This window comes from Malaclemys terrapin, chromosome 22, assembly GCF_027887155.1.
Source record: "Malaclemys terrapin pileata isolate rMalTer1 chromosome 22, rMalTer1.hap1, whole genome shotgun sequence".
NCBI classification, from domain to species: domain Eukaryota; kingdom Metazoa; phylum Chordata; order Testudines; family Emydidae; genus Malaclemys; species Malaclemys terrapin.
This window is the reverse complement of record NC_071526.1, coordinates 6,112,025-6,184,113: the sequence shown is the minus strand read 5'-3', so window position 1 is coordinate 6,184,113 and position 72,089 is coordinate 6,112,025. Positions and strand designations below refer to the sequence as shown.

Below are 72,089 nucleotides of genomic sequence, written 5' to 3'. Positions count from 1 at the left end.
TACTCGAAGTAAGAGCTGCAGAGGCAGTCTCTAAACAATTTGCAAGTACAAATCTGCGGCAGGTTGAGTGCAGTGCTAGCACTTACCACTGAAATGAGCACACGCCCAGCAGAATAACTTGAACATATTTTTTACTTTCCTCTGGTTTTTTATGATTATTTACATGTTTTTCCTTAAGCTTTGGGGCCTCGGCTTTGTACAACACCTCACAGAGCTCCTCTGTCTCCCAGCGCCCGGAGAACCCCCTCCACCGAGGTGGGGAGCAGCAGAGCACGCTAGGAGAAATGGGGGAGGGGAGAGACGATGGACCCATCAAGTGACCGCCATCCCTGCTGACTGCAAGCCTCCCTATCATGTGAGAGACAGGGCAGGAAGGATTGTGCTCTGCGGGGGCCAGGGGGAGAAAGGGGAGGTGGGGTCCGGGTGTGTAACAGACTAAGTGGAATGATCCAGACTGGAGCAGCGGCCGCGCGTCCCTAGTTGGCGCTGGGCGGCTTGTAGAGCTCCAGGAGGAGGTTAGAGAAGGTGTTGACTTTGTCGGCTCCTCGCACCTCATGGGGCAGCAGCAGCAGCTCGACAATGTGGAAGTCTCCGTACACGTCCTCCATCTGGTCGAGATATTTGGACTGGATCCTGTGCCGGGCCTCGCACATCTTGCAGGGCTTCTCAGGGTCCGGGAACACCAGCTGGTTGACGATGATGTTGTAAGTGTCGATCTTGCACTTGGCCAGCTCCTGGATGAGGCGTGCTGTCTCGGTGAGCAACATGTTAGCAGGCACAGAATTGTTTCTGTAACTAAGAGCTGGTCTACACTAATGCTGTAAGTCGACCTAAGTTACGCTACTTCTGTTATGTACAGACATTGACGGGAGAGCACTCTCCCTTGGACTTGGCGTGTCTTCACCAGACCTGTTAACGGACACCGCTGCATTGATTGCAATGTAGACACGGCTTAATACTTTGTTTTTGGTTTTATTGATAAACAGAACTACGGTAATTATCAGTGTTTCCCCTCCCTTCCCTTTTCCTCTTGTCCAAAACAACAAAAGGGCTCTCATGTCTCCAGAGTGAATTAGTCACTATTATGGGTTTTGTCATGATAATTAGACTTCGTTCATGAATCTCCATTGGTGGAAAGATGGGAACCTCCTAGGCAAGCCTTGTTTTGCATTTCCCCTCGTTTAATGACATGTTTGTCTTGGAAATAAATGTGCTGTGCCCTATGGAAAACCTCCCCCAGATGCTCCAGCTGTGAAGCCAATTTATGGAGCGAGTGATGTGGATTATAAAATGACGCTGCTTTGGCAGAGTTTGGTCTCATAAAACACCAGGCGTTGCAAGGCTTCCGAGATGGCCTTGGAATTTTCAGACTGGCCTACGGAACTAATTTTCTCCACCGTCCCCATCACCAGCTCCTCCACAATGATGCCAGCAAGTTCTCATCCCCCATATCCACCCGTCACAGATTATCTCTGTCCAAGGTGATGCAGAGGTTCTAGTGGGCAGGTCCATGACATGATTTTTTCGGGATACATCCCAAACATAATGGTCTTGTTCTGGGCCAGGTTCTCAGCTGGCATAAATGAAAATCAGGGGAGTAATGCTGAGGAGCTGACTCATGATACGTGGGAAGTGTTTGCGTGTGTGAGTAGTAGTGTGGGGGAGGGGTTACTTAGGTTCCTCCTACTGGAGAATTACAGTCCAGCCACTTGTGCCGATTGCCCAGTTCTTTAAAGAGTTTTGCAATGGACAATTATCCAAATAAAGTGAGAGTCCGAAGGCCACTGGACTCTCCAGCCATTGATGGGGTTTGGGTGCATGTTGGTTCAATATAGAACCCTGTGCAAACATTATCTACTTAATGATCAGAAAACCCTACCCCACCAAACACCCCCACCTGACTCCACCGCCATTATAAAGATGGAACTAAGGTAGAATGCTAACATGCCCAAGTCTACACACAGAATCAGTGTCAGAGCTGGTATTAGGAGTCCCATACTACCAGAACTATGCTTATTCTACTAGAGAGTGTCACTTGTCACTCGGTTGAACTGCTCCTCTTTGTAGCCAGTGGTGCTAATGCCATCAGCCCATGGCCACAAAGAACATCTGTAGAGCCCTGAAAATCTGCGGATATCCGCTTCATATCCGGGGACCATTATTGTGGATCGGAGGCAGATACAAATTTTGTATCTGCGCAGGGCTCTACACTTCTGTAGAGACTCTCCCTGCTGGGGCATTGATGCAAACCCTGTCAAGTTTAGGGTGACCAGATGTCCCGATTTTATAGAGACAGTCCCGATTTTGGGGGGCTTTTTCTTATATAGGCACCTATTGCCCCCCACCCCCATCCCTATTTTTTACACTTGCTATCTGGTGACCCTAGTCAAGTTGGCCATTGATCAAAATTTATTACTAGCTGCTCTCAGTTATGCCAGCTGCAAACAAACCAAAGGGTTTCTAGTGTTGTCAACTCCTGTGATTTTATAGTGAGTCTCACAGATTTTTTTAATCTTCCTTCAAGTCCCAGCTTCTTGAATCATGATCTGGCACATAAGAATCTCGGTGCTCATTTAAAAAAGAAGCAAGTTTGTAGCCCTCATGATTTCTCAGACCGTGGGTCTCTAATGCAGGTCCACAGGGCTCTGAAGTGCTAGAAAGTCCCAACCTGCCACCTAGTGACCTGCTAAGAGCTGGTAGAATAGCAGTTGGACTCTAACAGAGGACTCCAGTCTTGGGATCTGATTGGTGGAACCCCAGGAGACTTCATTGGTCCCCAGCCTCTATTTAACCCACGCGCAGGAACAGGATGTTGTCCATGCAACTGGATTCTCCTGGCTTTTGACTGCTGCCACTGTGATACCTGCTCTCACTGCCTGCTGCTGATCTGGGACCCTGACTCTGCCTGCCTCCTACCTGACTCTTGGTTTGCCATCAGGCCCGTCTCAGACTCTGACCTGCTGTTATTGGACCCGGCCTGACTCCCGACTCCTGGGCAGACTTCCCGCATTCTGGCGTGACATCGTTGCAGAGAAAAGCTTGGAAACATAAAGTGAGTGCGTCCTAAAGACTCAAAAGCCAGAGAGCAAAGAAAAAGAACCCACACATGTATTGCTTTAAAAAAAACCATGATATCTAAACCAATCTCATACTTCGGGGGATGTGAAGGCTGGATTCATGATTGTTTCCCCATTTGAGACTGGCACAGAATGGCCTCCTTGCAGCCAAGTACCTGGGTCCAGCCCCTCCAGTCCAGGTGTGAGGTCCACTGGTGGGTGGCAATGTGTGTGAGAAGGTTTGCCCACTCTTGGGATAAATAGGGGAGTTCAACGGCCAGGGCTGTTAATGGAGTATCTTTCACAAGCAGCAAATTTTCCCCTGCCTTTTCCTAAACCACCCTTTAAGCTTAACCAGCCTCTGATGGTTGGGAAAGTTTCATTTGTCTTACATGAGTGGCTAGACCCAGGAATTTACCCTGCGTGATGTTCCGAAGAGTGACACTATAAAGTCGTTCGTACTGTTCCAGCATGATTTTAACCTGCCACCTGTTCAGACGGATGTGTCCCTTCATGAAAGGGGTGTAAAGCAAAGGCTGAGGGTTTCAAAGGCAGCACTGGATTTGGGGGTGTCTCAGCTGTTGGGTGCTCAACTTCTACCATCCTATAGGTGCAATATGAGGCCCGTGCTGGACAACCATCCCCGGTAGTGTCTCAAGTTGGGCCCTGAAAAACAGGCATCTAAAATTACTCGTCACTTCTGAAAAGCTGCCCCAAAGTTCCTACGCCAACCTGCCTGATCTGCTCTACAGTAAATCAAAGGGCCAAGGTCCTTCATGCTTGCAGCTGGGCCTTGAAATAAAACATCAGCTATCCAGGGGGAGGGATAGCTCACTGGTTTGAGCATTAGTCTGCTAAACCCAGGGTTGTGAGCTAAATCCTTGAGGTGGCCACTTAGGGATCTGGGGCAAAAATCAGTACTTGGTCCTGCTAGTGAAGGCCAGGGGTTGGACTTGATGACCTTTCGAGGTCCCTTCTAGTTCTATGAGATAGAGATTGGTGATAAACTCCTGGGAATTGGCAACACTGGAACTACATATTTTGAAGAAAAAATCACTTTGGTCTTAACTGATCCCTTCGCATTTGCACCTGCAATACAGGCTGATAGACACCGACAGAAATATCCACCATCCCCAAAAGGTTACGTGAAAGATCTCACTAGTGTTACCAACACCAATAAGATGCGTCACCTGAAGGTGCTTTTCCCAGGCAAGACTTTTATATGACAACACAAGGCCGACAGCAATCAAATCAAACCCACTTAAAATTAAAAGTAAAGGCTTCTGGCTTGGTAACATCTTTCAATAGCACTTAGTGACACTAACGCTTTCTAATTGCTGCTAACAAATGGTGAGCTATTGGCCGCAATATTATTTTCCTCAAATGAATGGTATGGTCTGAACCTTGTCTCAGAACTGCCATTAACTTACTGTCCCTTTATTTGAAGCAGCATCTTTCACCTATCTATCCTCAGCAGTAATTCACCTTTTAAGATGCTAATAAATTTATGTTGTGCAAATGACCATTTGTCATTTCATATCCGATTGGTTATCTGGAAAGATAATTCAACAGCCTGAAAATGATGATGAGAGTTATTCTGCATTTCCCTCTGTTGCCATATGCAATTATTTTAATGGTGAACTTTCTAAGGGTCAGAGTTCTGACAATACATTTAGAATGGCTTTATCATTTGGATTTTTTTTAAATCAGTGCTAATGCTGGGAACTTGTGTATGTTTTTAGCCATTCTGATACTGTAGTTTTCTGTAGCACTATTACAGTTTATTCTGTATATTAGACCAGAGGCAGAGATAATAGAGCTGGACAGAGAAAGGTAATCACATTTTCACAAAGGATTTAATTATTTTGAAATGGAATGAAACCAAAAATTCTGGAATTCTTTGTGAAAGGGAATGGAGCCCCAACTGCAGGGCAGTCTGCCTGTTGGGCTGCCCCAGAGCCAGGGACCCCAGAGCCCTAGGATGCACTCCTAGTTCCAGAACCTATGCAGGTAATTCCAGCAGCAAAGCGCAGCCTTATGCTAGCTGGTAATAGTGGGTCACCTAGGGAGGTGGTGGAATCTCCATCCTTAGAGGTTTTTAAGGTCAGGCTTGACAAAGCCCTGGCTGGGATGATTTAGTTGGGGATTGGTCCTGCTTTGAGCAGGGGGTTGGACTAGATGACCTCCTGAGGTCCCTTCCAACCCTGATATTCTATGATTCTTTGACCTTGTGCTTAGGTATTTGCACTAGACAGCAAAAGAGGAGGTGGTCTATTCCTAGTTCTGCTACTGTTTTGCTGTGTGACTTTGGGAAAGTCACTTCCCCTCATACCCTTTATTTATTTGGGGCTGAAATTGTCTTTTACTTTGCATTTGTACAGCTCCTAGCACAATGAGGCTGTGGTCCCGACTGGGATCTCTGCATGCTACCATAATATAAATAGCTGGCTCTTACACTCCATACACACAGGCCGCTAGAGGGATGTGTGACACATTCTACAAGCGTGGTACACACCTGCACAATACAGGCCGCAGAAGGGTACATGGGGAATTCGCACATGTCAAGCACGGCCGTCTGGGAATACAAAAAAGTGAATATGCACTAGGGACTCACACATGCTGAAAGAGTCCCAGTGCCCTTTGGAAATTCACAGATTCTGTTGCTAGAGCGTTTAGGCAGGCATAAAATTAATAAACCAGCCGCACAAGGGAAATGACTTTCTGACCTTTCCGGAGGTCAAACTTCAATTTAATCACTTGACACTTCTGTTTTCATCAGCGTGCCTACAAATTAGTTACATCAGCTACCAGGAAGAAAGTAATTACTCGAGTTCCCACATAGTATGGAATGATAGCCAGGGCTACTTTGGGAAATAAAAGATTAATTTCAAATATATATATAGTAGGTCTTGATAGCAGCAGGTATAAGGGAAAAGGTAATTTGTTGCTTAAACCAGAGATAGGTGTGGGGAGAGAGATACCGTGTAATGCGTGGAAGGAAATTTGGAACTAAGGACCAACCTTTGTTAAAATGTAGGGCGGTTAGGGGAAATGCCTTATCGGGGGGTCATCTTATTCCATTAAAATTTCAGCAAAGATTATAAAACCAGCAATAATCCCTCTTGGGGAGAACGAGATGAACAAAGGAGTTTTTTGCACCCTGGATGGACTTGCCCACATATTCAGGAATGTGATGGAAGTGAGATCTGGCCCTATGTCAACAAATCTATGCCTGGTTAAAACAGTGACTTGCACTAAGTGAGCATACCAGCTGAGGCGTTGCATCTCACTCATCCTGGATCATGGAGCAGATTCTGGCCAGGGTCCATGTGGCTGGACATGCAGTCAGTACAGACACTGTATCATAGTCCCTCTGGATTGCAAGGTGTCCGAAAGCGGGTGGAGTGAGGGTGTGGTCCTGGCTTCACCCTTCACACTGTAGAGTCTGTCACAGCTGGCTCCACTCGTTTGAATACAGATACATGTAAATGTATTCGTCTAGGATCACAGCCCTCAGGCCAGACTGACAGGCTGGGGGACTCTATCCTGGGAAGCAGTGACTGTGAAAAAGATTTGGGGGTCGTGGTGGACAAATCAGCTGGACGTGTGTTCCTAGTGTGATGCTGTGGCTAAAAGAACGAATGTGATCCTGGGATGCATAAACAGGGGAATCTCAAGCAGGACCAGAGAGGTTATTTATACCTCTGTATTTGGCACTGGTGCAACCGCTACTGGAATCCTGGGTCCAGGTCTGGTGCCCACAATTCAAGAAGGACATTGATAAATTGGAGAAGGATCAGAGAAGAGCCACAAGAATGGTTAAAGGATTAGAAAACCTGCCTATAGTGCTAGACTCAAAGAGTTCGGTCTATTTAACTTAACAAAGGGAAGACTAAGGGGTGACTCGATCACAGTCTTTAAGTATCTACATGGGGAACAAATAGTCAATAATGGGCTCGTCAGTCTAGGAGAGGAAGGTCTGACACAGTAGTTCTCAATCAGGGCTACACGTACCCCTGGGGGTACTCAGAGGTCTTCCAGTGGTACATCAACTCATTTAGCTATTTGCCTACTTTTACAACAGCCTATATAAAAAGTCCTAGCGAAATCAGTACAAACTCAAATTTCATACAGACAAGGACTTGTTTATACTGTCCTATAAACTATACACTGAAATGTAAGTACAATATTAATATTCAATTGATTTATTTTATAATTAGATGGTCAAAAATAAGAAAGTCAGCATTGTTCAGTAAGAGAGTGCTATGACACTTTTGCAAGCAAGTCGCTTTTAAATGAGGTGAAAGTTAGGGGGACACAAGACAGATCAGACTCCTGAAAGGGGTACAGTAGATTGGGAAGGTTGAGAACCCCTTTCTAACACAATCCAATAGCTGGAAGTTGAAGCTAGACAAATTCAGAGCAGAAATAAGGGTTACATTTTTAACAGTGACCCTTAATTAACCACTGGAACAATTTACCAAGGCTAGTGGTGGATTCTCCATCACTGACCATTTTTAAATCAGGATGGGATGTTTTTCTAGAAGCTCGGCTCTAGGAGTTATTTCGGGGGAGTTTTATGGCTTGTGCTATACAGGAGGTCGGACTAGATGATCACGGTGGCCCTCCTGGCCTTGGAATGTCTGAACTCCGATCTCATCTACATAGGGACGTAGGGCCCAGCAGGCCAGGGGGGTGAATCTACAGAGCACTGGCTTGCCGTGCACTAACTGGCCAGGTGGACCTGTGACACCACACGGAAAGGTCCTTCGTGCACTTTGACCCACTCCCATTTGAAGGACGCTGTGGAACTTTAGGCTATGTCTACGCTGCACACCACTGGTGGCGGCAGCTACACGCCGCAGTGAAAAGCAGCTGTGTCCACACTGCAGTGTGTAGCTAGAGAGGTCAGTGAAAGGCTCTGCCAGTGGGGAGTCAGCAGGGAAAGGCTCCAGTAGCGAGGAGACAGCAGGATACTGCACTACTAAAATTAGCAGTGTAGAGGTGGGAGGCACGGCTTGGCCATGTAGGGTACATACCCCAAGGTTCTGGCATGTCTGTACTCTACTCACCTAAGCAGTAACTCACTGTCTACACCGCTATTTATACTGTGCTAGGCGGGCGGGCAATGTCTGTACTCTACATGGTGACGTAAGGCGTGTGCAGTGCAGACGTCCCCTAAGTGTGCCAGGGCAGGATCCACACAGCCGGTTATTGCGCTGCAAGCTAGTGCACTGGAAATTCACACGTTGGCTTGCCAAGCACTAACTCGCCGCATAGACCAGCCCTCTGTGCAGGGGGTGGGGTGGACCCTCTGCAAGAGTTGTGCCGTGGTACATTGGTGTGTCCTGACGGGGCGTATTCTGTCTGAGTCAGATTCTGCCTGACACTGCTCCACCTGCTCACTCAGTCATCCAGAATTTTTCCCAGGGACTCCATCCTCTATGCAGACCCTTATCTTCTTTAGCAAGCCTGGTTCTACCTAAAACAGAATCCAACCATAGATAGACGACATCTCTGTTAACAAGATTCAGCAGCGTGGAGACCCCCAATGCTAGCTTTGCATGCAGGCCGAGTTCTTAGAAACGGAGAGGAGCGCTACACAGAAACCAGAACATCACAGTTTCAGAGGGTTCCCTGTCCCAAATGTCCTGCTCCCAGCTGGGCTGGGAATACTTGATAAAATCTCATGGTGTTCCAGCCCTTTCGAATACAGCAAGGATGGTCCCACGCTCCGAGGAGACCTGTACAAAGGACTGGAATCTGTCCTCGCCTGAGTAGTTCTCACACACAAGCCCCTTAATTCTGTGGGGCTGCTGACAGGAGTAAGAACTGTTTGCCTGAGGGAGACCAGCAGGACCTTGATCAAAGTAACATGACTCCTCTCCTCCACCCACCTCGGGCTTCCTGTGGTGCCCTCAAGTGCCAAACCCGTTACTTCTGGAAAAGTTCTACGGCCTCTGGAAATTCCCCATCTGGATTTGAGGCAAAGGTGGTGGAGCAGAAACGTACCTTTCCAAGCAGGGAGATGCAGTACGTAGGCAGGGTGTTGAGTTGGTGGACATCAGAGTCAGAAGAGACCATGGACGTGGAATCAGATCTAGCTAGCAGGTTGTGTATATATACACACAGGGCTCTAGAATAGCAGGGCTCTCTATGAATGTGATGGCCGTTAGTGCCTAAGGATACCACTGGGTACCAGTCAGTCCCTGCTTAATCCAGTACAGAGGTGTGAGAAAAATAAAATGAATGGAGAGAAAAAGGTTCATCAAATTTGGTTAAACCTCCTATCAAGACTGTTTGTCCCATCGCCATAATGTGTTTGAGCAGCACTGCCCTCTATTGGATGGAACTGAAACTGCTGCAGTGTGTGTCATAGGCCTTCTGCATCGAATAACTGCATCTTCTCTTTCAGCTCATGTGATACATCGTGTGATTTCAGAACTAGCAAATCTGAGTTCTGAATGGCCAACCTATAAAGTCCCAGGCATACATCCACTGTTTAGACATATATAGGAGATGGTGCAATGGTTGAATATGGTTTGGAGATGTGTGGAAAAGTCCAACAGAATTTGATTAACTCAGAAGTGGTGTGGCTGAACCAGTTGGGAAAAAGCAACGAGCCAGCCCAGTCACTGAGCCTTTATGGAGGTTTAGATTTGATCCCTCCCACTCCTGATCCAAGATTTGTTCTTCCTGGAGTGAGAGATTTCTCATCTGGCATGTAATTCTTCTCAAGGTGAGCATGGGTAGCTTGAGAGATTTCTCATCTGGCATGTAATTCTTCTCAAGGTGAGCATGGGTAGCTTGGCCTTGCTATAGTCACTGCCCTATGTGTGTTGATGAATAATACTGTTACCTGTTTTTGACCTGAGCGGTTGGCTAAAACTCGGAGTACTGCAGATCATTCTAGATAATATTTAGTCCTGCCTTGAGTGCAGGGGACTGGACTAGATGACCTCTCGAGGTCCCTTCCAGTTCTATGATTCTATGATTTCCATTAGGAGGAAAACCTGATGCTGGAGTAAGATGTTTTCCCTGATGCAATCCTGTTGATTTACAAAGAGTGGACAAAGTTCTGTTTCCCTAAACCCGGGAGGAATCAAACAGTAGGCGGTAGTTTCTTTGCCCAGGTGCCACTTTTGAAAATGGGATGTAGGGTCCTAAGTCACTTGGAGCAAGATATTTAAAGGAATGGGTGTTAGGTGCCTAAATAGTTTTAAAAATCTGGCCCTCGGGCATTTTGAAAACATTCCCCACTAGCAGGAGTAAATGACCTCTTACATTGGAGAATAGGGACAACGGTGCCTGCAGCACTCCGCAAGTCATTTCAACCGACTCTACCAGCTGCAGCACTCAAGCCAAATTCCCCTTTTATCTCTCGGTGTTAAAATTAGCCATCCAGTGATTTAAGAAATAAAGGTGCTAACTAGCGAGAGCCGCAATCCTATTGTTTATGCAAAAAATAATTATAGCTCAGGAGCTAATTGCCTTTGATCACACGACGGAGTGAAGGAAAAACAGCAATCCTGTGACGGGGGGAAACGTGCAGCGAAAAGAGAAGCGCAAAACGAAGAGGTGGGGGAATCAGGAAATGAAAGTGCACATTTCCTAGGGCCGAGTCGACTATCAGTCACATATCGGATTCCAGTCGTGCAGTTAAATATGATGGGTCAGAATCAAACTACCGCCTTCTGTTTGATTCCTTCCTCTGCTCCACTCTCACCCAATAAAAGACTTTTAAGGGGAAATGGCACTGGTGCAGAATCAGCGTAGGGATGATGTATGCAACTCTGTGCTGCCCTTCCGTGCAGCCCCAGGCGAAGGGGCGTGCTGGGAGCCAGGCTCGGGGAGGGTAGGGTGAGTGGCCAGTGTTCTCTGCTCTGGCAGTTCTGGGCTGCTGAGAAGCCTATGACAGCTGAGGAAGGCTGCTGCTGGTTTGAGAAGCCGCTAGGATTATGCTAAACTGTGATCCAGAATCCACAGGGACCAACGGTGGCATAGAGCCACCTGTATGCTTCTACCTCCAGCCTGTGCTTTGCCTCTCAGGAGGCACAGATAAGTAGATACTGTCTACCGATCCCCACACATGGGAGGGCAGGCACTGGCTCATGACAGGAACTGGTGCTTCCAAAAGGAAACCACAGCCTGCCTTGGGGAGGCACGGGGCAGCACCCACTAGCTCATCAATGGATGGTCTGGAGCAGGGCGCTGGGGCGGAGCCACCAAAGCCACCACATTGGTGCTGGGAAAGCCAATTTCATTTGGCCTATTGGAAAAGGGAGGCTTCACATCACCAGCCTATACCATTTCCCCTGTATGGTGCGTTCCCCCTGGGCGGAGGGGAAGAGAGCTAGTTTAGACACTAGTCATGTGACCACAATTAACCAATGGAGTTTTAAAGAGATTTGGTCTGAACATTTTCACCATCGTGTCATTCAAATCCCCAAAAGGCTGTTTTGTCAAAGCCAAAACGTTTCACAGAGACACGTTGGTGTTTGTTGGAGTCACACACACACACACACACACACACACACACACACACAGAGGAAGGGCCGCATCACCAGTGCCAATACTACTCCTGTCTCCACCACCTGCGCCTGTATCCAGACAGACAACCTAGCCACGGATGCCTCTACCCAGATCCTGGTGTGGATTTGCCGAGACTGTGGCCTGCATTTCCCACTCACAGAAAGCCAGGTGGTGGAACCATACAATGTGTGAGGTGCCTGCTGGTGGAATCTCTCAGGAAGCAGGTGGGAGAGCTACAGGAGGAGGTGGCAAGGCTGAGGAACATCCATCCCATGAGGAATTCCTCGAGCGTATTTTATGTGGAGACATCCATGGCTGAGGAGGCTATCGAGCTACAGAGGACTGCTGTCACACCACCGGGAGAGGAGGATATGGCTCTGTCACAAGGACCGGCAGCTGGTTACTTCTGGCAGCAGGTCGTGTTCCACCCCTCCTCCCAACCCACCCACCATGGTGATGGAAAACCGATATGCTGCCTTGGCAACGAGCGATGAGGAGTCACCCCCAGAGGAGGAGGAGAAGCCATGTACCCCCAAGGCTGGGAAGATCGCAGCCACCACTGCCAGAAAGAAATATAGGGTAGTGGTGATTAGTGACTCTCTTCTGAGGGGTGTCGTGGAAAAAGTCACTCACGCATTGATTTTAGTTCACAGACTCAAGCCTGAGGCCAGTTTATTGCAATACATACCAACGCGTTGGGGTAGCAGTCCGGAAACTACTACACTTTTTCCATCAACCAGCGGTTATCATGTTGCTAAGACTTTTTGCATAGCTTCCTTCCCCTCCCTCCTCTGGTCATGGCCCATGACCGTATTTGGCAGGGGATTGCACAGCCCAGTTTAGTTCAGGTTCTGGCCTGTGCTGTTTTATGTAAAGGCCGTCTGTGTAGTCAGCTTCTGTCAGAGGGCCTGAATTTGGGCCTTCGGTGTTACTTTGGTTGTCATTAAGAAGGCTACCTAGTTCTTTTTCCCCACAGGGGGATGGAGGCACCCATCTGTCACCCTGACATGGCATCACGGGAGGTATGGTGCCTGCCAGGGGCCCATCTGCCACACATTATGAAGGGATTGTTGAGGATCATCCGGCCCTCTGACTACTACCCCATGCTACTCATCCATGTGGCACTAATGATACTGCGAGGTATGACCCTCAGCAGATCAGAAGTGATCCAGGGATCTGGGAGTAAGGATGAGGGAGTTGGGAGCACAGGTGGTGTTCTCTTTGATTCTTCTAGTCAAGGGTAGGGGTCCAGGCAGAGACAGATACATCCTGGAGGTGAATGCCTGGCTGCGAAAATGGTGTCTCCAGGAGGGCTTTGGCTTGACCACAGGATGCTGTTCCAGGAAGAAGGACTGCTATGGAGAGATGGGGTCCACCTATCAAGGAAGGGGAAGAGCATATTTGAATACAGACTGGCTAACCTCGTGAGGAGGGCTTTAAACTAAGTTTGAAGGGTGCAGGTGACCAAAGCCCACAGGTAAGTCAAAAACATGGAGACCTGGGAGAAGGGTCGGAATGTGGGGGGAGCATGGGCTGTTATAGCAGGGACAAGAGAGAGACAAGACAGAACGGGGGGGGCGGGAATCGAATCAGTATCTTAGATATCTGTTTATTAATGTGAGAAGTATGGGGAATCAGCAGGAAGAACTCGAAATGCTAGTAAACAAACACAACTATGGCATAGTTGGCATCACGCGTTACTGGAATATTGGAATAGAAGGTACAGTTTACTCAAGAAGGACAGGCAGGGAAAAAAGGGAAGAGGTATTGCTTTATATATTAAAAATGTATACACTTAGACTGAGGTTGAGATGGAAATAGGAGAGAGACTTGTTGAACGTCTCTGGGTAAGGATAAAAGGGGTAAAAAACAAGGGTGATGTCATGGTAGGGGTCTACTACAGACCACCTAACTGGAAAGAAGAGGTGGATGAGGCTTTTTGTAAGCAGCTAACAAAATCATTCAAAGCACAGGACTTGGTGGTGATGGCGGACTTCAACTTTTCAGACATCTGCTGGGAAAATAACATAGCAGGGCACAGATTATCTAACAAGTTCTTGGAATGTATTGGAGACAATTTTTTATTTCAGAAGATGGAGAAAGCTACTAGGGGAGAAGCTGTTCTAGATTTGATTTTGACAAATAGGGAGGAACTGGTTGAGAATTTGAAAGTGGAAGACAGCTTGGGTGAAACTGGTCATGAAATGGTAGAGTCCATGATTCTAAGGAATGGTAGGAAGAAGAACAGCACAATAAAGACAATGGATTTCAAGAAGGCAGACTTTAACAAACTCAGGTAGGTAGGTAAGATCTCATGGAAGAAAGTGTAAGGGAAAAAACAATTGAAGACACTTGGCAGTTTTTCAAAGAGACATTATTAAGGGCACAAGAGCAAACTATCCCACGACATAAGAAAGATAGGACGTATGGCAAGAGACCACCCTGGCTTAACCAGGAGATCTTCAATGATCTAAAAATAAAAAAAAAAGTCCTACAAAAAGTGGAAACTAGCTGGAGACATAAAGGGTAACAAGAAAACTTTCTACAAATATATTAAAAGCAAGAGGAAGACCAAGAACAGAGTAGGCCCATTACTTAATAAAAGGGGAAAAAACAATAACAGAAAATGTAGAACTGGCCAGAGGTGCTTAATGGCTTCTTTGTTTCGGTTTTCATCAAGAAGGTTGGTGGTGATTGGACGTCTAACATAGTGAATGCCCCTACTTCCCTAAGTAGTCTCTACCTGTGCTGATATATTTAGTTGCAGTATAATTTTTAACTACTCGATGTCACTCTTTGCTGTATGGAGACCCAAGCTGGGTGGGGTCCATGGTAAACAAAAGAGACAAAGCTGGGACTCAAATACTGTGAAAGCCTGTTTGATTGGCTACAATTGTAGCTGTTTTCTACAATAAATGACTCCTCTTTAAGACAGTCTGTGGTACTATATAGAATACTACCCAAGCAAGTAGCCCCACCGAAAGCAATGAATAGGGATTACTCATGTGATTAAGGGGGTTACAGGATTATTAGGGCTGGGTTACATGGGTATGATGCTGAAGTATGAAATCAGTGGAGTTACATCAGATTTACACCTGTATATCTGAGAGCAGAATTAGCCCTTTAGGTTGCAAGCATCTCAGGACAGGAACCTGACATACTCTATAGACTTTCCCACACTGGAGCCTTTCCTGGGAGCCTTTCCCCTGACTCCCATTGGTGCTGGATTGACACCAAAGTCCAAGATGTCGATATAAATCTGAGAGGAGAATCTGTCTATATGATTGAACTGCACATTTTTTGGCACTGAACAAATACATAATAGTATAAATAACCAAATAATTACAACCCGTAACACAAAACAGCCAGCCTTTTAAATTTTTGAGCAAACTTTTAATTTTTTCCTCTATCCAAAAACATCTTCTATGGTGACGTTCCTGAACAGGCTTGTGTTATCTGAAAAGCTTTTTACATACTCTCAAGTATAAATATTCTGATAGGAAAAAAAATAATTCCCAAACCCAACCACTCATGCTCACATTTGGAGGGATGCGTAACGTGGCATGCGTCGCTGAGACTGGATACTCCCTGCTTAACATCATCTGCCACGGAGACTGCGCCTGGGTGTGGCACGCCACGTCAGACACCTCTGGACTGTGCTGGTTGTTTGTATAGCCTGGGTCACCACCAGCCGGGAAGGGAAATGGGTCTAAACCTCTGGCACATTGTGATGAGATGCTCAATATAAGAAAAGCAGAGATGCCTCCAGACATGGGGCTGGAGAGGGAGCTGGTGGCCTGCAGGCAGACAGGACACCATAACTACATTTTTTGTGAACACGGATGGAAGGAACCACAGAGCCAAGCAGTCGGGTAGCGGCTTATCCCATGGGATTGGTGCTGGTAGCACTACCTTGGGTGACATAAAGCCGTGTATGGGCGGGTTCATTGTGCAGTTCAGGACTTCACCGTGGAAGGCCAAACATGGGACAGGTGCTGGCTAGCCAAAACACTGCAGGGGTATTAGTTGACTAGAACTGAGCTTACTTTCGTCTACTGTACAATAGCTGTGGGTCGTACCTGGCTGCAGGAGTGTCCCATCCTAGCACATCTTCAATGCCACACTCAGCAATCACTGCTTAGTTTCACCTACTTACTGATGAATGCTTTGTGCTTATAATAATACATTGGTTGTCTGTGAGGGCGGGTTTTCACACTCAGGATCTGAGTTGCTTTTAAACAACTTGATTCTTAAATAAAATTACAGTATGCACAGAAACAAAAGATGCAGAAGAACACAGCGAGGATTCACAGAACTCATAATCAAGTACTTAGTAACAACATATATATATATTAAGCTTTAGATTAAAAAATATATTTCTGGGGTTTTATATATGTATACTATAGGATGCAAGGGACATTAACACATTTTGGCACGCAGTGATTCACAGTGCTTTGCCCTTTAATATGATGTCTGCTCTAACGTTATAATGTTTCCTTTTTAGAAGAATGCAGCTAGACTAGATTTTTCTTTTTTTTACGTAGAAAGCTGGATGAAGTGCTGCGGCTGAGTTGCTCCTGTGTATGCATGAAGGTCTTCTGGTACAATTCTGTTACGTTAGGAAGGAGAAATATAATAGTGCTCCGGGTGTTTAGATGATCTTGTTTTCCAGGGCTGCGATCCTTTTTGTCACAGCTTCCAGTGAGCAAGAGTTAAGGGAAAAAATGGCAGTGCATTTCAGTGATTCACAAGCCAGATCCTCAACTAGCACAACTCAAAGTCAATGGCGATACCCCAATGTATGTCTGCTGAGGATTTGGCCAATTCTGGTAATCTAGTCCATGGTTTTGCCACCTTTTCAGGTTGCTGACCCGGCATTCGAAGTCAAACATTTTTACAACTGCTTTACGTTTACTATAAAAAGCAAGAATAAAAATGTTACAATGATCTGTGTGTGTCTTTTGAGATGATGACCTTGAAGGATAAGGTTTTGTGGGGAGCACAAAGGGAGATTTTCTTTATTTTAGATTCTCATAAAATTTTCAATGCCTCGCAACCCTCTGATTGCTTTTTGTGTCCCTGCTTGGGGTTGTGAGCCAGTGATTGAGAAACACTGATATAGTCCAGGGGTAGGCAACCTATGGCACGTGTGCCAAAGGTGGCACGTGAGCTGATTTTCAGTGGCACTCACACTGCCCAGGTCCTGGCCACCGGTCCGGGGGGCTCTGCATTTTAATTTAATTTTAAAGGAACCTTCTTAAACATTTAAAAAACCTTATTTACTTTACATACAACAATAGTTTAGTTATATATTATAGACTTATAGAAAGAGACCTTCTAAAAACGTTGAAATGTATTACTGGCACATGAAACCTTAAATTACAGTGAATAAATGAAGACTCGGCACCCCACTTCTGAAAGGTTGCCGACCCCGGATATAGTCTGACCTCCTGCATGACATCAGCCCTTGAATTTCACCCAATGATACCTACAGAGGGGGGAATTTATTCTGTAAGTGACACAGTGGGGTCCGGTAACTTGGAGCTGACCTATAACATCTGACTTAGAAAGACATCCAGGCTCAGTGGACAGACACCAAGTGGGCGAGAATCTACCTTATCCCTCAGTGAATTCTCCCAGTGATTTATCAATTACACTTACTGTTAAAAAGTTGTCACTTATTTCCAGCTGGAATGTCTCCAACTTCTACATCTAGCCACTGGCTCCTGTTCTGTCCTTGTCTGCTAAGTTGAAGGTCTCCCTATGATGCAGTGCAATGCTCCTGTTCTCACTGAAGTGAACTGGAATTCTGCCATTAACTCAGTAGGAACAGGCATCAATTGCTTACTTAAAGCAGTGTCTCCTTGTGATGAAGTGCAGGTAGACTTGTATTTAGCATGCACCTTGCAGCAGGGCCTCTTGTGAGCTCTCTGTTCTGCCCACTCCCCGCCTCTTGCTTTCTTCTGTCTCTTTCCCCCATTCTTGTGTGCTTCTTTACTTACCCACTCTTAGAGAGCCTCTCTTCTCTGACATGGCAGGAGAGGCTGAGGGAACTGGGATTGTTTAGTCTGCAGAAGAGAAGAATGAGGGGGGATTTGATAGCTGCTTTCAACTACCTGAAAGGGGGTTCCAAAGAGGATGGATCTAGACTGTTCTCAGTGGTAGCAGATGACAGAACAAGGAGCAATGGTCTCAAGTTGCAGTGGAGGTCTAGGTTGGATATTAGGAAAAACTTTTTCACTAGGAGGGTGGTGAAGCACTGGAATGGGTTACCTAGGGAGGTGGTGGAATCTCCGTCCTTAGAGGTTTTTAAGGTCAGGCTTGACAAAGCCCTGGCTGGGATGATTTAGTTGGGAATTGGTCCTGCTCTGAGCAGGGGGACTAGATGACCTCCTGAGGTCCCTTCCAACCCTGAGATTCTATGATTCCTTAGTCCTGCTTCAAGTCCCTCCTCAAACTCCCTTTGACTGTCTAGCTTTCCAGGCTAACTCCCACTCCACTGCCTCCTGTTCCTGTTCTCGGGCTGATGTGAGGCATCAACAAAACATGCCTCTCATGAATGGGAAAAATTCCCCATCAGTATCCCTAAAGGTGCCACCATAACCTTTTTCAAATCCCTCCTTAAAACCTATCTCTGCTATGGTGCTTCCACATCATTATTGGCTGGCATTGGTTCGGCAAGTGTCAATCTATTTGTCTGTCTTGTCCTCCTGTCGTGTCCTGCCTGTCTCAGAGAAGGTGAGCTCTCTGTGGCAGGGACTGCTTTCTTTGTTAATGTCTGCACAGAATCTAGGTACAGAATGTGGTGTTTTTAAAACAGTGTTGGAATTGTGTCTCTTTAATTTGTAAAGGGTTTCTTGGCGCAGTTTCCAGTCTAGGGGCCTCTGCAGGAAAGCATGAGATCAGAGTCAGTTTGCAGAAAGCCTAGAGCAAGGTGGGTTAAATTGTGCCACACCCTTTTTAGGGAGCAGCCTGCTTTGTCTCTCTCTGTTTTGCCGTTCTTGTGCTGAATTCTAAGTATTAAAACAGTGTTATGTTGCTGCCTTCCGGCAAGAGTATTTAATGTTTTTATCTAACTTCTCTGTGTGCATGCCATGAATCTGAACACTGAAACCTAGTCTCCTGACTCCTACTCCAATTTCTTGACCACTGCACTAATCTGTCTCCCTGGTTGGAAGGTCTGGCTAATCTGCTCTCTAGAAAATGGAACCTGACACTGTGAAAATGAGCTGCTTCTAAAGGATATGTTTTCGTGTCAATGACTTTATGAGGTCTTCTACTTTTTTCTGGAACTTCACAATGGCTTTACATTCACATGGGTCCTCCTCTGTGGATAAGAGAACAAAGGTGATGATGAATCAGCCATCAGACAGAGCAAGAATGGAATATATCAAAACCTAAACCATGGTGACAAGTGAAATAAAGTGAAAGCCTTTTCTCCAGCCAGAGGTCTGGAGGAAATCAATACATCATTCAGCCAGATTCTCTGAATGGTTATTGCTGTGTTTAACTTTAAACTAACTAGAGGGTCACACACTTCATTGCTTATGTAGGCCAAGCTCTGTGTGTTATCCAAATTTTTGTATTTCATCAATGATTTACCTAAAACTGATTACACAGATATGGCTTTTCTGATTTTCAGCAGGGTTCTGTTTATTCATGCCTACGCCATTCCCTGTAATTTTGGAATTGATCAACTGCAGTGTTTGTTACAGACAGACAAACAGAAATGTCGTCAAGTTGAATGTGGCGCCCTGCTTCTCTCAGCCAATTAACAGACCTAAGTCAGATACTTGGCTGTCGTCCAGTCTTTTTGTGCCACTCTGGTTGCAAAAGGGGTGAGAGGGCCAGTTTAACTGGCCAGTGATGGGGTGGTGCAGTTCAGGAAGGCTTGATGTTTTAATGAATTACTGTTTTAGAAGCGTGCTGAGACCTTTGGCTGAAAAACACAACGGCAGAAGTGCAAAATGCTATAATTTGGGCAGACTGACATTTTTTCAATCAAAGAATTTCGACCAAAAAAAAAGAGAGAGAGAGAATCCAACAAAACCACACACCTACACAGAAACAAAAAATAACAACAACCCAACACCTGTGAGTGGAAACCTCGAGGTGTACTTTTGCCCCTTGCTTCAGGAGTCAAGTGTTTTCCACCTGCCCTCTGCCCCACTCACCGACACAGATTTTCGTCGGCAGTTCCTTCGCAATCTTGTTGATGGTACTGAAATCAGCAGTATAAAAGTAGTGTGCTGCCACTGGCTCTGAGGCAATTTCCCTTAATTCATCTTCAACGGCATTGCCCACTCCCACAGCGAACATCTCAAAGCCTGCAAGCAATGAGGAGTGTCAGTCCTACTGCGACCATCTCATTGGAACAGCAAAAGAACCCAGCCAGCTTGTAAATCCTTCTTTGCATTTACGTGATGTGCTGCGTACGGAGCCATGGACCAAACGCTCAAAGATGGACACTCGAGAACACCCACATCATTTGCACATGGAGTCATTGTGCTTTCAAATCCCTCAGCTGTAGGGTCTTGTGGAATGGATGCGATTATGGCCATTTAATACAGCGCGTGCATCCTGAGAATAGGCCACCTAAACTACAAGCGCACGTATTGAGCCATCGCAGAACCCCAAGGGAGAATTTATATGTTTATGTATTACAGGGACAAAGTCAAACCAAAATCCCTGCAAATCTGGGAAAACGCAGCTCGGGATTTGTATCCAAGCTTCTCGCTACAGTGGGGCCATGCCGAAACTGCGGATCAAACTGCTGAACTCTGGGAAAGGCTGAAGCTAGAGCTGAATTTTATTTGGATCCACCTCTAGGCTGTTCATAGGGCAGAGGTAGGTGGGTAAGTACATTTGCCTTTCATCTCCCAAGGCGGGTGTATTTAATATCCACTGGCAAAGGTTCTAAAGCGAGATTATATATATATATGGGTTGGGTGAAAAGATAAGGAAAAAAATCAAGAACCCTTTTAAACTGTTATCACCCCAAAATGACTCTGAAATGTTTGTCAAGGCAACTGTGACAATCAGAGTCCAGACACCCGAGGGGGAGGACGGGGGGTCTGAATGCCAAAGAATAAGCAATTGAATCAACTGACTTTATTCAATATTTATTGCACTATAAAAGAGCATTAAGGTCTTTTATGAAAGCTGGTGACCCTCTGGTCATTAATATTATTGCATGATGTGTGTATGGCTAGTGTATAAAGAGGTACATGTGCATGCTGGAAATATGTTACTAAAATATGTTTGGGGAGCAGACTTGCTAAACGTTTATTCTAGACAACGGAAGGTTGTTTTGACCGTTTGTCTGGGTCTCCAGTGTAAATTGAGCAAGGTGATGCCAGAGACAATGGAAGTTACATTTACATACGAATCAACAGGGGGGTTGGGAAATCAAGAGGAAGAGACAAACAGCGGGGGAGAAGAATGCATTTCAAAGGTTTACTGGATTATAAAAAGAAGGGGAGCGAACCCCTTAGTTCTCCATCACTGAGGGGACAAAAGGGCCAGCACCTTTTGATTCTGTGAAAGTTGGCTCCCCTTTCCCGGCGTGTTGGAGATGCTAGTAGCTTGATGTAAGTAAGAAACTGTTTTAGGCAAAGACATAACTGGTTCAAATTACGTTTGAGGCACTAACAAGTGTGTGATTTTTGTTTTGTTTGTAACCCCGTTTTCGCTCTTTTATTCTTGCTTAGCATCACAAATCTGTGTTCTTTATTAATACACGTATCCCTGTTTTATTTCAAAGCTATCTCAGTGCTGTATATTAAACTAAAATGTGGGACCTCAGCAAAACTAACAGACTGGTGGGTGCACTGTCTCCCTGGAAACAGCAGACTTAATAATTTCTGTGAGTGTCCAGTGAGAGGGACTGGACACTAGAGAGAGACATCTCTGGGGGAACTTGGGAACTGGGGTTCATGGAATATTATCTGTAGGGCAAAGTTTAGACTGGCAAAGTCTCAAGGAGTTTGCTGGTAAGGCAGACAGACTGTTGCATGAGGGAGCTGACACACAGTTTAAATTCCAGCAAAAAAAAAATAAAAAAATAAAAATCCAGCTCTCTCTTGCTGAGGCAGAGGGGTGACACAGTGGCTTATGATTCTGGGCACCTCAAGCATAGCATCACAGGAAAGTTGTCTCAGCCTTTGTTCAACCTTTTCTAGAAGGGAGGATGTCATAATTCCTTTCAATCCTGTTCATTGCCCCCACAGAGGTCATGACCCCCCCCCGGCTGAGAACCTGTGGTTTAATAGGTACCCAAGAGGAAGATAGGGGAAGTTTTCAAAATGGGGCCCAAAGCAACTCACCGTGTTCTCAGTACTTATATCCGGAAGACAAAGTCACCCACTGAAAAGCAGACCAAATGCTGGAATAGGGGAGTAACAGGAGCTGGTCAGGAATTTTTAGATGAAATATTTTTGTCAGAAAATGACAATTCATAAAAAGTGAAACTTTTTCCTCGGAAAAGGTTGATTTCAATCAATTTTTCAACTCACAAACAAAATTGAAGAAAAAAAAGGTTTGAAATTGTTGAAATGTTTCATTTAAACTTTTTTCAAAATTAAAAATTCATGTTTTCCAGTTCAAAATGACTTTTGGTTTTGAAATTTAAACTAATAATGTAAAAAGAAATTGCCAAGTATAAAAAAAGGCTGAAATAGAAACAAAATGTTTTGATTGACCCAAATTGATTTTTTTTTTTTTGTTCACAAAAAAGTTCAACTTTTTAAAACTTTTTTGTCCCAGTTTTGGATGGGACATTGTTTTTGAAATTTCAAAATGTTTTGCAGGCTGAAAAAACCATTTCCTGACCAGCTGTAGTAGTAACAAACTGCTGGGTCTCCTTCCCAGGAAGACCTGTCACTCACTAGGGACAGGAGATCCTGTTGTGAGGGAAGAGCAGTTGTGCAGGTACTTGGGTGGTCTGCGGGGTCTCATATAAACTGTTTGAAGCCACATCTTGGGTGAAATCCTGGCCCCATTGAAAGTAATGGGAGTTTTGCCATTGACTTCAACAGGGCCAAGATTTATCCCCTGAACTACAAGATGCTTGTGTGAACTCTGACCCTATTTAGATTCAAGCATCGCTAACTTTTTCCCAACAGCATTGCCTTAGTTCCTGTGGATCAAAACAAGCACAATATTTGAATTTTCAATGAGGCTTCTAAATTCCAGCTCCTGGAACATTTTCAGAGTGCAATTACAAGCAGCTGTTATTTTTTCCCCTGTAAGGAACACGACCACTGAACAGCTGGTAATAGAAAAAACAAACCAACCAGCCACAATCAAACAGAATTCAAGGCCTGTTACCATTATGTAAGATAAATTGTGTTGGGGAGTTACATCAAGATTTATATATACCAGCCAAACACACGCTGTACACGGCATCCCACGTGCCCTGGCAACATGCTTCTCAAATGTCAATTATTCTTGCCCTCATGTTTGATCTTCATTATTGGGCACCAGCCCTCAGTCAGGTCCAGCGGTCAAGACCAAAGATTAAAAGAGGTGAAGCATTTAGCAACTCATGAGCATATCCCCAAGGGCCATGTTCATTTAATGCAGTAAAAAACAGGATACAAGGAACTTGGGCAGCAGTTGTTCAGCAAAAGGGGGCGGCTCGTGAAATATTTATGTTTCAAGGTCTTTAAAGTATCTTTTTCTTTTCTGGTTTTATTAACCCACTGGAAGCTGGCAGCAGAAATGTGTCTCCCGCTCAGTCCCCATCCCCCTTACATGTGCCTAATGGGTTATTAGTGTACGGTCCCTAATGAGTGCCGGCATGGTGCATACTTGGACAAAGTTCATCCATGTGTGAAGGGCAGGAGCACTGCCAGCTTTTCTGACGCCTTAGGCGGCGGAAGGTCCCGCCCCAAAATGCCGCCCCCCCCACAGAGGCGGTGGAAGGTCCCGCCGCCGAAATACCACTGCGGTCACCGCCCCCCAAATTGTAGCACCCTAGGCGACTGCCTAGGTCACCAAATGGGTTGTGCCGGCACTGGTGAAGGAACAACATAAGGCCCATGCATCCCTTAAGTGCCATTTAAGGCCTATTTTGAGGGCTGAAGTGGAATTAAAGTGGTGCTTGTTCCTTGTGCAGGTGTGATTTTTACCCATTGGTTCGTAATTGGACAGCTGGGCCTTGTGAGGGGACTTCATGGGTAGGAAGACCTTCCCTAGGTCTTACTCCTCCTTTGTGCATGCAGGAAGCAGTACAATCTGCTACTTAATCTGTAGTACCTGTGGCACTTAGAGACGAACAAATGTATTTGAGCATAAGCTTTCGTGGGCTAAAACCCACTTCATCGGATGCATGCAGTGGAAAATACAGTAGGAAGATATATATATATATATATACACAGAGAACATGAAAAAATGAGTGTTGCCATACCAACTGTAATGAGAGTGATCAATTAAGGTGAGCAATTATCAGCAGGAGGAAAAAAAACTTTTGTAGTGATAATCAGGATGGCCCATTTCCAACAGTTGACAAGAAGGTGTGAGTAACAGTAGGGGGGAAAAATAAGCATGGGGAAACAGGTTTTACTTTGTGTAATGACCCATCCACTTCCAGTCTTTATTCTTAAGCCTAACTTAATGGTGTCCAGTTTGCAAATTAATTCCAATTCTGCAGTTTCTTGTTGGAGAAAAAAAAACTTCAAAAACAGACTCCAACGTGGGAACTGAACATGTGAGGAAGTGCAACTGTCATGTGAGACAGCAAGAAACCAAACGAAGAAGTCAAAGCCCAGCACTGCTCTCATGACTAGTGATGTGGTGTCCCTGGAGTAAAGACTGAGCCACAGAACTTCCATCCTCCCCGTGAAATGGGGGTCAGTAATCTGAAGCAAATTCCTTCCACAACAAAGGCACCGAACCACACCCTGCTCTCAGTCACACCAACATGGGCCCCCAGTACGTCCCCTGAAGTTATCACAGTTACTCTGGTCTTACACTGAGGAAGGGTGTAGCCTGCAGAGCTTAGTTTAACTTTGCACTAGGACTGAGTACTGATAGCCAGAGAGGGGAGAGTTCACCGTTTAAAAAGGCTCAGAGGAACATAACCTCTATCATACAGGTGCTAACTGGCTCCTTTGCTGGTAGCTTCAGAAAGAGGCCCATGACTGACACAGAATAGAGACAGAGGATGGGCCTTCTAAAGGGACTATGAGAATTAGCTGCCCAGCTCCCACTGAAAGCCAAAGCCCCTTTGAAAATCCACCTTGTCCACATCAGAGGCCTTCTAAGTCAGCACTGCAGCACGTGGGCAGGGGTTAAGGCAACATAGGCCAAAGTTTTGCTCTACGGATGCCCATGTTCTATGGTGAATGGAGGACATCGGTTTCTGGGACTGCCAATCAGCAACATACATAAACCAGTACTTGACCCAAAAGAAAACCAACGCCACTGAATTCTGGAGGCCTACCTGAATCCTTGGCTTTCTTGGCAGCATCGCTGATGTAATCTTGTGACCGTCCATCCGTGAAGACAATGCCCACCTTGGGGACGCCAGGTCTCGCTCCACTGGAGGGATCAAAGGACTTTTCAGTGAGGTGCCTCAGTGCTAGGCCTGTCATGGTTCCTTTCTCCATGTAGGACATCCTTTTCACTGCTGCCTTGATGTCCTTCTTGTTGTTGTACCGTTCCAGCGGGAACTCCTGCCTGACAGAGCTGGAGTACTGGACCAGGCCCACGCGAGCATTTTTATCGGAGACATCCAATGAATCCACAATCTGGTTGATGAACTTCTTCACAAGCTCAAAGTTCTCAGGCCGCACGCTCTTGGAGCCATCAATCAGGAACACAAGGTCAATGGCAGATCCACCACTGCAGGCTGGGGAGAAACAAGAGAACAGGGCAAAGGGAGAAATTCAGCTCCCAATTAACCAGAGAGAGAGAGAAAACAAAAACCAGTATGGCTTTATTAATAATAATAAATCAACATCATAGTAAATCTCAAAAGCATGTCACTTCCCAGCAGATATAGCACCGCTGACATAAATCTTGACCTAGGTCCTTAAGTTGGTCTGGCTAAATATTCAGTTTACGCCATTGCTAGTGATTTTATCTCGCCGCCAAAGCTTTTGGTGACCATGTGGTGTCTGGCCGTGTAGCAGCATTCCTTGGTAATCATATAATAATAATTAATAATAGCTGTTTGGAAAAGGACAATTATTTTTCACACAACTGTTTAATATTATTTCAAAATTTCCCATGAACATTTTTATTTAAAAACCAAAAACCATTTTCCCCCAGTTTTTGAAAACTGTTTTCAGTTAAAATTTTGGGTTTTAGTTAAAAAAAAATCAGTTTTCAAAACTCAAAATCCAAATTATTTTACTGGAATCCAAAAACTTGTACAGAAAAAAATTGGGTTTTTTGTTTTCCGTTTTTAACAACAAAAATTGATAAAAAGAGAATTTTTGTTCATTTTGGACAAAATTCATTTTTCCCTAAAACAAAAAGTTTGACCAAAAAATTCAATCTGACTCTAATAATTAATAGTAATAACACTAATAATAATAAAGCTTTTCACTGGCAGGTATACAGTGCCTTTCGTCTTGGGATCTCCATGCACAGTGAAGCCAATACTTGGTTGAGCCTCTGCGGTAGGCTAGAGAATGCAATTGGCTGAACCTCAAGACCCATTGCAAAGTCTATTTGTTCTCCCAGGCTTTCCATGAGGGGGATGTATTGGGCATGGGGGAAGAGATGAGGTAGGAGCATTTAATCTGTGTGCACTGGGGAGTTTTAACGATGGGCATTGGTCTCATCTGGGAATTGGTGTCATGGGACCCTCCCAAATCGCATCCTTGGTGAAGGAGTGATTAGAGCACAGGAGTCCGGAGGAGGCATAATTCCTGGGGCCACATTGTGTCCCCTCAGGGGGGTGTCCAGAAAAGATTAGCCAATCAGAATGGCGTGAATGTTTCCAAGGGCAGATTTCAGCTCTGCCACTAACAAACTCCTTATTTCGCAGACTCAGTGTGTCTCTTGTTCAAACTGGCAGTGACCGTCTGAGGAGTAAAAGGGAGCATTGAATGGAGCACACACCAAAAGGTTTTGCTCTGCCGGAAATCTCAGAGCCATGAAGTCACTGGGCCCTGACACAGTGACTGATGGTAAATCCTCTTTATTGCCTCGAATCATGCCCCACGCTCAGTGCACAGCGCGGCTGCCGGCTAACTTCAGAGATGGCAACCGAGCCCCTACGGAAACATCCACCTCCTGCCCCTCCCAGCGCCCCACTCTTCTACCAGGGAGGGGGTCCCACATGGGTCTATGGCTTCATTTGGGCCTTGGGGCTCTGCGTGCTGGAGCTCAGACCCACAGATCAATGGGGGCCATGATTAATCTGCTCCTGCATGGAGGGTGTTGGGTGCCTTCCAGGGAATATCTCTGCTAAGAGTGTAAATCAGTCCAAGAGCCTGATCCAAAGAACGTTGGAGTCAATGGAGAGACCCCTATTGATGCCAGCTCTTCCTAGGAGAGCTACTTGGTTAAATTCTCAGTGGTGAGCAACCCAGGGGATTGGGGTGAAGGTACCGTTCTTTTACCCTGCTTTCATCCTCTTGCTTTTCTGAGGCAGTGCCTCGGATATCTCAACAACCCCCTGACATATCACCGCACTGCCACGTTCATATCAGGGATGCACAATGGGATTTACCACTGCAGGTTTTCCCATCGCTGTTCAATGTGAAGCCCTCTTTGCAAGCACAGGTGTATGACCCGGGTGTGCTGACACAGATCTGCTGACAGTCATGGTCTCCAGAGGCACAGAGGTCGGACAGATCTGTAAGGAAAGATACAGAATAAAAATATATTGACCCTGAAGGGAAAAGTGTCAAGGCCGCTTTGACCAAAGACAGCACGAGACTCGTGTTCCTCTATCTGCCTGCATAGCAAGTGCTTTAATGTTCTCCCCTTCTATGAACTCTAAGTCCTTATTTAATAACACATTGCTCGTAGCAGGATGGATCACTCGATGATTGCCTGTTCTGTTCATTCCTTCTGAAGGATCTGGCATTGGCCACTGTCGGAAGACAGGATACTGGGCTAGATGCATGATTGGTCTGACCCAGTATGGCTGTTTTAACGTTCTTTTCTGCTGCAGATCTTAAAGCACCAAGGGAAGTAAGAGTTATTATCTTGATTTTTCAGATGGGGAAACTGAGGTACATAGAGACAGTGACTTGCTCAAGGTCCCTCTGGGGCACCTGGCATTGGCCACTGTCAGAAGACAGGATACTGGGCTAGATGGATCTTTGGTCTGCTCCAGTATGGCCGTTCTTATGTCATGCAACTCGGCGACAGAGCCAGGAATAGAGTCCATGTCTCCACAGTTCGAGTGCAATACCCTATCTACTGGGCAACTCTTTCTCCAACACCCACAGCAGCAGATCACAATTTACTTCACCATTCAATGTTGTTCAATGAGAATTTTGCAATTTTTGTTATTCTTTGAATTGATCACGAATAACTGTGAATAGCCAACGTTCACTCTTCCGGCCCTATGGGTTAGTTGTGATTAGTCCGATAAATCACATGGGATCATTGCTGCTCTCTGGTTAGATTAGTGTGCAAGCAAACTTAAAGTTCATTTTACAGTAATACTTGCACATTCAGCTTTACGTTTGCTGTCTGCGAACACAAGTGCCCGTAGAACTCAACCTGGGCCTGAGCAAACAAAACTGGAATTGAAATCAATGGGCACATCCAGTGCTCAGCTCTGAAAATCAGGCCCCAGGGCATCAATGTTGGTTGAAAGGAAACACAGAGGTGAAACAAATCTGGTGGAAGCCAATTCATTTATAAATCAGGTGAGTATTTGCAGGAAATAGTGTATGCCAGTATTTACCTGGCTCTACCACAACCACAGTGCCTGATTCAAAGTCCATTAAATTCAAATGGGAGACTTTTCATCTGGTCCATATATATGGGGTGGGGAGAGAGACGGGGATAGGAGGAGGAGGAGGAGGAGGAGGAGGACAAATACAAGAATGCTCAAGCCTTCTGATTGTTCTAAACAAAGCAATGTTAACCCCTAGCATTTCTAAGCAACCCTACCATAATGAGTGGGTTAGCATATCTGCAATATAGAAAAGGGGAAATTCAACCCTGGGCAGAGGATATAGACAAGAACTATGCACCATTTAAGTTCACTTAAGTGCTCAAAATAAGCCTTAAGTTGCCTAGGCCTTGAGCTGTCCTGGTGCACCAGGGAGAATCCCCTTGTGGATGTCTAAGGCCTTCACGAAGGGAGATAAGTATCATCATCTCTGTGTTGGGAAAAATAAAGCACAGCGAGGTGAAGTGATTCTCCCAAGGTCCTGGGAACAGAACTCAGGTCTTTTGCCTCCCAGCCCCTGTTCTATGTACTAGCTTCTGCTGGCTTAGCTGCACATTAGCTCCATTTTATAGCTGGGGAAACTGAGGCAGCCACAGTCTCCATAACAAGTCAGAGGCATTTGACTTCGGGTAAGTTGGTTCCCATGTCTGTTCCTAGACTTTGTTTGTGTAGTTAGATTGTAAGCTCTTTGGGCCAGGGACTGTCTTCTTGTGTTTGGATGGTGCCTCTTGGAGCTACTGTAATACGTATTATCAGAGTATGAATCTCCTGCAAACGCCAATTCACACCTACAAGTAACACTTGTGGTAGTTGGGGACTGTGCCATTAAGGGCTGAGCTTCCCAGGCCAAGAGTCTGGGGAAGGTGTTGTGAAGCTCTTGTTGTCATGCAGAGGTGTTGCGTCTAGACACAAAATAAAGGAGATCTCTGGCAAGCACTGAGGCCCAGACCCTGAAAGGTATTTAGGCTCCAAAATCCCATTGATTTCACTGGAAGTTAGGAGCCTTCAAGGATTTGGTCTGGAGTGATCACCAAACACAACACCGAACCCCATGGGAGGGCATTGCTACTTCAAACAAAACCTGCAAGACTGTAGAAGGGAGCTGCAAAAATACTCATTTCCCGTGTCAACTGAACAGGCCCCAGGGTTTCACACACCCTTCCTGCCAAGCACAGATGTGTGGCAACAGTTTGGGAAAGGTGTGACACAATAAAGAGCTGAAGGAGACACACACGGGTAGAGACAGAACTGTGAGATGCTCTGAGACTGACGTGTAACAGGTCACGATTCAATCTTTCTGCTGAAAATGTGTAGGGTAACTAAGAGCAGCCTGGTGCCCAGTTTGTGTGGGATGGTGTCAATGTTGAATCTAACGTGAGCCAGGGGTCTTTTAATCAGATGCAGTTGTGCATACAGTATTGAAAACCAGGTGTTCAGATACTAAGCCTTGGTCTACACTGGGGAGGGGGTTGACCTAAGATACGCAACTTCAGCTACGAGAATAGCGTATCTGAAGTCAACGTATTTAGGTCGACTTACCGTGGCATCTTCACGGCACTGAGTCGACTGCTGCCGCTCCCCCGTCGACTCCGCTTGCACCAGCGGCGGCTCCAGGCACCAGCGCATCAAGCGCGTGCCTGGGGCGGCAAGCCGCAGGGGGCAGCCTGCCGGTCCCTGCGAAGCGGCAGGCAGGCTGCCTTTGGCAGCATGCCCATGGGAGGTCCCCGGTCCCGCGGATTCGGCGGCATGCCTTCAGGCGGTCCGCTGGTCCCGTGGATTCAGCGGCAATTGGAGGGCGGGTATACCAAAGCCGCAGGACCGGCGGACCTCCCGCAGGCATGCCGTCGAATCTGCGGGACTGGGGACCTCCCGCAGGCAAGCCGCCGAAGGCAGCCTGCCTGCCATGCTGGGGCGGCAAAAAAGCTAGAGCCACCCCTGACTTGCACCTCTCGCAGCGGTGCAGTACCGGAGTCTACGGGAGAGTGCTCGGGGATTGATTTATTGCGTCTAGACTAGACACGATAAATCGATACCTGATAGATCGATAATTACCCACCGATCCAGCGGGTAGTGTAGACCTGCCCTAAGGGAATGGACACCCAGATAAAACCTTGAGAGTGAAATCCTGGCCCCACTCAAGTCAATGGAAGTTTCTGAAGCAACTGAAGATTTCACCCTAAGATTAGAGATTTTTGAAAATTCCCCAACAGTTGAAATTTAAAAAAAAAAATGGGCAGGGGGCTACATTTTCACAACATTGTGACATTTCTGCCCCCCCTCCCTTTTTTTTTGGATTGGTTCTACTGCCTGACCGGCAGAGGTTTTCAAATTTGGAATTTTTCTAATTTGGGGGGAAAGAAAAGAGGGAAAGGTCAATGTTTCCCTTCTCATTTTTTTCAGCCAGCTAAGAGCGAGAGAGCTCAGAATACTTGTATTGAGAGAACACATAACGAACCTGTGGAGCTAACTGCCAATAGGCACCATTGAAACCAAGACCTCCGAAGGATATTTTAAAAATGATTACAGAGGAAATAGAACACCCGCCATTATATTAGATACTATTTAAAATTGGAAGGGATATGAAGCTTCCTGATTCCTAAACCTCAGAGCTGGGGGTTAGGAGGAGATTTCCCTTATGGGGCGATTATTCCATTATCCCCTCAAGAATGTCCTCCACCTTCCTCTGAAACAGTTGATAATGGCCACTATTGGACACAATACTGAGCTACACAGATTCCTGTTCAGATTCAGTCTGGTAATTGCTATGTTCCTTTGTTCCTGTCTGTTCACCAAGGAAGGTCTGCCCCCCACCTCAGATCCTCTTGCTACTCCTTTAGGACTTACCACAGAAGGCCTCTTGAAATTTCGTGGCCAGCTTCTCAATGACACTGTAGCTCTCTACATAGTCCACGTGCTCGTCCAGCGGCTCGGTCGCCATTTGCCGAAGAATGTTCTTGTCCACTCGGCCCACCCCAATGGCAAACAGCTCAATGCCAAGGGATCTTGCCCTCGCTGATACATCCTTCACGCCATCCTGGGGGCGTCCGTCTGTCACAATGATCGCCACCTGAGGAGAAGAGGGAGGGAAACAGAAAGAAGAGGTGATCGACTGTCCCCCTGCAATCCATCATGGTAGTTTTTCTACAACATGGATGTGAGCATAGTGTTTGCTCAGGAAGGAATCTGGCTCAATAACTAACTTCTTCATATCCATGGAGTTAAAGCGCTGTACAAAATGGAACCATGATTTCCCTTCCCCACAACACCAGAACGTCAGCATAGTCTTATCTTGTCTGCCCCCATGGTTTGTTCATTTCTGGGCTGCAGGGGTTAAATTGACATTGTCTTAAACATCTTAAATAGGGGATGGCTGGATGATACCAGATTTAAGGAAAACAGAGTAGGGGCAGCCTTCTTAACACACAGCATTAACACTGGATCAAACGCAGCAGTCGTTGCTTACCCAAAACTCCTGCTGAAGTCAATGGGAGTTCTGACTAAGTAATGGCTGGAGGAGGGAGTTCGCCCAATAACAGTGCCTTTAATTCCATCTGAGGATATTGAAGCACTTGGCAAACATTAAGTGATTAAGCTTTATCTCCATTTTACAGATGGGAAAACTGAGGCATAGAGAGCAGAAATGGCTTGCTTAAGGTTAGTGACAGAGTCAACATTTTTGACTCTTAGGTCCCCGCTATAAACAGCAGGGGTAAGATACTGGCCCATTTAAGTCAATGGCAAAATTAGCATTGGCTTCAATGGGGCCAAGTGAACTGCTAAGCCAAATCAAATCTGTTTCATAGGCAAATGTCCTTGGTAATAGAGAAGATAAAGAAACGTGAGTAGAAAAATGCAAAAAATAGCTAATTTAACCGCAGTAGTAGAATTCTCAGTGACCCATCAACACACAGGTCCTTAAGGTTAATCTTATGTATTATTCACCTTCACATTTACACAATAGAAATCACAAGTAGAGCAGAGGAATGTTTTTGGCAAAGAGTAAATTCACCAAAAAATGCCATTTTTCGGGGTATCAAAACTATTCGTGAATTTGGGTAAAATCCAGCAAATAGTTTCCGACAAAACAAATGAAAACAAGAAATGTTGAAATGGTTCGTTTTAAAAAAATGAAAAAAGAGACATTCTGAAATAAAATGTGGAATCCAAATGACATTTTCTTAATGAAAAATGTCAAACATGTTTGAGGTGACATGTCATTTTGAAATGACATGTCATTTCCTTTTGACTTAAACTAAATGTTTTCAGTTTTTCATTTTGGCGAGAAAAATAGAATTAAATGTTTTCAGTTTCAGTTCAAAACAAGCCAATGTTTATTCATATCTTCGCTTCAGCCATTAGACCAAACAATCTATTATTCACTCAGGGCTAATCAGAGAGAATTTGGATGGAGGACTCACCAGGGGCCTAGTTAGGAGTAGCTTTAGCTTTAAGGCTGCCCTCCATTGCTGTGGGGGGCAATATCATCTCATGCCAGGAGTTGGCCCTTGGTTTATATCAAAGATGAGCAAACCTCAAAAGACATGGGCCTTCTATTCTGATAAGTGCCCATAAATTCATGTGCTTAGTGGAACGACCTTAACCTTTTGGGAGCTGTAACATCTCAACGCCATTTGGGGAGGTGGTTTTACTGCGTCTCCATAACAGGGCTCTTAAATCAGCTGGAGACAACTTTGAATGTAGACACGTGCACAAATAGGTCAACATAACATGTTGACCAGACATTAGTGTTAGCAACCTGCAGTTTATGGACAGCGATGATTTCCTGCTCCTTTCACAAGTCTGCCTCAAAGTTAAGAACAGCAAGGCAAACGAGTAGGCACAAAACAAAGAAAACACCAAAATCTGATCAGATAAGAGTACAGTCTCAGCAAGGGGCCATGGTGACAGAACAGCATTCCATCGGCCACCACTAGAACCTAATCAATAGAATTTTAGCCGCAGATACAGTAGGATGTTACAGCCGATTGGAACATTTTTGGTTGAAATGAAATTTTGCTAAAAGCACGTTATTTCATCACTTCTCTTTGCAATGACATAGATATTCCTTTTTTCATCAGAGACAGAATGTCTCACGCTCAACAACTTGGTGGTTATAGCATTAAGCAAGGATGTGGGAGACCTTCAAGTCCCTGCTCTGCCTTATTCAGAGCAGAGTTTATCATCCCAGATCCTTCTAAGGGCAGGTCTACACTTACAACGCGGCATTGAAACGGCTACACCCAAGTAGCTACACCACATTGCTGCTAAATGGTATTGTGGTCTTCTGGACAGCTCTATTTGAAACCTAACAAGAGCACAAGATCTCTGGCGTTTGCTGTTTCCAATGGTGGCAGAAATATTGCAAGCACAGTCTCTCGTGGTTCAACGCTTCTGCTTCTGGCCAGACTCTGGAAATGTGGGTGTGAAAAAGATTAATCTGTGAAAATCATCACTGCACGCTGCAAGATGAGTCTCTACCAGGAGAGAAATAACGTTCCATTGCCATGTAACTTTCTTCCTTCCTTTATTGACTTGCAGCTTTAATAGAAATATCAGCCAAAGTCAAGCAGGGCTCCCCTCCCTCCTGTTTCTGCAGAAATCACCCATGCAATCCATTCTTTTTGCCAGAAGAGAGAGCCATTGATTCAGCAACTCTGCGTGAAAAATGCCACTCAGCAAATGGCAGCATAAACTTGCTTTCATGCGCTGGGGCTCTGAGATGGGTGCTACCGATTACAGCTTATCAACATGAGTCATTATCAACTAGCTTTAGCGAGGGACACCACACAATGAACAGGGTTCTGTCAGTACTTAAGTGTCTCTCTAACAGGATCTATCACTAGCGGTTGGATGCATTCCTTGCATTTTCTTTGTCTGAGGCAGATAAGTGAAGTGAAGCTCCCAGGCTAATCAGTAATTCCACTTCCTTAAGCCCACTGACAACCTGCACAGATCGGAGATGAGCCTGAACCAAAACCACAGACCTGATCCCTGGGGATGTCTGATATCCAACCAGAAGCCTGGATCCAATGGAAATTAGGGCTCAAGCGCCGAGCAGCTGTGGACCCCAAATTCATATCAGTTCCTGACAAGGCCGGCTCCAGCTTTTTTGCCGCCCCAAGCAGCGAAGAAAAACCTGATTGAACTGCCGCCGAAGAGGAAGAGAGGGAGTGAAGGACTCTCCCCTCCGCCGAATTACCACCGAAGCCTGAAGCAGAGCGATTTGAGTTGCCGACAGCGAAGAGGAAGAGAAGGACCCGCGGCCGAATGGCTGCCGCAGACCCGGACGTGCCACCCCAACAATGGACGGACGTGCCGCCCCCTTCCATTGGCCGCCCCAGGCACCTGCTTCCTTTGCTGGTGCCTGGAGCCAGCCCTGGTTCCTGAGCTTTGCCACTTGAGCCTGTGCTTAGGGCAGGTCACGTTTTAGGACCGTGTGGCATGCTGGGAATGCAGCATGGCGCGGTGGCTAGAACTCAGGCTGGGCATCAGGACGCCTGTGTTCTTGTCCCAGTTTTGCCACTGACCTGCTCTGTGACTATGGGCCAATCAGTGTGTCTCTTTCTCCTTCCCCCCACCCCAGCGTTTCTCTGGCAAGGTGGAACAGTCTGTGGCTATCTCTACATCTGGAGCTACGGGGCCCCAGCTCATGTAGACATACCCATGCTAGCTCTTATGGGCCAGCATGCTACAAAACAGCATCGGTGGAGCGGTGGCGTTCCAGTGGATTTGTACGCAGGACAGATAGCCCCTGCCCCAGCTATGCTGCTATTTTTAGGGGACTAGCTCAATGGGAGCTAGGGTGCGTATGTCTACACAAGCTGGGAATCACACCTCCGGCTCCACATGCAGGTATATCCTCCCACTCTGCATCTCCAGTGCCTGGCGCAATGGAGCCCTGGCCTCAGCTGGGGCCTCTAGTTTATAGGACTAGGATAATAACCCTTTGAATATATTTTCTGAGTTCTCTAGCTGTGCTCACTGTATGCGATGTGGTAGAAAAATGGTCAGAAACCAACAAGAGCAGCAATTCATATGTAACTAGGCCCTTGTGTTTGTGTATATTTGGGATCCACCTGAGTCTAGCAACCTGTTGCAAAAAGGAAGCATTTGGAGAAGGCACCAGGAAGTTAGTCTGTGTGCACATGGCTGGAACACTGGCTGGAGTTGCAGCATCTCTGTCATGAGTTCTCTCAATAAAGAGCCAGTTTTGTTTTACAAATGGGGAGTCGCTCATGTTGTTGCCCAGCATGCGATACATGAAACACTGAGCCTGTGTGGTTTCTTCGCAGTGTTTTTCTTGGGTAAAGAGACAAAGACACACCAGGGCCACTAGGTGATGCTGCGCTAATAGTAACATGGCAGCCTTGCTGAGTGGGCCGAGAAGAGGGTCTGTAGTAGGGGAGCCTATGACAAGTTCAGAGGGTCATAATCAGAGAAGTATTAGGGATGGATAAACTGGTTTGATTGTTAACATAGCTGAGCTGAATCGCCACCCTAGCTCCTGACTGACTCTGAACTGAACCTTACATTTTTTGAGGTTCAAAAATTTCCACCATTATGGTCCACTTTCTCTACAAGTCTCTGACTTTCCCAACTCCAGACTCCTCCCTGCGCTTCTCCTGCGGTGGGCAGCTGTCCCCTGTGCTGTCAGGGCCGGCTCCAGCATTTCTGCCGCCCCAAGCAAAAAAAAAAAAAAAAAGACGTGATCGGCGGCAGCAGTTCAGCGGCAGGTCCTTCGCTCCTAGAGGGAGTGAGGGACCTGCCGCCCCCGAATTGCCGCAGGTGCCGCCCCTCTCCCTTGGCCACCCCAAGCACCTGCTTGTTAAGCTGGTGCCTGGAGCCGGCCCTGTGTGCTGTAGTGACATGATCTAGGTCTAGTGAACTAGGATAAATCCCTATTTGCAGCAAGTCCTAGGTATTCCCCGCATTAGTATAGGGACATGGAGGCAATCCTGTGGATTCTGAGGCAGGCGTATCTAATGATTGAAGGCATAGCTGGATGTTTTCAAGGGCTCTCACTGTAGCAATCAATGCAGTCCCCACACCTTGGGAGGGGAATGGATATGTGAATACCCTCCTCACTTTTGTAATCTTTGCAATATGATGATCCAATTCTTGCTGTTCCTAAAGGAAGACAATAATACGCCAAAGTCCCTGCAGCCTTTGCTGGTGGAGTAGCCAGACCTTTGCTTTGGGCTACAGGAGAGATGTAAAACAAATATATTTACTGTGGTCCTTTTGTGCCCCTTTCCTCTGGGAGCATAGCTGGGCCAATGCTCTTGGGGTCCTCCTAGCACGTGTGCTAGATATCTGGAAACAGTAGTGTGGATTTTCAAAAGCATGAGGTTTTGGCCTTGCTCTGCTCCCACTACAGTCAATGGCAGTTTTCCTATTGACTTTAACAGAAGCAGGATTGGCCCAGCACTTTCCATGTTTAGATTTCTAACCGGTCAGACCCACTGACTACAGTGGGTTTAGCCAGGAGCGGAATTTGGCTCACAAGATGGGAAACCATGGCCTTCAGGCTAGAAAGATGATGTTAAAAAGAACAAAGCATTTAAAAAAACGAAGTAAAAAGTCTGTTGTCTATTAAGTCCCTCCCACAACAGGCTTGGAAGCTCAGTAACAGTGGAGAATGAAAAAGAAATGGAAAGACCTGCAGTGAATAAAGAGCTGGTTGACAGATAGGAAGATAAAGGTAGGGGGAAATGGCGGCGTGCTCAGAAATCAGGACTAAGAATTGGGTAGTTGACTTAAGGGGCTGGGTCCTCAGCTGATGTAGCTCAGTGGGATGAACTGTGCATTAGCCTGATTTGCTGAGGGGTGACATTTTTTAGGCTAGTAAAACTGAAAGGGAATTGTGAAGAACTTCAGAAGAGCCTGGGTGATATGGATGGCAGCGCAGACCAGAGTGGGGCAATAATGCACATTGGAAAGAATTCTTTTAAACTACTTGAAATGGATTAGTGGGATAAAGATCCTGACATTTTCATGGCCAGCTCAAGAAAGCTGTCTCTTCAGGGTGCACAATGGTCAAAGCAGCATATAAATGTCAGACTGTATTAAGCAAAGGAACAGAGAAGGATACGGAAAATATTATAATGGCATTATATAAATCAATGGTACAACCTCACCTTGACCCAGCCTTCGTCTCCTTGTCTTAAAATAGAGAGCTGAATTAGAAAAGGGCTGAAGAAGCTAGAGAAAAATGGAGAGAGGTCTGTGGGGCAAAGTCAGATTGAGTGATGGGTGTGTTTCATATGAGAAGGAATTTAAAAGCCTGTAGCTGTTTATTTAATTTGAAAAGATGCAGAGGAAGAGAAGATAAGGTGGAGGTATATATAATAATGGTATAGAGAAGGCCAGTCAGACACTCCAATTTATCCTCTCATAGGCACCCAGTGCAATTACACATCAGTAAAACAAAGGCACAGATTTTGGCGGGAAAGGGGATATTTTTTGACCAAGGAACCAGCCAAGGTCAAAGGAAGCCGGCTGGAGCCGAGAGAGAGAGAGCAGACAACAAGCTCCAGTGGAGAAGCCATGCGAAGAGAGGTCCAGGAGAGAGGATTTGGAATCCAGAAAGGACACTGCCCCACATCCTGAAGAATGCTCCAGAGACGTGAGGAAAGGGCATACAGGTGTTTTATGGTTTAGTCTGGATCTGTATATTTCTTGTGCTGTCTGCAGTAGAGAGTGACTGGTTTGGGAACCCATTTGCAAAGCCTGTGTGTTATGTGCTTCCCCGGAGAGGTCAACTGTAAATCAGAGTGCCCGTGAGGTTGGAGCTCGGGGAAAGGGTGCGCTTGAGGCTACTGGGGAGTCTGGAGGAGCCAGCAGTAGGTAGCTAGATGGTGGGGGTCTTAGCTCTCAGAATAGGGTGCTCCCCAGAGGATCTGCCCCCCAAAAGTGTTCCTAGACTCTGCTCAGACTCAAGAAAGCTTAAAAACACATGGGATTCAAGCACAGAATCCTAGTGCGTATTGAGAAGGAGGAGCTGGACAAGGGCTTTGGCACCGTCCGACAGCTGTTTTGTGGCCTGCATAAGGCGAGTTTGATGGGTTCCAGCTGACATGAACCCAAGTCTCAAAAACCACCACCACAATTTGGCACTAACTGGCACTCTTGCTGGCACTGTCAGGAAAGACGCCAAGAGCCAAATGGTCCATAGAGATTCAAGTGCCCCTGCCCCCATCCTGGATTAACCAGGAGACCTTTAACGACCTGAAACTCAAATATATGTAAGCGGGGGAATAGTCCTGCTATTGTGGGGGATTCTTCTGGCTTATAAACTACCCGGTGAAGGGGACTAGCAAAAGGATTTGAGTTTTCGCTTCTACTCCCTTTACCCAGAGCCCTGCCTGACCTCGAGGGCTCCCCTTCCACTCTCCTGTGTGGCAGAGTCCTCGGAACCCCAACAAGGCTGGGCCCAGGATTCCTGGGGGGCTCGACCCCCAACCTTGTCGTGGTCACTTAGGGCAGGGGCTAGGGTGTCCCCACTCCGGGGGGCTCTCTCTGCACAGGATGCTTCCCTGACCCACTGATCATTGCAACAGCTCAAAGCAAATACTGCTCCAGCCCCAGCTCCAGCCTCAGCTCCAACCTGCCCCAGCGCTGCCGCTGCTCGGCCTCCAGCCCCCTGGGCTCCTTCTCTGGCCCCTCTGGCTCTGTGGCTGCAGCCCTGCTCCCAGCACTGACCTGCTCCCTGGGCTGCTTCTCTGGCTCTGTGGATCTGGCTCGGCCCTGCTCCCCGGCTCAGCTCGGGCCCCTGCTCTCCCCTTAGCTCGGCCCCTCTCTGTTCCAGGCAATTCCAGCTCACATGCAGGACGGGACCCACCCTGGCCTCCTGACTCCCTCATTGGCCTGCCACCCTGTCAATCAGGCTCACCTGGAGCACTGGCCTCTCCCCATTGTTCCTGGGGACTGTCAGTTTCAGGGTCCTGATTTCCCACCGACCCTCCCCCTTCCTTTTGGTACTGGGAACTAGCAACCAACCCTCTCCCCCACACTGAATGTTAGTAAGGGGACAACAGTCCCCTTTACATATAATCATACAAAAAAATGGAAGCTAGGTCAAATGAGGGTGACCAGATGACAAAGATGAAATATCGGGATACTACCAGAAAACACAGCAATGACCAAAGTGCCTTTTTTTGTTTCAGTTTCCACCAAAAAGGTTAGCCGTGATCGAAAGACTAACATAGTAAACATCTGTGTAAATGGGGTAGGATCTGAGGCTAAAATAGAGAAAGAAAAAATTAGGTATTACTTAATTGGATGTCTCCAAGTCTCAGAGCCTGAGAAAATGCATCCTAGAATACATACTTAAGGAACTGGCTGAAAAGATCTCTGACCCATTAGCGATTATCTTTGAGATCTCATGGAGGATGGGAGAGATCCCAGAGGACTGGAAAAGGGGAAATATAGTGTCAATCTATAAAAAAGGGAACAAGGATAACCCAGGGAATTCCAGACCAATCAGCTTAACTTCAGTACCTGGAAAGATAATGGAGCAAATAATCAAAAAATCAATTTGTAAGCCCCTAGAATAGAATAGTGATAAATAACAATCAACATGGGTTTGTCAAGAACAAATCATGTCAAACCAAACGCATATCCTTCTTTGACAGGATAACTGTCATAGAATCATAGAATATCAGGGTTGGAAGGGACCTCAGGAGGTCATCTAGTCCAACCCCCTGCTCAAAGCAGGACCAATTCCCAACTAAATCATCCCAGCCAGGGCTTTGTCAAGCCTGACCTTAAAAACCTTGTGGATGGGGATATATCTTGACTTTAGGAAGGCTTTTGATACTGTCTCACATGACTTTCTCATAAGTGAACTAGAGAAACATAGGCTAGACAAACCTGCTATAAAAGGGGTGCACAGCCGGTTGAAAAACTGTACTCAGAGAGCAATTATCAATGGTTCACAGTCAAGCTGGAAGGGCATATCAGGTAGGGTCCCACAGGGATCTCTCATGGGTTTTATTTAGTAGCTTCATAAATGATTTAGCTAATGGCATAGAGAGCACACTTATAAAGTTTCCGGACAATACCAAGCTGGGAGAGGTGGCAAGCACTTTGGAGGACATGATTAGTGTGATGTTGCACCCCACAATGCTTTATAGAAATATGCTTATGAGTAAACATGACATAACCGGAATATGTTTTATGCTAGATATGTCATGTAACATATCTTTGCAAAGGTTATGTTCTTCTGCATGTATTCATCCTATTTGTATGCATGTATCATTTTTATATCTGAAGTTATGAGCATTGGCTCTATGCTTGTATTTAAAGTGGTTGCTGTAGAAAGCACCCAAGGCAGATTTGATCAACATTGTGTGAAGGGAACCTCGATAGACGCCAGTCCACATCTGAGCTTTCCTGGGAACATCCTGTAGAAAACTGAGTCATGCATGGACATATGACTTGCCCATGTGACTCCAAAACTCCATTTTGTAGCTGGATTCTACACAGGGGGGAAGAGGGGTTTCCACTCACAAGAGAGAAACTATATAAGTCCCTGGAAAACCCCTCCATCTTGTCTTCATCTGGCTCAAGAGATAGCCTCTCCACCCCAAAGAAATGCCTAAAAGAAACTGGAACAAAGGACAGTAACTACTGGGGTGGGAGTGATTGCGGGACCCAGATTAGAAGGAGGATAGTCTGTAAAAGAAGCTTATTGGAACATCTCTGAGGATGAGATTTCATCTGTAATCACTTTCTTACTGTATTAGGCTTAGATTTGCATGTTTTATTTTATTTTGTTTGGTCATTTACTTTGCTCTGTCTGTTATTACTTGGAACCACTTAAATCCTACTTTTTGTATTTAATAAAATCACTTTTTATTTATTAATTAACTCAGAGTGTGTATTAATACTGGGGGGGGGGAACAGCTGTGCATCTCTCTCTATCAGTGTTCTAGAGGGCAAACAATTTATGAGTTTACACTATATACGCTTTATACAGGGTAAAACGGATTTATTTGGGGTTTGGACCCCATTGGGAGTTGGGTATCTGAGTGGTGGAGACCGGAACACTTCTTAAGCTGTTTTCAATTAAGCTTGCAGCTTTTGGGCGATGTAGTTCAGACCTGGGTCTGTGTTTGTAGCAGGCTAGCGTGTCTGGCACAACCAGGCAGGGCACTGAAGTCCCAAGCTGGCAAGGAAAACAGGCTCAGAGGTAGTCTCGGCACATCAGGGGCAGTCCCAACGTGGGTTTCTGTGATCCAACCCGTCACAATTAGAATTCAAAATTATCTTAACAAACTGGAGAAATGGTCTGAAATAAATAGGATGAAATTCAATAAGGACAAATGCAAAGTACTCCAGTTAGGAAGGAACAATCAATTGCACAAATACAAAATGGGAAATGACTGCCTAGGAAGGAGTTCTGCTATAGAGATCAAAAACTAAATATGAGTCCACAATATAATACTGTGGCAAAAAAGAGAATACATCATTCTGGGATGTATTACCAGGAGTTTTGTAAGTGAGACACAAGAAGTAATTCTTCCACTCTACCCAGCATTGATAAGGCCTCAAATGGAGTACTGTGTCTGGGCACCACACTTCAGGAAAGATGTGGATAAATTGGAAGAAATCCAGAAGAGAGCAAAAAATAATTTAAGATCTAGAAAACATGACCTATGAGGGAAGATTGGGAAAAAAGGGGGGGTTGTTTAGTCTGAAGAAGAGAAGATTGAGGGTGGACATAAGTCTTCAAGTACTTAGAAGGTTGTTATAAAGAGGAAGGTGATAAATTGTCCTTTTTATCCACTGAGGACAGGACCAGAACTAATGGGCTTACATTGCAGCAAGGGAGATTTAGGTTAGACATTAGGAAAAGCTTCGTAACTGTCAGGGTGGTTAAGCACTGAAACAAATTACCTAGGGGGGTTGTGGAATCTTCATCATTAGAGGTTTTTAAGAACAGGTTAGACAGACACATACCAGGGATGGTCTAGATCAGTGGTGGGCAACCTGCATCCTGGGGATTGCATGCGGCCCGTCAGGGTAATCCGCTGACGGGCCGCGAGACAGTTTGTTTACATTGACCATCCGCAGGCACAGCCACCCGCAGCTCCCAGTGGCTGCGGTTCGCAGTTAGCTCTGCAAACATGAGGAATGAAAATCCAGTCACTTTCCAAGGTCCCTAAATATGACTGTAGATGCCTAATTTTAGGCAGCCTCGTTTGAACGAGTTGGGCTTACTTATTCTGTTTTTCAGCTCCCTTCAGCTTTTAAATTAGGAAAATGGTCCGTAATAATCACTGGGGTAACTCTGTGGAGGTTGGTGGAGTTGCACTAGGGTTGACTTTGGCTGTGAGGCAAATTTATAAATATTTGCAAAGGGCCCAGGGATCCCTAGATGGAAGGTGCCAGAGAAAATACAAAGTCCAGATTAGAATTGAAAATGACCTTGACAAATTAGAGAATTGGTCTGAAATCCACAAGATGAAATTCAACCAAGACAAGTGCAAAGTACTTCACATATTGAGTGACCCGTGGTTCTTGTGTTATGTGAAGGAGTAAATACTCTTCCTTATTCACTTTCTCCATGCCGTTCATTTTAAGAACGGCCAGGCTTAGGAAGGAAAAATCAAATGCAACTACAAAATGGGGAATAACTGGTAAGGTGGTAGCAGTGACAAGGATCTGGGAGCATTAGTGGAGCACAAATTCAATGTGAGTCAATAATGTGATGCAGTTGCAAAAAAGTTTTTTTTTAACAGGAGTGTTGTATGGAAGACACAGGAGTGACTGTCCTGCTCTTCTCAGCCCTGGTGTGGCCCCAGCTGGAGAACTGTGTCTAATTCTGGGTTCTGCCCTTTAGGCAAGATGGTGATAAATTGGAGCGAGTCCAGAAGAGAGCCACAGAAACCATCAAAGGTTTAGACAACCTGACCTATGAGAAAAGATTTTAAAAACTGGACATGATTAGTCTTGAGAAATAAAACGGAGGGACCTGAATACGTTAAAGGCTGTTATAAAGAGGACTGTGATCAATTGAACTATAAGCCACTGAAGGCAGGACAAGAAGTAATGGACTTAATTTGCAGCCAGAGAGATTTAGGTTAGCTGTTAGGAAAACCTTTCTAACCAGAAGGGGAGTTAAACTCTGGAATAGACTGACAATTGTGGAATCCCCGTCACTGGAGGTTTTTAAGACCTGGCTGGACAAATACCTGTCAGGGCTGGTCTAGGTTTATTTGGTCCTGCCTCAGCGTAGGGGTCTGGACTTGATGACCTCTGAAGGTCCCTTCCAACCTGACGTTTCCATGATTCTATGAAATCCCACTGCTCGTCCTTTGTCGTCCTATTCCTTGTGGCAGATTGCCACGCTCCCTCTGTCACCCTCTAACTCAGAACATAGCGGGGTTAAATTAATTCAGTAGCACTTGAAAACTGAAAGTGAGTTCAGCTTAGTCAGTGCCTCTGAAATCTGTCGGTGGGAATAATTCCTTTTGGTTAATACTGTCCTACATTGGCAGGAGAAAGACAGGACTGGGGAAGAGATGGGTTGCGGTGACATTGGCTTGAATAGTTTACTTGTGGAGGACACACACAAGTGAATTGCAAGGCAGCTGAAGTTTCTGCCCATCTGCAATGATGCAGCAATAGCCCAATTCTAAATCCCGGTTTCTGTTTCAAAGACAAGAACTAGGGAATTAAATAAGAGTCCCTGACTTCTATAGATCAGTCCGTATTTTGTGTGTGTGTGTGTGTGTGTGTGTACACACTTATACAACACACACTCAGATCCTTCAGCTGAATTCTGATTACGGTTGGAAAAGCGACTGTAAAACAGGACCTTCTTGCATGTCATGGACCAAACTGATCCCTGGCATAACACCTTTAACTTCAGCAGAGTGAAACCAGAGATCTGCTCTCCATCCTGTGAGTCACAACTGCTGATCTCATTTGCAAAAGCAAGTGTTACTCCCAGTAGTCCAGCAGGAGTTGATACAGTTCTGGGAGCTGGGTTCTGTACTCCCTCACCCTGCCCATTCAGTTCCAGCTGCAGCTACCTGGTTATCAATAGAGGTGTAAAAAGCAAGACAAATCAAGCTGGATTGTTCAGCTCAGTGGGGTTTGTGGAGCTTTTGGTTTCGAATCAGGGCACTTGTGATCTGGATTCATTGAGTGAGACTTGATCCTCCATACAGCAGAGAAAGCAATGTTAATGTTTTGGGTGGTGATCTTTAACTGTTGGTTTTTCTAGATATTTCCCAAACTTTTTTGTTCATTTCTTTTTCAACGAATAACCAAATCCAAAAACTGAAATACTGGGGGGAGGGGGACTGCAGCTTTGAAATCCAAACATTTGATATATATTTTTCTCCCAGAAGACAAAAAAAATCGAAACATGTTTGGTTTACATTCTCTCATTAAGATGACCAAACTGAAGACGTTCAACCAATGAAAATGTATTAATTTTTAAAAACCACAAATTAATTTATTTTCCAAAAATGTTCAGTTAAAAATTTGCATGCTCTTTTAGTACTAATAAACAGGCACATTTTGACTAAAATGAAAATTTTCCACAAAAATGTTTCTTTGGACAGAAAAAACATTTCTCTTTTTAAAAAAAATGTTTAAGTAAAAATATTTTGACCCCATTTTAGTCTTGTATCATCATTATTACAGAATGGCTTCTCAGAGAAGGGGGGGGGGGATAATTTGTGATAGAGCCAAAAATAACTAACTAGGTAGTCGCTAACTTTTTTCCTTATCACAAAAATGGGACCAAATCCATCCCTGTATAAAGAGACATGGAGCATCTCCCATTGACTTACACCAGGAAGGAATCTAGTCCATTGTTTTCTGCTCTGCTTTGGGTTTTTGCAATGGCTGTTCCTAAGACCAGACAAAAATACTGTAGCAGGTGGTTGCTGGGTTTTCATTTTTTTTTTATTATTTTATTATTACACTGTGAATTATCCATTGTAGACAGGCTAGGAGGAATGTCAGTATCTGCTTGGCATTATTTTCCCAAAGGCCAGTATCAGACAATAGAGTGCACTGTTCTTTAGCACATAATAAAGTAAAATCATATTACACTGAGCACAAAGCTACCTAAGAGTTCAGAACATGCCCAGCCATCTCTCAGTGAAGTAACAACTGTGTTTGCTAGGTAGACCCAGATGAAAGGAGGCCCTGTCTTTGTCCCTATTTCATTGAGTTTTCACAGTCGAGTTTGCCACCTCCAAGCTGCGCTGGGCTGCTAGCTAACTGACAGGAGAGCTTTGTGGGAAACATTAATATCCTTCCCTCGTGTCCCATGCTCCCACTGCTACTACTGTCTCTCCCTGGAAAGGTCTTGCTGGGAATAAACTTTTTCATGCGAGAAGCAGAACTGCTCTTTAGGGGGTGAGCTGTAGGTCAGGTTCAGAGAGGAGGGAGGCTTAAACCCGTCCTAGGAAATGTTTCCTCTGAAGCTATTCCCAGTTCCACAGGACCACTGCCAATTCATTCAGGCTGCCTGGCTTCAGGGAATAAAACTCTGGGGGAGGGGAGAAGAGTTCCCTAGCAGATTAAAGCAGGAATTTTGATGCCCCAGGCTCTGCATTCAGAAGGAGCCTTCAAGTGTGGGATGAAGGAACAGTGGGCTCTAAGGAGCTGCTCTCTGCGATGCAGGAGTTTCCTTATCACCCCTGTTGGGCCTGGAAGCTGGCAATGCTAGACATGTAGCGGCCAGTCAGAGGATGTGTGTGACAAGGGCCCGCATGCCCCATCTGCCGGCATGAAGTGCATATCGAACATTTGACATGGATTTTCTTAGACAAAACAGGGCCGTTTTCAATCACTGGAAATCAAATTTTACATTTTTAAACTGAAGAATTTGAGGGTTTTGATTGTTTGGATAAAAACGTGAAAAATGTTGGCCAATCGGGGGGAAAAAATCATCCACAGGGACGAGGACTGGAGAAGTGATGGGCTTCTAAAAGCTCACGGGGTGGAAAATTCCGTACATGGAGGGAAAGCAGAGATGATGAGGTGGGAGATGCAATCGATGGGTTTTGTGCATTTCCAGACTGCTGGTGGATCTGTGCCTTATTTCATTTTAATCTGGCCCTGGGGGCAAGGGAGAAGATTCTAAAATCTCCTCTTTTAACCCAGTGATGGACAAGCTCCAAAAGGCCTGAAGGACAGTTGAGTCTGAAAGAGCCCAGATGAGTTTGAAGCCATTTGGGACTTGGGCTGCAAATACCATTGAATCAGCACCTAGATACTATGTTTCAGCGAACGGGATAAACACAATTGTATTGTATTGTATTGTATAAACAATACATTAGATAGCTGTCCTGTTTCTAACAGGGATAGATACATCACCCCAGGTTGCCTCTCTTGAGTAATTTACCATTTCTGTTTCCATGAATAACACCTGAAAGCAGTGAAAGACAAAATATACCTATGGGACAGAATGAACAATTCTGAATCTCCAAAAAAGATTAAAGTTGAGTCCATTCTTACTCTATTTGCACGAACTTGGCTAGAATCACAACCAGGATCATCCCAGGATTTCAAAGCACTTTACAAACATTAATTATTATTAATAATAATAACAGTAATAATAATAATACCAAGGTATTATGCACTGCCTTATATCCATTGGTGAGGTGAGTGTCATTACATTAGGCATGAAGTATCATTAAAATTAGGCTTGGTAACACCCTCTGTGGGAGAAAAAGGTTATTACACGTTACACCATTTTACACCTGGCCACATTTCGTCCCTAAGTGACTTGCCCAAAGTCACACACTCAGTCAGTGGCAAAAGTGAGAACAGAAGCCAGGAATCCTGGCTTCCAGGCCCCTGCTTTCACTTCTACAGGAAGGATGTTTTTGTGATTATGGCACCGGACTGAGCTTCAGAAGATATAGTTCATTACCTAACTCTGCCACAGACTTACTGTGTGACTTTGGGAAAGTTAGATTTTCAAAAGTGCTCAATTTTGGCACAAATGTGCTCCCACTGAGTCAGTAAGACTTAGACCAAAATGCTGAGTGCTTTTGAAAATCCTGCCTTCAATGTCTGTGTCTCAGTTTCCCCTCTGTGAACTTGGGGATAAAAGAGTGATGTGAGGTAAATCCATTCATATTTGTTAGGTGTGCCAATGGTAGAGGTATGTGGAGAGATCTGATCCCCACCCATTGGCATCATTGTTCAGTAGTGTCTGGTTAATTTCTAGCTATCATAGCCTTTAAAACAGGCTGTTGATTTGTTTTTTCAGGTATGGTCACATTTTTACTAGAGTGCATTTCTTGCATTTAGGCTTTGTTGGTTGTTGGGTTTTTTGTTTGTTTGTTTTTGCTGCCTTTGGCTTCTTTACCCTCTCCTTTTTGCACTACTCCACATTGCTGGCTTCCCCATTCCTCTGCTAGCAGCAGAGGAGAAAGGAAAGAAACTGACATTCCCGAAATGTTAGAGTTGGGGGAAAAAAACCTTCTTCAAACAGCTGGTTTCCTGATTGGTTGGGACGGAAGCTCTGGTTGCCCATGTTAAGCCCTTGTTTATTTTTCTGCTCCTGTCTTGCTAGCAGAGAGCATGGGGAGCCAGCATGCGGGCCTAGGCTGCGTCATGACTAATGTTTAGTTAAAACGCAAGCTGTTAATGAAACGAGCTTTCTGCATGCACAGAAGGGAGAGGTTTCCCCCGGCTGTCACTGAGCTGAGGCAGGTGTAGCCAAATTCAGAGGTGACGAGTCCGGGGAAGGCAGATGCTGTTGTTGTTATATGGGAGGGCTTCAAAAAAGAACTAGGTAAGTTCGTGGAGGACAGGTCCATCAATGGCTATTAGCCAGGATGGGCAGGGATGGTGTCCCTAGCCTCTGTTTGCCAGAAGCTGGGAATGGGTGACAGGGGATGGATGGATTACTTGATGATTACCTGTTCTGTTCATTCAGAAGACAGGATACTGGGCTAAAGGGACCTTTGGTCTGATCCGGTATGACCGTTCTTATGTTCTTATGTTAAATACCAACCTAGACCATGATCTCACTGCCCCACACTCACTACATGCACAGAGAAAGAGGTGGTCTCTGCCCCACAGAGCTTGAATCTCAATAGTCAAGACAGACAAGGAGTGGGCTGGAGGGTGGGGGAATTAAGGTTTCCAGGGCAACCTTAATTGTGACATTTCCTACCTTGTGAATTCAAAGTGGGGGGTTTTCAAAGGCACAAAGAGGAGTGAGGCACCAAGGCCCAGATTGTCAAAGTGAGTTAGGTGCCTAATTCCCATTGAAATAAATGGGAATTAGGCACCTACATACCTTTGAGGATCCGAGACAAAGATCCCACTAACTTTCTATGAGAATTGAGTCCTCAATTGTGCTGTCTGTCTTAGAAAACCGGCCTCCTTGCCACTGCAAAATTAAAGGTCCTTTAGTGTAGTTTCCTTGGATGGGATATTAGTAAAGATGGCCATTGCCACAGAGATAACAATTACTTTCCCCCCATCCAGAATATTTTGTGTGGGGCTTTGGCCATTTTCTTCAACGTTTCCAGTCTCTGATTAGACAGAAGGAAGGGGGATGGGTGGGAGGGGTGTCGCCGTCAGCGAGAGTAACACTGATTTCTCCCAGTGCAGCAGCTCCGCAGATAATTCACTTACCTTGTTAATCTCAGGAGACCTCACCCGGGCCCCTTCTGAGTCGCTGAACGCCCTATTGATGGCAAACTGGATTGCCAAGCCCGTCATGGTGCCCGTGGAGAGCGGCTTGATCTTGCGGACTGCTTGCAGCAGGCTGGCTTTGGTCCAGTGTGTCTTGAGGGAGAACTCGTTCTTGACTGTGCTGGCATAATTGATCACCCCCACCCGAGTGGCATTGGGGCCCACATCGAGGGACTCGATGACCTGGGACAAGAAGACTTTGACCTGCTCAAATTCATGGGGGCGCACGCTGCGGGAGCTGTCTATGATGAACACCAGGTCGGTGGGTCTCGTCCTACACAGAGCACCTGCACGAGAAAAGTGGGAGGAGAAAGAGGAAGAAATAAGGCTCCGGGAACAAATAGTGAAGTTCGGCGGTCAGAGCAGGATGCTGGGGATTCAAGACTTCCTGGTTCTTGTGGGGAGACAGGGTTCTACTGGGTTATGGCAGAGACCTGAGTGTCAGGACACCTCGGTCCTATTTGTAGCTCCAGAGAGCTTACAACCGAAACAGATCTGACAGATCCAGGGTGGGGGAAGGGTAGAACACACCAGCAGAGTGAACAATGGGGCAGCAGCAAATGGCACCTTAGGGGCTGGTTTTAGTTAGGAGGGAATCCACTAAATAGAAAGAAATGTGAAGGGAGAGGGGACACTGGAGAGAAGGCAAGTGAGGGGGCAGGAAAGTGGGGAGAAGAGGGTAAGCGGGACAGATGCAGGTTACAATAGAGGATTCTGAATCAGGGCTCCTAGCTCCTATGCATGGGTCTTTGTAGGTGACAGGGAGTGAGGTCTCATGGGTCAAAGCTGGGTCATTGCTCTGCATGACACTGGGCAAGTCATCTCACCTCCCTGTGACTCAGTTTCCCCATTTGTAAAACCAATGGGATGATGATAAATATTTACTTATCTCATGGGGCAAAGTGGGAACTAATTAATCAATGTTTATAAATGTTCTTTTACTTTGTGTACAAGAAAAATATTTTTATGGGTTAAAAAACATAACACCATGTACAAATACGCGTACTTATAATGCACAGAGATAAGGAGATAATAATATTTGGCATTTGTGGGGCTGGATTCACCACTCCAGTTTTATGCTGTTATGCTGATGAAACTCAGTGCAGTCACACTGGAGTAAAACAGCAGTGGAGCAGACCAATTGTTCGAAGCACCTTTCTCAGATGCCCTTCAAACACTTTGCAAAAATTAATACATAAATTCCCACAACAAGTCTGTGCAATACGTATTGTTATCCCCATTTCAGAGATAGATAAACAGAGGCACACCTAGTCATTAAATAACTACCTCAAAGCTCCAGGGGGTCAGTAGAGGTGGAAACAGAACCCAGGAGTCCTGACTCATACAACCCCCTGGTATAACACTTAAAGCAGTGGTTCTCAACTAGGGGTGCATGTATTCCTGGGAGTACACAGCGGTCTTCCAGGGGGTACATCAATTCATCTAGATATTTGCCTGATTTTACAACAGGCTACATAAAAAGCACTAGCGAAGTCAGTACAAACTAAAATTTCATACAATGACTTGTTTGTACTGCTCTATATACTGTACAATGAAATGTAAATACGTTTATAGCCCAGTTGATTTATTTTATAATTATATGGTAAAAATGAGAAAGTCAGCAATTTTTCAATTTCATAATTATATGGTAAAAATGAGAAACACAGACATAAACATACAAAAGTGTCACAGAAAAATTGAAAAATTGCTGACTAAGTAAATAGTTTTTAGTGAGGTGTAACTTGGGGGTACACAAGACAAATCAGACTCCTGAAAGGGGTACAGTAATCTGGAAAGGTTGAGAGCCACTGCATTAAAGCACAGCTTTTCCTATTGGTATCACTAAGACTAAATATTTCCCATGTAACTTCTATGTTTCCTTGGTAAGATCAGTAATAAACACGATGGAGAAAACTATTGGTGGTCAAGATGCTCTGGAGTGCAGCTGGATGGAATTTCTCAAAAACTGACCATTTTGATGACATTTTTCATCATTTCAAACTGTGACCAAAAAAAATAAAATAAACTAAAAAGGGTTGATATTTTTATGAACATTTCCCCAAATTGCCCCATTTAGCCTGCCTCTGTGAGGTTCTGTTCTCATGTGCTCTGTTAATATTTCATTTTCACACAGGGGGAGGATACAGATTCTGTGATACAGGGGGAAAGTTCTGTCAGACTTTGTTGGCAGATTGTTACATGCAAGCTTTTTGACCAGCAAGTCTGTCTAAAATTAAGACATAGATTTAGAAGTTGGTCATCAGTGTGAAATGTAACTGATCTCTCACGCTATTAGACATATGAAAACAAATATCCCGCTGTACATCCATGAAGACAGCTCATCAGGTGAGTTTCCTGAAAGATGCTAGGGCTGAATGTGTCACTGGCTTCAGAATAATGTATCTCTAAACAACGCAATGTGCAGAAGGGATTCAAGGAGGAGTTAGTCAGTAGGACACAGTGGTTGCCATTGAAAAGCAACCATTTACCTCAGGGGGTTGGTTTCACTTCACTGCCATATTTCATTGCAGGAAATAGAAAACATCTGTTTATAATCAGGCTTACATAGTGCTTCAATTCTTAGACCAAAAAAGAACTTTATGAAGTGTCATTATACCCATTTTACAGGTAGGGAAACTGAGGCACTGAGCTTTGCCCAAGATCATGCAGTATGTCCCTGGTGGATCAAGGAATGGACAATAGGTCTCCTGATTCCCCCTCCAGTGATCTAACCACCATTTTTTTTTAATTGTTAACTGCTGCCAAGAAAGAAGTGTGGTACCAAAGCATTGAAGTGTGGGATAAGGACTGACTGAGCAATAAAAGATTTTGGAATCAACTTTTTCGCAAAGCACTTTTGTATTTTTGTCCCAAGCAACTTTTTTTTTAATCTCTTTTTATGAAATTAAAATGTATTTATGGGGAAATAAAGAGAGAGTATTGGAAAATCAAAAGCAAGTCTAGCTAATTGTGTCCAGTCCCAGAAGGCTCCCTAGTCTTAGGGCTTGTCTACACATGGAGCTATTCCAGAACAATTAGTCCTGAATAACTCCACATATGGACACTTTCATTCTGGCATAAGAGTGCCTTTTTCCAAAATAGCTTAATTGATTTTGGAAGTGGATTAAATTAAACCAAAAACAACAATTATATTTTGGAATAAGAATGTCCACATGTGGACTTATTCCAAAGTAGATACTCCACTTTAAATCCACTGTCTACTTTATTCTGTAATAACTTTTATAATAGTCAAGCCCTTATGGCAATGAAACAGAGTTTGGGGAAGCACCATGGTGCTGTATCAATTAGAAGAAACAGAAAACTCTTGATAACTCAGAATTAAAACATGTTTATGTTGCAAGCAGCATTCAGTCATACTAGAAATATAGTGGATTGGACGAATGGTCCATCTGTCATTTCCTGACTCTGGTAATATCTTGTACTGGATGGTTCAGGTATATCAGGTATATCTCTATACCTTCTCTTCACAAAGCTGATCAGTTAGGCAGCCTGGAAAGAACGTTCCTTTCTCTAAGTGGCTACCTTATGCCCTACAGCATATAGTCACATCACCCTGATCATTGCTGTGAGCTGCACAGGTATAAATGTTTTAAAATGTCCTAAAATCACTCAACCCTTTTACAAATCCAGCCCCAATATTTGTCTTGACCACCTCCTGCAGCCATGAGTTCCGCAGGTTGGCTGAACATTAATTGTCGTCTATAATTTCATCCAGTCCCTACCGGATCAGTTAATGGACTGATTTCTTTACCATTTTTACAAATCTTTTTCACTGTTTGCTTTTCCTTTTGAATTCAACACTCGTTCATTTGTTATATATTATTTGTAATACCACAGTGCCTAAGAGCCCCCAACATGGGCCAGAACCTCACTGTACTAGGTGTTTTACAAACACAGAACAAGCCGACAGCCCCTGCCTCAAAGACCAGAGATAACAGGTGCAGATGGACAGACTGGGAGTACAAGGAAACAATATGACAGTATTGTTCAGCATGATAGGCACTGAATTCAGCACACTGGCTGCCTACCATTGTCAAGTATTTTGTAGCTGGGAAATGGGGATTTGCAGACATTAAAATTAACCGTCCTTCTTTGAGGATGCTCACGGGTTATCTCTTGGGCAGCTTGTCTCTAAGGCAAATCCTGTCATCCCAATTCAGGCAAAATCTACCATTGACTTCAACAAACTGAAGGGAATTCACTGGAAGTTTGCTTGAAAAAGGACTACATTAAAACCTTAATAAGGAACAACCTCAAAACCAATCCATTCCACTTTACTGGGAAAGGTGAACCAGAGCTAGGAATGTCTGATCAATCCAGGCCAATTCGCTCCTTGAATTCCCCAAACAAAACCAGCGTTTTGAGGAATGCTTTGAGAGAAGAAGCGAGTTCTGTTCAGGAGATAAAGAGGACACAGGACAGCCCCTTTAATGGCAGTGCTTCCTCCAGCTAAAAGGAACTGGACGTGATACTATGCTGAAGACACACTGAAGCAGCTTTCTGTTAACGGTGTCTGTGCCATTCACACAGCTATTATTCCTAAGGGCAGGTCTTCACTACGGGGGGGGTCAATTTAAGATACGCAAATTCAGCTACGCGAACAGCGTAGCTAAATTCGACCTATCGGAGCCGACTTACCCCGCTGTGAGGACGGCGGCAAAATTGACCTCCGCGGCTTCCCCGTCGACGGCGCTTACTCCTACCTCCACTGGTGGTGTAAGAGCGTCGATTCGGGGATCGATTGTCGCGTCCCGACGAGACGCGATAATTCGATCCCCGAGAGATCGATTTCTACCCGCCAATTCAGGCGGGTAGTGTAGACCTAGCCTTAGTAACGAAGCAAGCAGGAGAACGCAGCACAGACATCAGGATTTTGCTGCCTTGGTCAACTATTTGCAAAAGATTCTTTGCACAGCCCTGCAATGTTTGGTGTCGTTTTTCTCCTTTTCTCCCCCCTGTGTTCGCATCTGCCCTAGCAGGATGGCTTTGGGTGACGAGAAGGTACCACCAAACTGACCTCTTCACTTACCTCTGGGCTGAGGGGGAGCCCCGTAAACTCCATGATCCTGGAAGAGAAGAAGCGCAGAGAGCAAGAAGCCAGAGAAAATCCTGTCCATGGTTGCTCAGAAGCTAGAGACAGAGTGACAGGCAAGAGGCTTGGGCCAGAGGTATTAACATGCCACTCCTCAGAGAGGCAGCAGGCCAGCCTCTGACATACCTGGGGGGAGGGCAAGGTTGGAGGCGGGGAGGGAGAAAAAGAAGAAAACTTTGAATGACACGAAGGGTCGCCTGGCTTTGCCCCGCCCCTGGGGCTTTCCACAAGGGGTTCATTGCTTGGCTAGGGGATGGGAAGTAAGAAAGAGGACCCGCTACTGCCTGGAATGTGGAGAATCTGAGACCTTGACAGTGGGGCCAGTGAAACCAGGTTGGAGAAAGGGGTTAACCTGTCATTCACTGGCTTTAATCTGCACAGCCTGATGTTTGCTCCACTCAGTAAACGGTCTGCGGTGTATGGGGCTAGCATCCTTCCTGAGCCTGAGACAGGAGGGGGTGGGAGCGTGGGACACGAAAAAGGTCACACAAACCATCCCTTAGACATCCAGCTCGGCACATGAAACACAGACCTCAGGCTTTAGGAAACATCTGCCTTGTGGTGGGCCCCCCCTCCCCTGCCACACACACTTCTTTTTAATAATCTGCAGGCCAAAATATCAATCTGCTAAAGTAGGAGTGGAGCAGAGGGGAATGAAAGGATTGGAATCACAGCGTAGTGAGACTCAGTCCAGGTAATGTGAAACAGAATGAGTTAATTTCAGGGGGAAATTGTTACATCCATTATAAAATTGTACTCTTTGGGATACCGAAAAGAGAGAGAAGTAAACCAGGAGATATCAATAGCAAAGGATAGATAGATAGATAGATAGATAGATAGATAGATTAGTAAACCTAGATAAATAAATACATTAGAATACTGTAAGATTTATTGTTTTTAGCAGGGGGCACGGTTCTGCCCAAACCTAGACAAAGATACCGTGCCTGCCACAAGCAGCTACGATCTAAATAGACAAATAAAATAGACAAATATAGATGCGCTGGGTGAATAGGAATCAGATGTCTTCAGTATCCATAAAGCACTATGCAGATTTAGCGGGCTACATTAATAGTAAGCGGATGGATTCATCACAAAGTAGTGCAGTATATTTTTTAATTATAATAACACTTCCATGCTGGTTGATAAATGCCTTCAGGCTGCAAGTGATCTGCCAGTCTCATCTCTCCAGCCATCCATTCGTGTCCTTAAGCATTGATTCATTTCACCTGCGCTGTATGACCCCGAGACTCAGCAAACCACCTTCACGTCCAGAGGAGGCCAATTCCGCCACCCTTATGCTGAGTAGCGATTTACTCCACAAATGCGCTCCCCCCCACACACACACTGAAATCAATGGGACATCACACAGAACAAGGCGCTACTCAAGTGAGTCGTGAGTAAGGAAAGCACAGTCTGGCCTTAGAAGAGCTGGCCAGGACATTCCAAAGCCATCAATGTCTTGATAAGAAATGGATAAACTCAACAACCAAACTTTGCAGGAGGGAGCCCGGGCTCTGAGATCGTCCCATCTCGGCAGGTTTTAGCCCCAGCCTGAAAATCTACACTGCTATTTTTAGCCACATCGCAAGATCCCCGTGAGTCCGAGTCAGTTGGCCCATGCTCCAAAACTTGCTGCTGTGGGCTTTTTCTTTTCAGTGTCGCCATTCCCCGGCGCCCCAAATCTGCTGCTCTCGCTCATGGGGAGTAGCATCTTATTTCACAGGTCGCGCCATTGAGATAAATGAGGCTGATTCACAGAGGAATCGCTATTTAAGGTGAACAAGAGGGGGAGAATTTGGCTGCAGGTTATCATGGGAAAACACACACATATATGTATGCATGCACACACAAAGCTCTATATAAGACCTAGGTATTATTATAATATCTACATTGGCACACACAAATATACATCCACACAATGCATTTGTACACTCATATATACATTCACACACATACACCCACACACTTGCAGACACACACATATAACCCCCCCCACACACACACACATATAACTACAAATAGTATCAGGGAACAAAATGGAATTAAAAGACGTGTTTTTTGCTTCCACCCCCATTTTTATATATATAAAATATATATATTTTTTCCTTTTGCTCTGCTCGGCACACAAAGAACTATTGGTGCAGACAGTATTGCTGGCCATGAATGGGGATCATTCAGATCCCTCCATAAATGAGGTCTCTATGGCCGTTCTTGCCGAAGAAAATATAAAGTTTCTCTGTGTCATTTTTCTGCTAATTAGCGAAGAAAGATAAATACATTTCAGGTGAAACTTTTCACTACGGAGGTTGGGGCACACACACGACATTAAAGCTTTGAAAACAGGGTGAGGGCAGAGGCATTTTGGATACTCTACGTCTGCATTTATAGATCTTTAAAATAAATGTTTATTTTTAAAATATGAACCATAATTTTTGCCTGGGCCTCAGAAAACTAAAACACTGGATCCAATATTTCCAGAGGAAAATATGCATTTAGGGCTCTTCCCAAGGCCACTCACAACACAAACAGACAAACCATTAAAGGATTAAGCTGGCCCCATTCTGTAGTGCAGCTATTGTAGGCTTCATGATTCCAGAAGCATAGAAGATTGTTCTCTCTCCCTCTCAAACACACACACACCTCTTTACTGAAGACGCACTTGTTTCAAATACTAGCTCCGTCTCATTCCTTCTATTTCTAAGGAGTTTTGAATCAAGGTACTACATCAGGACCAAGCCTGCCCTCATTGAAGTCAACTGTTTAGAGCTAATAGCAAAGTTCATATGCATTAGCCCCTCTTTACCGAGGAAAGCAGAGTGTGAAGGTGGTGGGAAATGGCAAAGAGAAATACATTGCCCAGTGTCTTAGTCTTAGGGGTCCCTGTAGATCTTAGTCTGCAGAAGAGAAGAATGAGGGGGGATTTGATAGCTGCTTTCAACTACCTGAAAGGGGGTTCCAATGAGGATGGATCTAGATTGTTCTCAGTGGTAGCAGATGACAGAACAAGGAGTCATGGTCTCAAGTTGCAGTGGGGGAGGTTTAGGTTGGATATTAGGAAAATCTTTTTCACTAGGAGGGTGGTGAAGCACTGGAATGGGTTACCTAGGGAGGTGGTGGAATCTCCTTCCTTAGAGATTTTTAAGGTCAGGCTTGACAAAGCCCTGGCTGGGATGATTTAGTTGGGTATTGGTCTTGCTTTGAGCAGGGGGTTGGACGAGATGACCTCCTGAGGTCCCTTCCAACCCTGAGATTCTATGATTCTATATTCTATGATTTTACTCAAGAGTTCAGTTCAGGAGCAAAGTTCAGTGTCACGTTCCCCAAGGAACCAGGCAAGAGGGGATCAGCAGCTTTGATGCATGTTTCCAACCTCCCTAAGAGTTCACAGACTATACCTGGACTCCTTGGAGAAGGCACAATAGCAAAAGCAATGAGCTGGGCACATTGTGACATGGACCTTTTACATCTCCTGAAGAACGTTTTCTACAGAGGGGCCAACATCTCTGTTCCAAAGAGAGCTCAAACTGCTTTTGCCTAAAGACACTAACTTTGCAGCTGACCCATGGGAAATCCTGGTTACACCACATGAGTGACGTCAGCCTCTATTGTCCACTTGTTAAATTTTGCAACAAGCATATTCGTGCTTTCTCCCCTGCTGCCCCTCACGCTTGCAGGGGGGAGCTCCCCATAAACACCTGCAAGGCCACCTCATTCTCCACCTTCCAGTCCCTCCCTAAAACTCTCCGTTGCCGCGATACCTACAAAAACTTGTCAACGGTTAGGCCTGTGGTGTGCTGAGCTAACAGCCTACCATGCAGACTCTTGTTTCGTTGTACTTCACTGCCTGTTTGCATCTGTTGTCTCTTCCCTTATACTTAGATGGTCAGTTCTCTGGGGCAGGGACTGTCTTTTTGGTCTGTGCTTAAACAGTGCCTAGCACAGTGTAGTCCTGGTCCATGACTAAGACTCCTAGGTGCTGCGGTAATAAAAATAATAATAATAATGAAAAGTTCCTAGTAAGGCTGTGGACCCCCAGGCATGTCCATAGCCAGCAATCCCACACTGCATAATCATTGCCCCGATTTCTTCTCACAAGTGAATGGGAGACAGAATTAGAATGAGCTTCCCGGGGCAGAGTGGCTCAAAGCATAGGGCATTAGCTTAGGACGGGGAGGTCAAGAAACCTGGATTTTATTCACTCATTCATTGCCTCAGTTTCCCCATCTGCACCATGGAAATAACAATACTTCCCCTTCCTTGGTAAAGCACTTGGAGATTTGTGGCTGGAAAACGCTGCACAAGAGCTTTGTAAGTATGATCATTATGAGTTCATTTACACAGTTCTGTTTCTGATCTGCTCCTTCAGCCGTCCAATTCCCTTGAAACGTGCCAATGAATCCACTTTTTCCAGTCATCTAAATCTGCTGTGCTGTGGTTTGAACCCGTTGCCTCTTGTCCTGCCCTCTGTGGCAAGAGAGAACAACATTCCTCCATCTTTTTTATGGCAGCCTTTCAAGTATTTGAAGACCGCTATCATGTCCCCTTTTAATCTGCTCTATTCCAAATTAAACATACCCACTTCCTTCAGCCTTTGCTCATATCTGCCTGGCATTCCATCTCTTTGATCATCTTTGTCGCTCACCTCTGGATCCTTTCCCGTTTCTCTACATCCTTTCTACACTTTGGTGACCAAAATTGGACACAGTTCTCCAGCTGAGGCCTAACCAGCACCGAGTGGTACTTTCACCTCCTCTGACTTTCATGCTATGCCATTCCACCACAACTCCCAGACCCTCCTCAGCAGTGCTTCTGCCAAGCCAGTTTTCCCCCCCATTCTGTATTTGTGCATTTGGATTTTCTTCCCTCAGAGTAGCACCTCACATTTGCCTTTGCCAAATTTCATTTTGTTGTCTGTAGCCCAGTTCTCCAATTTATCGAGATCCATCTGAATTTTAGCTCTGTCCTCCAAAGTGTTGGCAAACCCTCCTCCCCCGCAGCTTTGTGTCATCTGCAAACTTGATCAGTGTGCTCTCTATTCCTTCATCCAGGTCACTAATAAAGACGTTAAACAACACCGGACCCAGAACGGATCCCGGTGGAACCCCCCTTGAGACCTCCCTCCAATCTGACATCATTCTATTAATAGTTACTCTTTGTTTGCAGTTGTTTAACCAATTATGTATCCATTAATGGCAGTTCTGCTAAGCCTGCATTTCTCCAGTTTACTCATCAGAATGTCATGTGACACTGTGTCAAAAGCCTTGCTGAAGTCCAGGTATATTATGCCCACCACATTCCCCCATCCACAAACCAGTTACCCTGTCACAGAAGGAAATCAAGCTGGTTTGGCATTATTTGTTCTGGGTAAATCCATACTGGGTGCTACGGATCACCCCTTTATCCTTCAGGTATTTGCAAATGGAATATTCTATACAGTGATCTAGTAGCTTCCTAGATATCAAAGTCAGCCTGACTGGTTTATAGTTTCCTGACTCCTCCTTTTTACCCTTTTTAAGGATGGGCCCTACGTTAGCCCTTCTCCAGTCTTCCGGGACCTCTCCTCTCATCCATGAGTTTGCCAATATTATTGCCAGTGGCTCTGAGATGTCTTCAGCGAATTCCTTCTGGACCCGCAGGTGAATCGCATCAGGCCCCACTGATTTGAAAATGACAAAGTCAAAACAAAACATTTTTACCTTATTGAAATGAAACATTCAGACATTACTGCGATAAGATGATTTGACATCATTGATGTGAAACATTTTGACATCATTGAAACACAATGTTTTGATGGTCTCAAATCAATTCTTTTTTTCAATGTCTATTTAGCTGGAAATTAAGAAAATTTAGCTTTTCATTCTGGTTCAGACCAAATATCTGTTTTCACAAAGCTGGAATTTTCCATAAAATGAACATTTCTGATTTCCATCCCACTCTAGCTGTGAGGCATTGAACATTTTATTACACTTTTAAGCAAAGAAAATCTTGTTTTCCCATCTCCACAGACCCTGACTCATCAAGATTAAGACTTCTCGGTCACCTTTTTGAAATGCGCACACAAATACATGATGTAGGCTTAGCACTGTTATCATTTACGTTATTTTTCTTTTACAGTAAATGTAAAAGCACCATGAATTATTTTTTTTTACTTCAAATAAGGGATCACCATCAAACTGAAAAAGTTGAGAAGTGCTGGCTTCAGCTGTAGGTTTTTGGATCCAAACTTCCCCAACGTTTAGGGAACTGTCCCCTCAGAGTTAGATTTTACACATGGCTGCCTGTGTTCTAAGTCCTCAAACATAAATACTTTCTAGGAGGAATCCGGAGATGTGGCTAAAGTCATGTTAATTGGCCACCTAAGTCGTGGAGTAAAGGAGAAGGCTCCGGTTGGGAAAGCCAGCCAAACACTGAGTAGTTTACTGTTGATTTTTATTTTAGTCAAAATAAATATGGTTCCTCTGGTAAACATAACTTTCTTCCCCACAAGCCACCAGAAAAACGTGACAGTTTTAGCAAAATACCTTAGCACTCTTTTAACAGTTAAATTAAAAAAAAAAAAAAGACTTCCTTTGATGTTTACAGAGCTTGACTCAGCCTCAAAAATATACGGGGAAATTTTGTGTCTGATGCTTCCATTTACCCAAAGTCAAATTCCAATGTTTTCTCCCCACAATGATTCTGTTTCACTGCTGGTTTAAAGGAAGTGGAGGAGCCACTTTTAGTCCAGTTGTTTATCAGGGAGAATGTTTATTGTCAAACCACTTTCCTGAGGAAATTAATACTGTTTTTGGCAGGGTGGGCTCTGTAAGGCTTAAACAAACAATGGGAAAGACAGGAAGCTGGGGAGAAATGTATGGCCTTAAATATAGACCTTTTGAATAACTTTGACGACCAAAACAGTGAGTGGACGTTTATCCTTTATGCTTTAAATAGCTGGTAAATATTACTTCGCTCTGATGCTATAAATGGGAAATGCTTTTTACAACTAACAACTGTTTATGTATTTTATAGGTCACTCTCATTTCAAAGGGATCAATTATTAATTACCAAAATTGCTGTACATCCTCAGTTTAACCACATCCCCACCAGGGGGTTAGGAATCAACAGGACTCCTGGGTTCTATTCCTGGCAGTGCCACTGACCTACTGTATGACCTTGGGAGGTCACTTCCTCTCTTTGGGCCTCAGTTTCCCCATCTGTGAATTGGCAATGGCAACACTTGCCTGTCTATCTTAAGAGGTTAATTAAGGCCACCACCTGCTCGGTAGGTGCACAGACGACCTTGGATTTTGTGAACTCGGTACAGGTTCATTGCACAGAGAAGGCAGGATTGAGGACAGTTGTGCCGGATGGTCATACCCTCTCTGCACCATGGAGCATGACTGCCCAGAGGGGGTCTGGGGAGGAATGAGGCTGGCTTCTGGGGGTGGACCCATGACTATACAGATCCATAGGTCACCTCCCCCAATGGAGGGGATGGTCTGCATGGGGTACTGCCACAGAGAGGCTCTGCTGTTGCTGGATAGCCTGTGTTGAGGATGCTGCCTCCTTCGCCCCCAAGAAGCTTGGATGACAGGAGCTATATAAGAACAAAGAAGTTGACATAATTCACAAGAGTTAACATGATGCCACAGACATGGTGACTCACCTCCAAACCGAGTGCAGGAAAATGCCCCATTGTATTTATGCCCTTTAACCTGCATTGGGGTATTATTATTATTTGAATTAATTAATTAATTATATGCTCTCTTTCCTTATGACACATGTGGCAGCCCAGGTCCACCTCCATCTGTCTAATATGCCACGTTTCTTGCTCCGTTAGAGTCTGTTTCCAGGCCAGCAGCATGCGTCTCAGTGGTTTTCTTATATGTCATCTGTTGTCTCCCTCTCTTCTGTTTTCCACTAGCTGGCATCCCATCCAGGGCGTGTCTAGGAAGACAGTTTTCGGACATCCGAACAACATGTCCAAACACACCAGCCTTCTTTATCAAATCTTTGTCTCTACGGTCTACTGGCCAGTCCTTTGTAACACATCGGCACTAGGTACTTTATCCCACCAGCAGACACAACGTTTTCTTCGCAGCCATCTCCTATGAAATCTATTGTTTCCTTCAGTGGGTTCCTAATATACCCCGATATAACGCTGTCCTTGGGAGCCAAAAAATCATACTGCATTATAGGTGAAACCGCATTATATCGAACTTGCTTTGATCTGCCAGAGTGCTGCTTTACCACGTTATATCCGAGTTTGTGTTATATCGGGTCGTGTTATATTGGGGTAGAGGTGTATTTGCCAAGACTCAAAAGCATATAACAATGTGAGTATCAGAATGGTATTGTCTGACTTTATCTTGGTTCTTGTGTGCATGTCCTACTTTTCCAAATATTCGCCAGTCCCAAGAAGGTTCCACTTGCCTCCCAATTCTTGCTTCCACCTTCTTTTTGAGTTGGTCATTGGCACTAATTGGGCTTCCATGATACACAAACGCTTTAGCCATGCCATATTCTTCACTGGCAATCACATATGCACCTTCATTGCTGATTCCTCTTTCAACAGTCATGACCTTCATTTTCTTCTGGCTGATTCTTAACTCTAGTTTTGCGCCCTCATGTTTGACCTTGATAATGGTCTTTTTCATAGCTTGATCATCTGTGTTCAACAGAACAATGTCATCTGCACAGTCGATAACTCGATGTTTTCTTCTAGTCCATATAATTCCTTTATCTTCCTTTGGTGTTGCTTTTTGCATCAATCTCAGTTCAGAAAAGAAGAGGTGATAAAATGCATCCTTGTCACACTCCAGTGACAATATCAAATCTGTCGGTCTCTCCACTTTCTGTCATTACACAGCATTTTGAACCTTCATACAGCATCTTAGCTAGCGACACTGTCTTTTTAGGAAGCCCCTGTTGTCACAGGATCTTCCCTAGAGCCTCTCTGTGAATGCAGTAGAAAGCTTTGGTAAAATCTATAAAGTTCAAGACAAAGTTTCACTGATAAGCAAGCCCTTTCTCAGTCATTCATCTCAGTCTAAAGAGGTGATCTATATACAGTCTTTTCAAACTTCAGGCTGCTTGCTCGGTATGTGGTTTTTCATCTATAACCAGTTTGATTCTGTTCAGTAGTACACTGCAGAACACTTTTGTGGGTATGGAAAAGTGAAGTTATTCCTTGACGTTGTCACACACGAGCTGGTTTCCTTACTTTGCTAATTTACAGATCACATCTTTCTTCCACTCCTCTGGGCTGAATTCCTTCTCCCAGACTATATTACAAAGTTTACATATTTCATGTACTATGACCTCGTCCCCAGCATTAAGCCTTTCAGCAGTGATCTTATCTTGACAAGTATCAGGGGGTAGCCATGTTAGTCTTTAAGGTGCCACCAGACTCCTTGTTGTTTTTGTAGATACAGACTAACGGATTTATTTGGGCATGAGCTTTCGTGAGTAAAAGCCTCACTTCTTCGGATGCATAGAGTGAAAGTTACAGATGCAGGCATTCTATACTGACACGGGGAGAGCAGGGAGTGACTTCGCGAGTGGAGAACCAGTGTTGACAGGGCCAATTCAATCAGGGTGGATGTAGTCCACTCCCAATAATAGATGAGGAGGTGTCAGTTCCAGGAGAGGAAAAGCTGCTTCTGTAGTGAGCCAGCCACTCCCAGTCCCTATTCAAGCCCAGATTAATGGTGTTGAATTTGCAAATGAATTTTAGTTTACTTCTTCACCTTCTTCACATCCATCGACTGGAACTGTTGGCTCTGGTTGGTTGTGGATGTTCAGGCCCTCGCTCCTTGTTCTGCTTCCATTGTTAACAATCTTCCATCTTTAGTTTTTATGATACCACTGTGACTCTGTGATGACAAATGCTTACACACCCTGGAACAGCTTCTTTGAGTCACTCCTCACTTCTTTGACTTCTCTCACGTTTTTTGTCAAGCCAGGGGCTACTTTTCGAACACAACTTTGTTACTTTTTTATCTTCCTCTGCATACTCCTGTAGCAGAATGCATTGTTTTTCTTGTCTCACCTGGGCATGCCTCCTTTTTAAGGCTTTTCTTTCTTCAATCAATTTCCAGGTGTGTGGCTATATCCGCTCTTGTTTCCTTGGTCCTGTTGGTTCTAGTGAAGATGCAGCAGTTTCTCAGCAGACATCGCTAAAGTGAACCCATTGTTCCTCTACGTCATCATTCATTACCCACTAGCAGAAATTGTTGCAACATTTGTGTCTAGACACATTCTGAGAATGGGGACCAAAGAAATACCATAGATGGCTACATATGAGGTCTGCAAAGACAGGGGCCAGGTTATCCCTTCCCCACCTCTCCTCCCCTGCAGCTGTAAGCAGTTCCCGTCCCTTCCCTCCCACAGTGCTGCTGGCCACATTCTGGTGTGAACCCTGGCGGAAATATGGGGAGGGAGGGCATGTGACCCTTTGTCCCCCACATCCCATATGTTGCCTTGGAAAGACGCGACACCAGGTACAAGGAGAGGTGGGTCCATCCCGGGGTCCCAGCCAGGCATAGAGGGCAGAGAGCGCCAGGCAGGGCGGGTCAGGTCAGTCGGTCACACACGCTTCCCTTGAGAGAGAGGTGCACGGGAGTGTGTGCATGTCACCTCTCCCCATGGGGTTGGTGGGTAGGGGTGTGTGTGTCACTCCTCCCCGTGTGAACCCTAAAGCCTTAAAGATAAGAAGGGAAATAAAAATAATGCAACTACACAGTCTTTCTTTTTAACAGGGACTCAGTCAACTTGACGTTAATTTGAATGTTTGTACGGCATAGTTCAGATTGATTGCCATTGAACTTGTATCGAGTAATTTTACCCGGTGGGTACGTGTTCAGCAGAGGGAAATATGGTCCCCCTAACTACTGGGGCTGACTGCAGGGTGAAGGTAGAACTCTTATTTGTATTGATTTAGGTGTAACTAATAATAAAGGCTCCAAGTTCCCTGACACATCATTAATATCACACTAAAACCCCAGCAACATTAGCTCATGATGTCAGCAGGAATCAGAAGCCAGAAATGCCACCCTTTCATCATCTGGGAAACCCACCATCAGCCTTCTTCAAAGCCCAGGTGAACAGAGGGGTTTATGACAACTCAGTCCTTCTCACAGAGCAGACGCTATTGCTTGGGATTTTAAAAAATGCTTGATTTCCTGTTTTATTTAGTGTTATTATTACTATTACTATTATTACCATGGTTATATCAGTTCTATTGTGAAGCAGTTCTCACTCCACTGGCCATGCATCCTATCCCTCAAGCCCTGGCAGGCCAGTGCTCCGTGACATTTACAAGCCTGTGTTTTCCCCTCTCCTCCCCGTCTGTTACAGATGAACGACAGCACTTCCACCGTCGTTTGGGCCCTCCGTGCATGTGGGGGTAGCCTAAGATGACCAGGATAAAGGTTTAGGAGCCTGATCCTGTAAGGTGCTGAGTCCCTCTCACCCGAGCCACAGAGTGATCCAGCCATCAAGGGAAGATGGGCAGAGGAGCCTCCATCTCCTGTGTCGGGCCCGATCCGGTAGGCGTGCTCAGAGGATGCCTAACTCCACACAATGCTGAGCAGTAGGGGAGGATACAGTAGCTTGCCTTACAACCTTTAGCCCAGTGGTTGGGGTACCCATGCAAGCTAGGAAAGCCCCCCCAAGTTCAAGTCAGTCCAGGGGTGTTGGAACCATTTTTATAGTGGGGGCGCTGAGAGCCATTGAACCAAACTATAAACCCTGTTTATAACAGAATCCACTTCAAGCCAGGGGGTGCGGCAGCACCCCCAGCACCCCTCACTCCACCACGTATGCAAGTCACCCCTCTTCCTGAGGAGAAGAAAGGATTTCAGTGGCGATCTGCCACTTCTCAAGAGAGTGCCACTGGCCCATAGAGCGTCTCTCACCTTTTCTCTAGCCTAGTTACCATTCAATTAAAGTGTAACAGCTTCAACCAGAGCGAGTTGGGTTGGAATCACTCATAGGTCAGGGGTTAGCAAGCTCGCCAGAGAGAGTAGAGCTTTGTTCAAATCCTACCGCCCTCTCAAACAGACAGGGGGTTAGAACTGGGGGGGGGTCCCCCCTCACCCCAGGTGGGTGCCCTGACCCCAGGGCTAAAAATTACCAGGGAGGCCTCTGATGCCTTCTCGTGACTGTGTGTGAAGCTGGGCAGGTGCCTAGCTCCGTTTGGCAAGACTTAGTCGTCTAAGCCACCTGACTCTAAGAGTGGGGTTCCCGTTTGCAAGTCTCATGCAAAGATAGGTGCCGGCCTGCAGGCTGGATTTTGGCGCTGAACTCTATGAGAGGGGCGGGGCTTCTCACGCACCCCCGTCATCAGCATCTCCTGTTGGCTAGGGAGGGATGATGATACTTCATTTCACCCAGGCTTCATCTCTCCCGTCTCTCTTTCTTTATATAAGAGAAAGCCCCTCCTCCAAAGAGGTTATTGTACATACAGTCCTATGGTATGGAGCCAAGCTCCACCCCTTTCTTCTTTCCCGTTTTGGAAGTGGGAGTTCCCCCTGAGACACAGACTCCGTTGTGATAAAGCAGCAGGTTCCCAGCCTGCAGTCCCGTGAGCAAAGTGTTGCTTTTGTTGAACTGAGCCGTCTCTTTACAAAAATCCCCGTTGTGCAGGTGGAGAACTGAGACCCAGGGCGATTAAATGATTTGCTGCAAGTCATACAGAGAGACTGTGGGAGCATCAGGCACTGACTGAACTTAGATCTCCCAAGCTGCCGTCTAGCCTGCTTATGAAATGGATTGATTTTCCTTTGTTTAACAAAAGAATCTCAGTGTCCCATCAGCTAAACCACCCTCTGCCCTGGAGCACTGCCGTGCGTTCTTCTTTTCTTTCGGAAGCAAAATGTGTGAAGGTCCCAGGTTAAGAGCTATGTGCTTTTCTCTGTGAGCTGCATTCTTGCTGCCTGTTGAAGGCAGTGAGTTCAGAAATAGATCAGTAGCAAACAACAGAACAACAGGAGCACGTTAAAAAGACCCTTTTATCAGACTCAAATACAGCACTGAGGGCACCATAGTGCGACTCATTACCAGCCTGACGGCAGCTCACATTTAGTTTGTGTTGGCCAAATCATCTAACATTTCACAAAACCCCAAATCATTTCCTGTCTAGCACCCAGCCTCTGCTCTGACTGGAAATGCACAAGAAATCTATGCATTTTATCAGATTTTAAGGCAGGCTCTCATGAGGGACTATTTTCAGTTCTGGATATAAATTACTATTCAAAGCAGAGCCACCGTCTGGCTTCCTAAAACCCACCAAACATCAGGTCCATTTATAAAGTCAGGTGCTCTGGTCTGGGCCTGAACATTTCAATCCTCTTAGGCTGTGCAACTAGATCCATCTCTGCGTGTGTGATAGGGCCAGCAGATTTGAATAGCTTTATTGTGGCAGATAATTAAGCCAAGAGGTTTAGGAACTCTTAACCTTCTTTCGGTAAGTGAATAGTCGAGAGCACAATTAGTGGTGATTTAATTTAAGGTAGGAGATTGCACCATTTAAATTTTGGACCCCTGGGAACATGCTCCTGTGGGATGATGATTAATAGATTCCAAGGCCAGAAGGGACCATCGTGATAATCTGGTCTGACCCCCTGAATAGCACAGGCCAGAGGCCTGCCCCAGAATAATTCCAAGCAGGGCACATCTCTTAGAAAAACATCCTGTGGCGAAGATGCTCCACACTCGGACTGCTGTGATGCATCATCTAACCATGTACTTGGTGCCGGGCGGGATATGATGATGGTGGTCTCTTTAGGGCTAGATTGCGCCTTTAGGTGCAGCCCGGAGCCCGGGACAGCGTATAAGCTGCATCACCCTCAGAGTAGTCCTGGGAGGCATTGTGCTTCAGAGACACCGCTGTGGGTCACAGCTCCTCCCCAGTGGCCTATATCAGCGGTAAACGACTACTCGCCCCACACCGGCTCAGCATGTTAGGAAGGCACATCGCACAGCTAAGGCACAAAGATTGCCACATGCCTGGGGCCCACAAGGGGGAAGGAAGGTCCTTAGCATATGCGCCAAGTTACACTTAGAGATTAGCTTGACGTATTAGATAGACTGTTAGACCTTCAACTCCTAATAGCCTCCGTTTAGCTAGTCCGAAGTCCCGACCAGGGCCCTTTTCCCAAAGTATTCACTGAGTCTCAGTGTTTTGAGCCTGTCCCATCCCTGCCCCCTGTGTCAGTTCATTGCACAAAGACCCCTTGAGTCCTGGCTGCTACAGAAGAGTGTCTTATTTCTCAGCTGCCCTGATGGTGGCTCCAGACTGGGGGACTGTTTACCTTCCTGGTGATTATTTACCTTCCTGGCATGGGAGTGGCTGCCAGCTTTGCTTGTTATTGTGCTGGTTTGTCTTTAATTGCAGGAAAAACAAATGATTAAACCGGGAAACCTGATATTTCTTGCCGGCTTTAGCCACAGGGTGTGAGTGCGAGAGGACCCGCTAATCGCAAAAAGGGGTAAGATCAGCTGGCATGGAGGGGAACATACATTTAGATGGGGAATTCTATTATTTGTTTTACTTTAACCACTAGATTCCTGACCTCAGACCAGGGTGCCATTGTGCTAGGAGCTGTACAAACATATGGTAGGAGACAATCCCTGCCCTAAAGCACTTATAATCTGAACAGGCCAAAGAAGTATTATTAGCTCCATTGGACAGATTGGAATGATGCACAGGGAGATCGTTTCACCTCAATCTATACAAGAACTGGACATATACTCCAGTTTCTAGCTTCTGGCCCAGGCTAGGGGCTTAACCATACACCCATCCTTCCTCATAAGTACTGCACTGATGAAAACATAGAGAACCAAAACTTACTAGCTGTACTCCACTTTTCCTTTGGCAGAGCTCCAGTTGTAGCCAATGGGAGTTTGTGCCTGTGCAAGGCAAGAGTAAAATATGAGCATGGACTTCAGGACGCAGCCCATGTGCTGTAGACGATAGCGGGATGATTATTACAGGATCAATTATGTGACAGCCGACGAGCAGGCAGTTCCCTGGCAAGAAATGAAAGGGACATCCAGAAGCTTCATGGAACGGTGACAACCTCCACTGGGGGCATGGCCTCGCAACGGGTCATGTCATTACCGTAGTTATGGGTCTCCAGGCGAGGTGCACAGAGCACTCTGGGTAATGTTCTCAAAAGCCCTTAAGTGACTTAGATGCCTAAGCCACTTATGGCCAGATTGTCAAAGGGATTTAGGCACCTGCACATACAGCTAGGCATCTAATAGGATTGTCAAAAGCCCTTAAGCAGCTTAGGTGCCTAACTCCCCTTTCAATCACCACTCAGGCGCTTTTTCCAATTGCAGCAGGTGCCGATCTGCAGCGTTAGGAGCCTAAAGAGCTTCGACACTCTGGCCCTTAGGCACTGCTGGATATTTTACTCAACAGTGGTGTTAACCTGCAGCCACTTCAGCAAAGAGACAAAGTGTTGTTATCCCCTTGGACAGATGGGGAAACTTGAGGCCCAGAAAGTCCATCATATAGTGCACTCCCTAGCAGACCTGGTTAATTTTTTAACCCTCTGATAGATGGGAAGACAGTTTAGTTTTGCTGTCTACAGCCAATAATAGTGCAAACCAAACCTACTGGAGACATCCATGGGGTTTAAGTACTAGACTGCTTGCACTGATGTAAGCTCTTTGGGGCAAGGACTGTCTTTTTGGGCTGTGTTTGCAAAGCACATTGAGGTCCTGGGACTGCTAGTGGCTACTGTAATAAACATAATACACACTCACAATAGCGCTTGAGCTAAAGGGTCTGCTCTCCCAATGCACAGCTGAAATATTGTCCATTGCCTTTTCTGCAGACTAGCCCCTCCTCACGCAGGACAAAGACCCATCTCCCAGCCTAGGTATGATGGGTATCCATCTCTTTCCCTGTATTTGTATAGAGCAGTGGCTCTCAATCTCTCCAGCCTACTGTACCCCTTTCAGGAGTCTGATTTGTCTTGAGTACCTCCAAGTTTCACCTTACTTAAAAACGACTTGCTTACAAAATGAGACCTAAAAATACAAAAGTGTCACAGCACACTATAACTGAAAAACTGCTGACTTTCTCCATTTGACCATATAATTATCAAATACATCAACTGGAATATAAATATTGTATCAAGTATCAGAGGGGTAGCCGTGTTAGTCTGTATCCACAAAAACGATGAGGAGTCATGCATTTGAAGAAGTGGGTTTTTTACCCACGAAAGCTTATGCCCAAATAAATCTGTTAGTCTTTAAGGTGCCACCAGACTCCTCATTGTTTTTATAAAGATTGTTCTTCCATTTTAGGGTATAGTTTATAGAGCAATATAAACAAGTCATTGCCTGTATGAAATTTTAGTTTGTACTGACTTTTTATGTAGCCTGTTGTAAACTAGGCAAATCGCTAGATGAGCTGATGGACCCCCTGTAAGAGCTGTGTATCCCCAGGGGTACACGTACCCCTGGTTGAGAACCGCTGGTATAAGGCTCTATCAGCTAGCCTGAACCTGCTCTGTTCTCCCACCTTGCCCTGAATATTAAGTCTGATATTTTGAAGCATTATATCATGTTAAAACTACAATACCCACCTGCTGAAGTGAAAAAACAGATTGACAGAGCCAGACGAGTACCCAGAAGTCACCTCCTACAAGACAGGCCCAACAAAGAAAATAACAGAACACCACTAGCTGTCACCTTCAGCCCCCAACTAAAACCTCTCCAGCGCATCATCAGAGATCTACAACCTATCCTGAAAGATGATCCTTTACTCTCACAGATCTTGGGAGACAGACCTGTCCTCGCTTACAGACAACCCCCCAACCTAAAGCAAATACTCACCAGCAACCACACATCACTGAACAAAACCACTAACCCAGGAACCTATCCTTGTAACAAACCCCGATGCCAACTCTGTCCACATATCTATTCAAGTGACATCATCATAGGACCTAATCACATCAGCCATACCATCAGGGGCTCGTTCACCTGCACATCTACCAATGTGATCTATGCCATCATGTGCCAGCAATGCCCCTCTGCCATGTACATTGGCCAAACCGGACAGTCTCTACGCAAAAGAATTAATGGACACAAATCTGACATCAGGAATCAAAATACTCAAAAACCAGTGGGAGAACACTTTAACCTGTCTGGTCATTCAGTGACAGACCTGCGGGTGGCTATATTACAACAGAAAAACTTCAAAAACAGACTCCAAAGAGAGACTGCAGAGCTAGAATTGATATGCAAACTAGACACAATCAACTCCGGTTTGAATAAGGACTGGGAATGGCTGAGCCATTACAAACGTTGACTATCTCCCCTTGTAAGTACTCTCACACTTCTTATCACACTGTCTGTACTCGGCTAGCTTGATTATCACTTCAAAAGTTTTTTTTTTTTTCTCTTAATTAATTGGCCTCTCAGAGTTAGTAAGACAACTCCCACCTGTTTATGCTCTCTGTATGTGTGTATATATATCTCCTCATTATATGTTCCATTCTATATGCATCCGAAGAAGTGGGCTGTAGTCCACGAAAGCTTATGCTCTAATAAATTTGTTAGTCTCTAAGGTGCCACAAGTACTCCTGTTCTTCTTTTTGCGGATACAGACTAACACGGCTGTTACTCTGAAACTATATCATGTTTGTTGCTTTCCTATGAGCTCTTTCCTGTTTGTCTTTGGTAGTTGCAGACTGATTCATTAGCAAGTCTTTTCTATCCAGGAGACCAGGCCAAATCCCTGATACAGAAGACGGCATACGCCTCATGCCAATCATTCATTCACTGCCAGTTCAAATAGACATCTGCTGAAGGAACGCTTTCAGCCACACTGGCA

The 72,089-nt window shown here is 45.3% G+C and overlaps 1 protein-coding gene across 1 annotated transcript; it reads right to left on the bottom strand.

Annotated features, from left to right (window-relative positions):
- Positions 1–14,948: 14,948 nt before the first annotated feature.
- On the bottom strand, positions 14,949–54,347 carry MATN1 (matrilin 1). Its single transcript, XM_054011884.1, has 8 exons — positions 54,191–54,347; positions 49,081–49,427; positions 31,300–31,522; positions 27,274–27,399; positions 25,033–25,440; positions 19,763–19,915; positions 18,837–18,915; positions 14,949–16,291 (listed from the first exon to the last, which is right to left on the bottom strand). Exons 1-8 carry the CDS (start codon positions 54,276–54,278, stop codon positions 16,240–16,242), a joined length of 1,476 nt encoding a protein of 491 aa, XP_053867859.1. The 5' UTR covers positions 54,279–54,347; the 3' UTR covers positions 14,949–16,239.
- Positions 54,348–72,089: the final 17,742 nt, after the last annotated feature.

Coding starts and splice junctions, on each gene's coding strand:
- MATN1 (XM_054011884.1), bottom strand. CDS start 54,278: ATGGACAGGATTTTCTCTGGCTTCTTGCTCTCTGCGCTTCTTCTCTTC. Junction 27,400..31,299: donor ATTTCAAGAGGCCTTCTGTG/GTAAGTCCTAAA, acceptor CTTTCCTTACAG/ATCTGTCCGACCTCTGTGCC. Junction 18,916..19,762: donor GCCGACGAAAATCTGTGTCG/GTGAGTGGGGCA, acceptor TCTTATCCACAG/AGGAGGACCCATGTGAATGT.